The sequence below is a fragment of the Rattus norvegicus genome, chromosome 4 (genome assembly GCF_036323735.1).
Source record: "Rattus norvegicus strain BN/NHsdMcwi chromosome 4, GRCr8, whole genome shotgun sequence".
Lineage (NCBI taxonomy): Eukaryota > Metazoa > Chordata > Mammalia > Rodentia > Muridae > Rattus > Rattus norvegicus.
The window spans coordinates 147,111,765-147,182,459 of NC_086022.1; the positions used below are offsets into that span (position 1 = coordinate 147,111,765).

Below are 70,695 nucleotides of genomic sequence, written 5' to 3' on the forward strand. Positions count from 1 at the left end.
CTTCCTGAAGATATTGATGAGCAACAGGGGATGAACTGTGGGCATTTCTGGGACGCACCAACAAACCTTCCTAATCTTCCTCTGCCCTCTCTGGATGCATTGCTTAAAGAATAAGCATGTGACCCTAATTTGGCCAATCACAGGCCTCCATTGCCCCAACTCAAACTCTGATCCCATCCAGGCTAATCAGGTCCTCCCTTGGGATTGTCCAATTTGGAGCCACAAGAAGCTCAAGGACAGAAACCATCTTCCCTGCCAATGGGCAGGTCTGTTGATGGCAAGAAGGGAGAGTCCTTTGGAAACTGGCAAGGGACGAGAGAGAGAGAGAGAGAGAGAGAGAGAGAGAGAGAGAGAGAGAGAGAGAGAGAGAGAGCATGGAGCAGGAGAAAGCACCTGCCCTGCAGGCATCAGCTGCCTGATCCAGCCTTGAAGATCCTTCCTCTATGAGCTACTCTTGTCTCTCCATGGCCAGGAGAGCCTATAAGGGTGCTTTTCCTCCTTCTCATAAAGCCTGAAACTGTGAGAGCTGTAGGGTGGCCAATCACCAGTGTCCAGAGATATGGCTCTACTCTGCTCTACAAATTGCTCTGAGCATTGTGATGTAAAAGTAACTATGTTACTTTCAGGGGTGGACAGCACCCAACCAGCGTGTAGAACTCCACCATTCTGAAGTAGAACTCTTCTTCGCCTCACTCAGCAGAGTCACCCGCTATGAAACACAAACATAGAGAGAACAGACTTCTCTGTAGCACCTCAGGACATGTGGGAGGTATCTCCCTGCTGCATATGCCATGACTGCTAAGTAGAATCCCAGTTCTCTCTCTCTCTCTCTCTCTCTCTCTCTCTCTCTCTCTCCCTCTCTCTCTCTCTCTCTCTCTCTCTGTGTGTGTGTGTGTGTGTGTGTGTGTGTGTGTGTGTGTGTGTTGGGGGGGGCGGTTGTATATGATGATGTGTACCTTGTGTGAGTAGATACCTGAAGGCCAGAAGTCAAATTCTTTAGAGCAGGGTCTCTTACTGGAACCTGGGGCTTTACCATTTACCCGGGGCTGTCTGGCCAGAAAGCTGCAGGTTCCCACCAGTGTCTGTTTCCTCAATACTAGAATGACAGGCACTCACCACCACGGGTTTTTGGCTCAAACTTGGGTTCTCACTCTGGTGTGGCAAATGCTTTCCCCATTAAGACTTTCTTCAGCTTTGGTAATCCAGAGACACAAGAGGTTCTCTAAGCGCATGCCCACAGACTCAAGTCTTGGGCTCTTTCTGTTCTAGCACTGATGTTCCTGTGTGAGAGGAAAAGGAAACTGACAGGATAACAGGAGATAGAAACCAGGGAGCAGGTGTGTCAACAGCTATTTGCGGGTCTCGGTCGGTTCCTTGGCCCAGATGGAAGCTGTGAACAGTTGACTTTAGCTGGCCCTCAGGGGACCCCAGAGTGTATCTTGGCAAGTGAAGAGTGTCCCAGTAAGTGAAGGGAATCTAGACCCAAGAGCCATTTCTCTCGCAGAGACTGGTGATGGCACTTCAGTCTTCCTGTTGGCCTGAAACATACTCCTTCGGGTTCCTCTTCAGCTAACCCTTCAGTCAGAAGGATAGAAAGGAAAAGGGAGGTAGGGAAAAGGAGGAAAGAATGCTAGAATGCACACTTGGCAGTGGGCTTAAGACAGGAAATAAACAAAAACTCATTCCTGCCTAGACGGAAGCTTAAGCCAATTCATTTCCTTGCAAATTAAACCTTCAGTATCCCAACTACTCAGCTGCTAGCAACACCACGAACTTTTCAAGTTTCATAAGTTGGAGGTACACAGGGTGATCCGAGTACAGTTCTTAGTCTTAAAACTACACTGACTTGAGGGGGAGACAGGAAGAAACACATCCATCAGCAAATAGGAACACATGTCAGAACTCATCTCTATGTAAAGAGCTTAGGCAAACAATTAAAACCTTCAGGCAGTATGCAAACAATAGGAGGAGAAAAGTTCCTCAAGGGGGTAAATGAAATTAATAAAACATCATAGAAAATAAATGTGAGTCATCGCCAGCTACCAAAAAATGTGAGGAAGCGGTACCTGAATGCTATTAAATTAACAAAAAGCTGGCTGCAGAGATGCTGGGAGTACGGGTCTGCACCCCTATGACCAGCACTAGAAAACATTTTGATATGAGTAACACAAAAGGAAAGATTTACCATGATGGATACATCACAAACACAGGTACAAGGATAAACAACATTTGGGGTAGAGCTCTAGGGCAGTGGAGAGTGGTGCTTTCCAACCTTGCTTTCCTTACCAAATATTCTGAGGCTGGGCATCACCCTCCTCTGTGTGTGTGTGTGTGTGTGTGTGTGTGTGTGTGTGTGTGTGTGTGTGTGTCCCTCCCTTCCTCCCTCCTGCCCTCTCTCCTGCCCTACTTCTCTCTCTCCCTCCTTCTCTTTCTTACTACTAATCAACTAGTAAGCCCCCACTGCCCAGCCTTCCACATACAGGTATTCCATTCCCTGGGCTCATCTGTGTGGGACCGTGAACAGCAGCCTGGTTCCTGGTCGAGCTAAGGCTTAGGAGACCCTGAAGGGATGGTAGGAGTTTCACCTGTTCCTGGGTACCAGGCCCCTGTCATTAGCCACAGCCCCCCCCCATAGATTTGTGGCTATCAGTCACATAAGAGCAATGCCCCAAGCCCCTCCACATGTAGAGGACATGACCTGTGGTCACATAGGCTCAAGACAGCTCTCCATTATAATGAGGTACCTAAAGGCTTGGAGGGCTTAGCCAATAAGTTTTCCTTCCCAGACTCTCTTCCCTGCAAAAGGTATTTAATCTCAGGCCCACACTAAGAAACGGGGTGTGGTTTTACACATCCAGTTTCTACCATGACAATAAATGCCTTAAAACTGTGGACTGTCTCTCTTCATCAGGATCCATGGTGGGGAGCCATGGAAAAAGCCTTTGCCTGTAGAGCCTCCATCTAATCTCCCATAGAAGGCCTCTCTGCACTCCCAGCCACAACCGTCACCAACCCAAGCCCAATCAAGCCAAGTGCCATCAAGCCAAGGACTCCCACCATGAGACCAACAGGAGCTCCCCTCACCCCCCTCTCCCCATGCCCTGTGCTCGATCAAGTCCATGGGCCCCCGCTCCATTCTCAGACCTTCTGTGGCATCCAACAGTGCCTGGATGTGCAAGAGCATGAGAACCAGATGGCCCCATCCTTGTCACAGGCCCAGGGACCCCTGAGCCAGCTCCAGCTGTCCCATACTGTGCTTCCCCACCCTAGAGTTGTGTCCTGTGGCTTCCCTAGAGCTCAAAACCCACCCTGGTGACAGTGTGTAGTAAGCACTATCAACTCCTTACATCCTGCTTCCCCAGTGGCCATACCCTGTGGCAGAGCGGACACGGAACCCCATAACCCTACACATCTGGGCTAAAACTGCTGAGAGAAAGTGTAACACATCCAGCAAGAATGATATTTTATGGAGAGTCTTACTATATAGCCCAGGCTGACCTGAAACCTACATTGTAGAACAGACTGGCCTCAAATTCATAGAGATCCACCTGCCTCTACCTCCCAGCTTCTGGGATTGAAGGTGTGTCACACCATCCCCAGCTTAGGAATGAGGAGATTCTAAGGAGTCATGTGTGCCTCTTGTCCATCAGACTACTAAACAATGCATCCCAAGAAACTGATTTTCCCCCAGGAGTCTCCTGCTGGAAGAAGAAAAGGGGAAAATCCTGGTATCAGTCAAAGGGGAACTTGTCACCAGAAGAAGATTTCCCATGGTCCCACACTCTGTCAGACTACCTTGAAGGAGGAGACTGAATACCAGTCAAAGATGGATGTGTGGTGGGCAGCATCACACCTTGACCAGGACTGCTTAGATATGCATATCCCCAGCCTTCTACCTAAATTTGAGGATGCCGAAGATGGACTTGAAGAGATCAGTGACTCTGTTTGTCCCTCTTCTCAGTGTGGCCACACTGAATAAATCTCTTTTTACTGCTTTTTATTCTCAATATGTCTATTTTAATTGCTGTATAGAGAACAGGTACCCGAATCTGGCTTCTTGGGGTACACATGTGACTCCAAGTTCAGTAACAAAGGGGGCATAGGGCATGTTGTGTGTCTTCTCTTAGGAAGACACTGATCCTAGTGGATTGATCTCTTTGAATCTCAGTGACCCCCTCCCCAGTCTCAAGACACTGAGAGAGCTTTAGTATGTGGATCTAAGGAACACAGGCTAGCCCACAGAGCTGGGCCCACCGTGTGAGCACACTACCCACTCATCTGACACTGTGAGATGCTTCAGCAAACCAGCCCCAGTATGGTGAAGTCTCAGGCTGCCATAGACATAGCAAGGATTCCTTTCACCTCATTCACTCTTTAGAAGGCTTTAGAGAGGCCATAGCTCAACAGAAACCCAAACAGAGAAGGACACCTAAGTCCTCACTCTGAAGGCCATCTTCCCAGATGCATCTCCTGGGTCCATCTAAGAAGACTGAGCAATGGCCCCTCATCCCTCTGCCTTAGCATCCACCCTGACATGTTCTCTCTGAAGATCTCAGCCTTCCTTCAAAATGAGTGACAACACATAATACGATTGACAGTTAAATATCCAGTTTGGTCTTCTTTTAAATAAAGGAATGTTTGCATAGCTGTTACAATTTGAATGTGAAATGTCCCTCGTGGGCTCACGTATTGAATTCTTTCTTAGTCTTTAGCTGGGAATACTATTTTAAGAGGATATGGAGACTTTAGGAGTGATTCTAGTTCTTTCATTTGGAGGTTATATTTGGTCTCCAGTCCCTTCTTTCTTCTCTGCTTCCTGTCCACTATGCTGGGAGACAATTTGCTCCTCCACACTCTCCCAGGCATGATGAATTCTGAAACTGTGAACCAAAATAAGCTTTTCTTCCTTTAAGTGGTTTCTCCTCGGTGTCTGACACAGTGACAAAAAGTCTAACAGCCCTTGCTATATGACAAAAGTTGATTTGAGGCTCTGTGCCAAGCTCTTGAGTTAGGGCCTCAAACCTCTGGTCTCAGTGGCTTAGATGTGGCCTCAGCATTTATCAAACAAGCAATGAAATACATGCTTTTGCATTTCATACAGAACCCCAGTTCTAACCTGGGACACAAAACCCCAAGCCTAAAACTATTCCCCAAGGGTTATGATGTAGCTTGTTTCTAAAAGTAACAAATGACTTTGCTCACTTGACCCAAGCCATCTGACCTTTCAATAGAATACAGGGTATGGAACTATCTCAAACAAGACTCTAAATATTCCATGAGCTAGAGGCCTCAGACAGCCAAGAAATTAATTTCTCATAGGCCAAGAAACTTTCCCAATTCTCCAACCCTGTAAAATCTGATAACAAGGAGTCAAAATTTGTCTGCTGTGTGCTTCTGGCTAGCAGCCCTGAGCACAGTCTACTTGAGTCCTCATCTCCCAGTGTCCCATCTCTCTCCCACGCTCCCTGCCAATGCACACACCCTTCCACCTAGACTGGACTCTTGTGACAAGAGTTCTGGCGTTCCAGAGTCTCTGAGCCCAAAGGAGATTTGGACATGGGACAGCTCTACTCTTAGTGATCCAAGTCCCTACTACCAAGATCAACACCAGTTTGCTATCAAGCAACATTAAAATCCCAGGTCTCAAGACTGGCAATACTGCTCCTTGTCCTGACTCTATTGACGGGAGTACAGACTCAGAGCTAAAGACCTTCTATCTAGGGCTACATTCATGGCCACAGTCACTGTGGATCTATTTTTTGAAATAAACACACACACACACACACACACACACACACACACACACACACATAGTGGAGGTGCCTAGTGTGTGGAGCTGGGGCTAGACCAGTCCAGCTGCTGCTGCTGTTCCATATCTCTCTCACTTACCAACGAGAATATTGTTCCCTCTCTATACCTTGTAAGCCCATGAGTTTCATCCGCCAGTTTGAACAGTTAGGCTCTTGAGACTTTGGGTTCTGACAGTGTCTCTCTCAGAGTCCTTCCAGCTTCAGGCCACCTTGAAGATGGCAAAATGTCCCCAACATGAAATGTTCCTCATTTAGGATGTTCCACAGTGTGTCATTGAATGAGTCTCCAGGGCTGTTTCTTCTCTGGGCAGTGGTCCTTGGGCATGGAACCCCTGCTAATGAGCCAAGCTGGGGTGAATTTCTTTATCTTGTCTCACCTTCATGCTATTGACTTCATGACCATATCTTCTTTTGTGGCAGAGGTGATCTTGTACATCCAGAATGTTCAGCGGTAAGACATCTTACACGATCCAGATGCCAAGACCTAGATACAACTAAATGCCCACTAATATTTCTGGGTAAAAGCACAGCTACTCATTAGATGCACGAGATACCTCATGTACTTCACTGCCAGAGGGAACTGGCATGGCCCTGGAGCAGAGCTGCCCAGGAATGAATGACCCAAGCCTCCAAGACTCAGAGGTTGCAGTTTGCCTGCTGTCAATATAGAGCATATAGAGGCGACTCCATGGTCAGGGCCTAAGATATAGAGGGATTCTGAGTTTGAGTTCTGGGGAGATTCTGAGACTACTCCAGAATGTGTTGATTATATGATAGGTATAAAGAAAACTCACATCAGTGAGGAAATGGATGCAGGAAAAGAACATTGCCAACCATGGATAATCCTGTCATTGGTTGCTGATGTCTAGAGTGTGATGCTAATGGAGACCTCAAGGTGGCAGCATTAAACACCACATACTTAGTGGTTACAGACTACTTACATGGGGCAATGTCTCCCCAAGGCAGGCTCCAGGGGCAAGGGTATGCCTCCAGCGTGATATGAGAAAGCCAGCTTCATGGAGTCAATCATCCGTGCCCTTTGGCATGGCAGGGCACAGCAGTATCTGAGACTGTCACTGGGCCTGTTGGGCTCACCATCTATACCTGTGAGTGTCCAGGTCTTGTCTCCTGTGGATATTCTTTACTGGCTTGGTCTCCGAGGTTGGAACTTTGCTTTAAATGTGTTCTTAAAATAAGTGCAAAGCCTAGTGAAGCACAGAGAAAAGCCATTCTGGTTGGTTGAAAGGACAGAGAGGCAAACAAGAAATACAAGAGAAAAGCCAGAGCTCCCAAGCTGCCCCACTCCCTCAGCCCTTATTAAACCTTATTAAACTTACAGATCTCAGAAGTAAGTTTGCAAATGCTAAATCACCTGTTAACCCAATGACCCTTGACCTCACTGACCCTCACTTCCTGATACATAGGATGAGGCAAATTGGGATATAGGTCTCACCTAGCTTTGGGATTAAACAGGGTCCTACCTGTGGTGAACGCACCTTGCTCCTTGCCCAGATTCAGCTACTCTGCTTTGAAATACAGTGCACTCCTCCAGAGGTTGGGCTTAGAAGAGTGTCCATTCACCTTTGTTTCTCAGAAGAGTCATTGCAGCAAAAATACTTTCTGCTGTGTAGTTGGCAAGCGCCTTCCAATTTAATCCACCAAATGATGTTTCTCCAGGTCCACACTGGGCCTTTCAGACTTGTCTTAGAGCCCTTTCCTTCCACTGGAACAAACCTCTCCCCTACCCTATCCCTGGCTGGTGTTCTTCCAAACAAGGTGGTTTGACTGCAGATAAGAACTGCATAGTCTTGAACATGTCTGTCACCGAGACTCCAGCCATTAGCTCATCTTGCCAGAAACCTGAGTCTAGATGAGCCTATTGGGTTTCCTGTTGCTTCCCCCCTTCATCTCTTGTAATATCCAACCTAGTGGGGCCCTGGCTGTTAGAATTACAGGGGACTGACTTCTGCCTTCTTCCTCATTCTCAGTCACTGTGAAGGATCTGGGATGTGAACCAGGCCGATCAGGGCTGTCTTTGTACCTTGCTGGAAGACAGTAGGCTGGGGATGTGTTCTCTTCCCTCTGCAATTGGTAGGCACGTGGTAAGCACCTTCACATCATATAGAGGAATGGAGAGAGTGCCTGTCTGAGATGGAATGTCCTGCTGTCATTCCCTGATCCGGGTGTCCCTAAAGGCTGGTCACCTAGGACTCTTCGGGTCCTTTAGCCACACACCAAGACCTCTACCCCATCAGTTTGTTTCCCCAGCCAGTTCCATTCCTGTCATTTGTAAGTAAAAGACCGCTTCCTGGCCTAGAACTTCCTAAAGTTCACAGCACAGAAGCTTCAATACAGGCAGCTGTGCTAGAAGGCGGAACCTACCCAGAAATGACTGGGCAGTGACACTGCGCTCATGAACAAATCAATGTTATCATCATCAGAATAGGATTTTCTAAAAATTATTATTAACATTACTAAGGACATAGGGTTTAATTATAGTTAAACAAAGTCTAGGTGTAAAGTCATTTTCATGCACATACATAATGTATTTTGAGCATATTCTCCATCTCCTCCTTACTCCTCCCCCTCCCATCAGCCACCTCTGTTCCCTAGCCATCAGTACATATATGCCATCAGTACATATATGCCATCAGTACATATATGCCATCAGTACATATATGCCATCAGTACATATATGCTTTTATAGGTCTATGATGTCTAGGACTCATGAATAAGAGAATAAAACACAATATTTGTTTTCTGAGACTGACTTAATCCATTTACCTCTAGCTGCATCCGTTTTCCCTACAAACAACATAACTTCACTCCTTATCATGGCTGAGAGGAGTCCCACTGTGGTTATAAAGCTCACTTTTGCCATCCTTCCCTCTGTGGGGCACCTGCACTTGTCCTGTAGCTAGTTGGTATGGAGAGTGCTGTGATAAAACAGTGGCATCAAGCAGCTCTGTGAGGCTCCCCTCTGTCTCCTTCGCATACTCCCTTACTCTGTCAATTTCCCTCCATGTCACCGTTCTGCCTGAGGCCCACCCACAACAGAAACAGCCCTGACCTGTAGCTCCAACCCTTGCCAGGGCCCACAGGCATGAGCAAAACCAGTTTAAGTTACCCAGATTGTGTGTTTCTGTCACAGCAACAGAGGGACTGAGACTGAGTCAAACCTCTCACAAGGGAGTCACATGCCCTCCCCTACCCCTTGGGAATGAGAGGAGGAAGATTTGAACTTTCAACCTCCTGAGTTCTAGGACCTAGATCCCTGTCCTGCTAAAGCTCTCAGGCTCCTTGCTGAAGATCATGGCAACATATGACACTATAGCCCTTCATCTTACAGGGATCTGCTTCTACATGGTTTGCATCCACAGACTGATCCGAGCTGAAAGATTCTGCTAACTCAAGAGAGGTGGGAAGAACACCGGGCTTGACTTTAATCTAGCAAGCTCCTCCATAGCCTACCAGAGTGACTGCAGGCAAGTTGTACTGGTTACATTTCTGTGATTGTGATAAAACACTATAACCAGGGCAGCTTACAGAAGGAAGATTTTATTTGGACTTACGGTCCCAGAAGATTAGAGTCTATGATGCTGTCACAAAGCCATAGTAGCAGCAGCAGGAAGCCAAGGTCTTGCATGTGCTGAGTACCATATATGAAGGTGGAAACTCTCAAAATCCACCCCCAGCGGCATGCCTCTGCCAACAAGGCCACATCCCCTAAGCCTCCTCAAACACCACCAACAACTGGGGATCAACTATTCAAATTCCCAAGACTTTAAACTACCATGCAGGTGAATTCTCAGAGCCCTTGCTTGTGGATTTGTGCGATGGGAACATTACTATACACCTACTACATCCCTTTGGCTTTACTGGTTTTGTTAGATACCAGCTCTTCTCCCCACTCTGGCCTCTGTGCTGAACTTCTAGAAATTCACACTGGGGAACTTGGTTCAAAACTATATTAGCATCATCTAACTGGGGGGATACAAGGTTTTGTTGTCTCTGAGGTAAGTTAAGATTTCATGTCAATCACCTGTAGGCCAGCACTGCTGCTGTCCTGCCCGCAAGGCCCTAGTCTCTACTACAGCTTCAGAAGCCTTAAGGTTGAGGCCTTTGAAGCTCAGATATGGCTTCTAGCTGCTAGTTAGCCCAGGCTTAGCACTACCTCCTAAGACCCCCCTCCTGGCATCTGTTTTCATAACTGTTGCCCCAAGTCTCACATGCTCAAGAGGGACTGATTGTCCAGTGTGAAATGCTAGGCCCGTGCTTGTCCCCTCAGGCCCACAATTTCCAATCTCAAAGCTTATGAAAACCCTCCCAGCATCTGTGAAAATCAATAGTCCTAGAATCCAGAGGTAGCATTTCTGGAAATGTGTCCTCAGCTCTGACCAAAAGGCCATCATCAGTTGTGAGCCACTGGTCATCCTGACCCCTTTCAGGACCACCCTAGGGCTATAAGATCAGTGCCATCACTGATAGCCATCCCAGCACCATCCCTCAGCAGCTGTGTGATCTCGCCAAGTTACTGCATTTCTTGAAACCTTGATAGCACCTACCTTGTGAGGCCCAGTAAACATGGACACAAAGTGCCTACTACACTTACCACTCTCTCTGATGTCATTTATTATTATTATTATCATTGCTGCCACCACAACTACCACCATCACCATTATCATCACCATCATCATATCTAGCTGTTTCCATGGGTCAGACATTGTGTACTTTTCGCACAATAAGCCATGAGTTTATTCACTCAACCGCATGAACTAGAAAATGGCTACCCTATGTACAGAAGAGGAGGTTGAGGTGCAGGTGACTTGTCTGAAGGTGACTTGACTACATGTGCAGAAGACCCAGGATGAACGTTAGCTTATACAACACTATTTATACGTTGTCTTTTCAAAACCACAGGTCTCGAGATGTTGTGGGTTTAACCTAAACTTGGTGGCCATCAATGTCCTTTAAGAGCATTCAGAGTCTAGCTGGGAGCAGCTCCTACTTTCGGTTCTTCTCTAACATGTCTCATGATCTGTGCATAGAAATAACCATCTAGCCTCCCCAGAGGAGTGGGCACAAAATCCCTGAGTGCTGAAGCATCATGGGAAATGAGCGTGGAGACGCTATTCTCCCCAACTCAGTAGCTCACATGGGTGCTGTACTATTCACATGATTTCTGTTTTTTTCCCTCAGCCTCACAGAGTTTTCAGGCTGCCTCTGTGCACTGCTAATGTTGCCTGCATGTACTCTCTCCCTGGGTCCCTATAGTGCCCAACTGAGGACCAGGCAGGCCCTGTTCTCCAGGAAGTTCAACTCTAACTGCTCAGAACTTCTCACTGTTTCCCATCAGTCTGTTGCTGTCAGGCATTTCCTTTGGTCTGAAAGGCCAGTACAGATAATTCCTCAGTACACACTGTCAGAAACCTGAAGATCTTGTAGTCTCATTTATTCCCTGGTTAGGCTGGCTTTATGAAGGAAGAGACTGTCATTTCCTGTGCTGTGTTACTTAAACCCACCCACTCGACAGTCTCTGCCCATTCTATTTCCCATCTCACTCAGTGTGCAAAGCCTCCTTCCTTTCATATTAATGTCTCCCTGCCTCAGCTCTTGTATCCATTTTCTTTCTATTGCTGTGATAAACATGATGACCCAAAGCAACTTTGAAATAAGAGTTTATTTGGTTTATATAACCCAACCATGGTCCATTACTGAGGGCATTCAGGGCAGGAACTCTGAAAGGAATGGAAGCAGGAACCATGGAGGAAAGCTGCCCGCTGGCTTGCTTTGACATTAATATTTAGCTACCTGTCTTATACCTTCCAGGTCCCATGTCCACAGTAGGATGAGCCCTCCCATATTAGTCAACAATCAAGAAAATGTCATAACAGACAAGCTTCCAGGACAATCTGATATAGGTGACTATCAAAGACTGGCTTTGATACGAGAAATAAACTGAGGTGGGGCCAAAAGCTGGTAGCACCTAAGAAGTCAGGGCTTCCATTGATCACAGCAGGCAGCCAATGGGGAAGGGGGTGGGGTGGGAAAGGAGTCAGAGCTGGTGGCTCTGACAGTCCAAGCCTAGCACTGCTTACAACTGGCAGGAAATTCTGAACTCTCTTTTACTCTGAGGCAGGAGCTGATTGCTTCTAGCAATCGCTTCCTGCTGATAGCAGCAGGTGATTAGAAAAAGAAACCTAATTACTTGGGACAGTACTCTGTGACCAGTGAGAAATTCTGAATTCTATAAACTCTTCGGCGACCAGTGAGAAAGAAAGAGAAAAAATCACATATACACACATACACACACACATACACACACACACACACACACACACACAGCACAGACACACATGCACACGCACACACACACACAGCACAGAGACACATGCACACGCACACACACACACACAGCACAGACACACATGCACACGCACACACACACACAGCACAGACACACATGCACACGCACACACACACACACAGCACAGACACACATGCACACGCACACACACACACACAGCACAGACACACATGCACACGCACACAATGGATGAAGCAAAGGGGGCTCCAACAATCAAGTTTATCAATTTCATATGTGCATATGCATACATATACATATATCTGCATACATTCATATATACCTACATATATGCATACATATGTACACACACACATATTTGGTGAATGGAGAGAAGCTCCAATGAGCTGACTCCAACAACCCATGAACTTACATATATACATATACACATATATACTTACACATATACACATATATACATATATACACACATACATGCAGTTGGTGGATGGAGCAGAGCCCCAACAACCCACATTTTTATTCTTTTCTCTTTGCCTCCTTATTCTAGGACAAATCTCCCTATGTGAGAAGAAAGACTACCTCATTCAAAAACAAATAAGATGTTACAGAAGAGGGAGTTACAGCAGGATTATTGGTTATAAGTTTAAAACAGACATTTTATCTCTCATTCCATATGCTCATTTTGACTTGAGAGCAATAGTTTTACATGTTCATGATCTTAGATTATCATGGTGTACACCTGGGGCTTTATCCATGGACCTGACCTAGAATGCTTTTCTTTGATCATGAATCTGTCTCAAGCCTATTTCTCCTCTTAGTGCAATTTTCATGCTTTTGACATATGAAGGATTATAAAACTCTGTCATAGCTTTCTTATTCTGCAGGTCATGGAGGAGGGAGCTTAAAATTACTTGAATCAGTTCAGGAGTTCTATAAAATCATTATCAGGAATCATAAAATCATCAATTCATCTAAACAGCATTTTTTTAATGAAAGTACATCTTCATATGATTCTGCAGGAGATCTGCCCAACAGAGTGGTTTAATACTCAGGACACAATAGGCTTTGAGGGTCTCTCCGTGTCATGTCAGATACATGAGAAATACAGCCAAGGCAGGCATGGAAAAACATATCACCAGCAAGAAGCGATTTTTGGGCCAAGTCCCTGGGGCTCATGCCTCTTCAGGGTATACCCATCACAGCCATGCAAAATAGTAGACCACCAGAAAATTCATTTGCTGGCCCAGCCTTTCCTGAATGTCTTCTGCCTGGTGACTCCAGTTTGTGTCAAGCTGACAAAACCTAAGGAGTACAATTCTAAATCTATTTCCCACTGTGGTGGTTTGAATAAGAATGGCCCCCATAGGTACCTTCTTATTCTGAATGTTTGTTCCCTAGCTAGTGGAACTGTTTGGGAAGGATTAGGTGTGGCCTTATTAGAGGAGGTATATCACTGGGGTTGGCCTTTGAGGTTTCGAAAGCCCATCCTCTTGGCTGTGGTGATCATTTGAATAAGAGTGTCTCCCATAGGCTTTTATATTTGAATGTTTTGTTGTTAGGTAGAGGAACTACCTGACAAGGATTAGGAAGTATGGCCTTGTAAGAGGAAATGTGGCACTGGGCTTTTGGGTTTCAAATACTCAAGGCAGACCCGGTGTCTCTCCTTTCCTGCTACCTGTGGATCTGGAATATTGAACTCTCAAGATTCTTCTCCAGAACCATGTCTGCATGCATCCTGCCATGCTTCCTGCCATGATGGCAATGACCTAAACCTCTAAAATGAAAGTGAGCCCCAGTTAAATACTTTTCTATATATAAGAGTTGTCTTGGTCATGGTATCTCTCTAGAGAAATAGGAGACTAACTAAGATAGTGAGAGAGACTGTTCCCTCAAAAGTTTGGTGGAGTATGACTAAGGAAGATATCCAGTGTTACCTCTCCACCCTACACACACACACACACACACACACACACACACACACACACACACACACATCCACACAAACACGAAGATGCAAATCCTAACATGAAGGACTACAAAGAGGGCTCACTGGAGAAAGTCCCTGTTGTACAAACATGAAGACCTGACATCTATAGAACCCATAAAAGCAGGGTGCTGTGGCACATATGCCTGTGAACTAATTGTAGGGGGGAAGGCAGAGACAAGAGGAGCTCGGACATCACTGGCTAGTCATTCCAGCCAAAATGGCAAGTCCCTGCTTCAGTAAGAGACCATATCTCCAAAAAGGTAGAGAATGACAGAGTAAGACACCTGATGCCAACCTCTGGGTTCTGCATGAGCATACATGCACCTGCAAGTGTACATACATACATACACACACACACACGCACACACGCATGTGCACACATACACCAATGCTTGCTCACTAGAACACATAAATATACAACAGCAAAAAAAAAAAAACTATACATGGGCAACAGTTAAGTTTCTCCTTGCAAACTTGTGCCAGCTCTTTAGGTTGAAATGAAATATTATAGTGATATCTCTGTATGTCTGGGAAAATCAAAGAGCTCATGCATCAGAACAAAACAGCGACCCATCACGAGCTACAAAAGCCCCACCATAATAAAATTTGTAATTACCAGGCATTAGCTCCACATTCACAAGATAAACACAATCTGATGAATTGCTCTCCCTCGTGGCCTTTAATGATCCCAGTTGGTATCTTTTTTTTCTGAAGATGATCAAAGTCCCATGTTTTTTGACACATTATTAAACTTCTGACAGTCCTTTTCTACACAGCCTAGCATGCTGGGGGTTTGTTGCTTTTGTTTTTGTTTTGCTTGTTTGTTTGTTTATGTGGGGTTTTTTTGCAGCAAGGCTCAATGTTAACTAGTGTTAATCAAGCTCACCATGGCTGTTGGGACATTTTTATTCCCTTTGGATTCTGAGCAGTAGCTGACCCAGCACATCTAATCTTAATGGTGCTCACTCCCCAGAGTTCTGTCTCTCCTGTTGTGAACTATTAGAGTGGCTTCTCAGGAGAGATACAATCATGTTTCACATGTTATTTCTATCAATCACAGAACAGAAGGATAGTAAGCAGTACATTTCATGGTGTGGGGGTAGATCAGACCTTCAGTGTCAGTTTAAATGCCATCTATGATGCTTGAGCATTTGTAGAATTGTATAATGACATAATACATTTCTCAGGACATATTCCCAATGAGGGTCACTTTGATAATAGACTCAGGTCCTTGTTCCATATCAGTGACAACAGCCAACACTTTGCGAAGGTAACGAGATCTTGAGAGGGCTTGTGTTATGTGGCAGCTAGACTATCTATCACTCCATATGTGGATCTCTACTCCTCCCCACCCACCCAGTTCCCCAGGGAACTTCTGACCTCTATAATACAGGGTTCTAAGGCTGCAATCCTGAAGGTGAAAGGGATTTTGAAAGCAGCTTGAATTCTCACCCAGTCATTCTGTTGTAACTGACAGTGATGGCTTTTCTTGGTTGTCAACTTGACTCCATCTGAAATTAACTAATGCACAAGAAGCTGGATACATCTGTGTGGGATTTTTTTCTAATTAAATCATTTGAAGTAGGAAGGCCTCCTTTTACTGCAGATAGTTTGAGGTGAGAAGATACACTTTTAATCTAGCTCTTTTGGGGAGAGAAGACTCAACTTTAATCTGGACCACACCTTCTGCTGGCTGCCTACATACAGGACAGGAAGAAGGCGGCTCTCTTCGCTTGCTTGTTCTCACTCTTGTTGGCAAGCTCATTCCTTCACTGGAGTTAGAGCCTACTTCCTTGAGATTCTGGCGTATACATAAGACTAGCCAAGACATTCAGCCTCATGGAATGAACAACTACTGAAATCTTTGGCCTTCTGTTTATAGGCAGCCATTGTTGGATGGGCTGGATTAGCCATGATTGGATAGCCTGTAAGCCATTCTGATAAACCCTATTATGTATTTATCTATTTATTTTATTTAGACATATTTATCTAGATAGGTAGATTTAGATATCAATTGATGTTGGATAATAGATAGGTAGATAGATGGATAGATAGATAGATGATAGATAGATAGATAGATAGATAGTAGATAGATAGATAGATAGATAGATAGATAGATGATACATAGATAGATAGATAGATAGATAGATAGATAGATAGATAGATAGATAGATAGATGATACATAGATAGGTAGATAGATGATAGATAGATAGATGATACATAGGTAGGTAGGTAGGTAGAGATAGATAGATAGATAGATAGATAGATAGATAGATAGATAGATAGATAGATAGGCAGATTCATTCTGTAATGCCTCTTCCTCTAGAGAACCCTGACTAATGCCCTGACCTAATGTGTGGCCTGGACTCTGGAGTTCTCCACAACCTACATGGAACCACACAATTTTCCCCCCTCTCAGCCTATATAACCAATGGGACCCATAATCCTCACCATTCCTTGTTGCTTCCCCACTAAGCCTGAGCACCCCAACTCAAAAGACAAAAGAGAGGTTCTTGGCTCCAAGTCTATCCAAAGCAATTGCCATCTAGGCAGGTTTTTCTTCCACCAGGCCTGCTTCCTTCAATGGCCTTCATGGCTGATTGCAAGCTACATTGATCTTACCTCCATTCCTGCCATTGCCCATTCTGTTTCACTGGGGAAAGACTGAAGCTCAAAGTCAAGATTCTCTCAGAAACCCAAGCTCTCAAGGTCTAGATGCCACGGGACATCTCTGGGCGAGCTCTCAGGTACCCACCCTGTTTGACTCACACAGCTCTGGAAATTGGAAAGACTCGCCTTGCAGGGAGCCCCATTGCTCTTCATCCACCCATAAAATCATGTAGGAAGAGAGAAAGCAAGAGTCTATCATCATATATACTTTTAGCTGACCAACAGGCTCTGCTCGGCTGAGGTCAGCAGGGTCAAGACAGTCTTGGAAAGCTGCTCACTGACAATCACAGAAAGCCCTCCAGAAGCCATAGGTGAGGAGATGCTAGATGATTACAAGCCAATAGGCAAAAACCCTGGGGACCCTTATATACCATTAACAGTGGACCTGGGCAAGAAGAGAGAGAACAGAGGGAAGGCAGGCATCAGGTTCACAGACCTTGTTTTAGAGTTCAGTGCACTTTGATGCTATGAAGGGGATGCTATGAAGCAAGGGATGCAGGAGGCTTCCAGAAACTTCAAGAAGTAAGGAAACTGATCCTTCCCTAGATCCCCAAAGCAGTGCCAGCTTACTGACACCTTAAGTTCAGGGCTTTTGAGTCCCAGAACAGGCATTCAGCACCTCATAGTTAACAAGGTATGAAGACAGAGGTGGAGTATTGGCAGGGCCATTATGGTTTTGAAGATGCCAGGGAGGGGACTCCATGGCTTGTGGCAACAAGATTCTAATACTCATATAAAGGTCTCTGTGTGTGCCTGCTCTGTGTCAAAGTCCAATTCCTTCTCAAGTTTAGAGCAGCTGCTAATCCCTGCATAAGAATGGCACAATGTCAAGTCAGTCACCTTTCCAGGATAGAAGGGGCGGGGCTTGTGAACCTTTGGCTCAGGAGCTATTGACAGTTGATGGCTTCTGGGGAAGGAGGAGTCAGTTTTCATTAAGAGTGTGGCCCCTTGTAGGTCAATCACACTCCAGTCCACAAGCATTGGACAGCACAAATTGGTGGAGGAGAAAAAAGAAGAGAAGGAGGTAGTGGAGGAGACACAAAGTTGGGAAGAAGTAAAAGGTCAGGGGAGGGAGATCTGGGAGGAATTACAATAAGAAGCATGGGTATGAATATGATTATACATTGTACACATGCATGACATTCTCAAATAATTAATAAGAGGATTATTATTTTTAAATGTCAGTCATTTTGGAGTAGAATTCACCCTGTTGACTGTTCTAATGTGAAATCCCCTTTTCCAATAAGATCTCCTTCACAGGTCCTGCGGTTTGCAGCTCCAGCCCCTGACATACCACTGCTCCTAGCTATCTTCCTTACAAAGCCCAGGAAATAAAGAAAGACTGGAAAGCACATGACCCTCTCCTTCCCAGCCTGTTCTCCCCCATTCTTTTCCAGGAGCCCATGAAGCTGATGTACAAAGCTGAGGGAAAGTACACCCCCCCCCCCGCCATTGGCTCACTGGGACTTCAGGACTTTCTTCAGAGATCCAGCAATTCCTCCAAGACCCATGTATTCCGTACAGGACTGTTAGGTAGCCAGTTCCAAGGGGGCAGACCTGTGATCCCTCTATTTGAGAGGCTGAAGCACGAGCATCACAAGTTCAAGGTTTGCCTCAACGGCAGAGAGTTTAAAACTAATCTGGACAACTTAGTGAGACCCTGTCATGAAGTAAATGAAAGAGGGCTGAAGATATAGCTCGGTAGTAGAGTGCTTAGGCATGAGGGCCTTGGTTCAATCCTTTCCATCACTAGGAGAGAGAGAGAGAGAGAGAGAGAGAGAGAGAGAGAGAGAGAGAGAGAGAGAACGCGCATGAGGTTCCCCCAGACAGAAGCCATGCCTGCCTGAATCCTGGAATCCTGAGGCACCCTTCAAGGACTACATCTCTCTGTGTATACAGGGTTCCAGATCTCTCTCTCTCTCTCTCTCTCTCTCTCTCTCTCTCTCTCTCTCTCTCTCTCTCTCTCTCTCTCCTGCCTGCCAAATTGGGGTCTACATTTTCAGCATTTTATGCTCAATGCCTGCTCTATACCACATCCAGGAAATTCTTGTTGCTTACTTTTTCTTTTGTTCTTTCTCTTAGAGAAAGAGACAGGATCTCAAAGAGGATGACATTTAACTCCTGATCCTCCTGCCCTCTCCTCCTGGGCGCTGGAATTGCAGTCAAGCACTACTATGCCTGATTTATGTACTACTGGTAATGGAACCAATGGCTTCATACACGGTAGACAAACATTCTACTGAGTTATCTCCTCAGACCGATTATTGGTTGAAATAATGCATTATTCATTTTGGTTCTCACCCACAGAGCTGAGAACAAATACCAGCATGAAGTCAAAGTAAGCTGAAGGAGACAGGCCCTGGGAATGCTTCCTTCCACACAGGAGTTCCTGCCTAGCTCAGATCACGGAATGCTATATGCCACTTCTTGTGGCAGCAGGACCGGTTCTGCACGTACCCTGGTGGTAGCGCTCTCTTGCTAGTTCTGGCTTGGGTGGACCACTGGACTAGCGCTAATTTATCTCAGTGGCCCCACACTGCCCCCATCTACTTTCTGACCCGCTGTCCATGAGCCATTCCAACACTGCACCCTGTCAGGTCGCCCCTTCTCACTCACAGTTCTCTTGGCTGGTTTCCACCACACCAGGCATACACATCCCAATTCCATGGCAGGCCAGTACATCCTGTCACCATACACTCTCTTGAACTCAATTAAATTGCCATATTAAAGATCACACAATATCCTCTGATCCAATTGATAAGATACAATTTGCCCATCTAGACAACACAAAATCTTGTACACACCCATCCCTTGGCTCTGTGAGACTTCCTGCACAGCTCCTGTTCATAAGTCTGGCTGAATGGCATTGATGCAGAGCCTAAGATCCCTTGGGGTTCTGAGTAGACAGAGACAGGAGAAGAGATGGGCAGCTTTTCCCTGCTGTCTTCACCCCACATGACAACAGCATGAGACTTTTGACAGGCCAGAGTAGAGGGACATCAGACTGCATGGTCTTGGGACATTTATGGGTCCCGGGTCAGCCACTACATTCTCCAAGAAATCTATACAGAACCCTTTTTCAGTTTTATCTCTCTGGGCATATGCTGATATGCCGAATGCCTCTGCTCTTCTAACTGCTTAAACATGGAGGCTAGTCTCAGCCTGCTAGAGAACAGTAAGCTTGCCAGCACAGCTCTCCCCTTCCAGCAGTTGACTCCTGCATGGTGCCTTCTGAACAAGGGGTTTCACAATTAGTCCTTGAAGCTGCAAAAAAGGTTCTGGTGGGAGAGTTGATTCTTCCAGAACAAGGTGTCTGCTCATGGGGGTGAACGGAAAAGAAGAAAAAGGTGAAGACATCTCATGGATAGATTCAACTCAGGAAGAGTCTGCTAGTTAACACTGATTGCCAGCCCTACATGAGCTAGAATCAGCTAGAAGATAAATAAAGGTCTGCGTAAGTCTGAGAAGAGTTTCTAGATTGGATTACTTGAGGTGGGAGAACCCATCCTAAATGTTGGTGATTCCATCCCATGAGTGAGGGTCTTGCCTTGGGTAAATTGGAGAAACTGAGCTGAGTGCAGGTATCCATTCCTCTCTGTATCCTGACTGTCAATGTAACCAGTTGCCTCCCACTCCAGCTGCCATGTCTTACCTGCAATGATGGACTGCACTGTCCCACAGAGAGCCAAAATAAGCCCTTTCTTCCTTCAGGTGTTTCTTGGGAGTGTTTTGTCATAGCAACAAGAAAAATGACTAATACAGAGACTGACCCTACCCTGGGTGGGAGGCAGGGAAGCCTGTGAGCATTTCCTGTCCTTAATGATACAAATAACCAGGACAAGTAGAGACTGAACAAGTTAGACTGAAGAGGCTTATTTTAGCACCAACTGCTGTGATACCATGGGCTAGCTGAGTCGCCCTAGACCCAGCTTTCTGCCAGGGCAACTACAGGCCATATGCTTAGAAGATGCCTTGTCAGGGTTGGGATGAAGTGTCCTCTACAGACACTTGTTGGAATGTTTGGTCCTCACTGGTGGCACTGGGAAGGTTATGCAACCTTTGGGACATAAGGTTTTCCTGGCTGATGTAAGCCAGTAGAGGTCAGGCCTTGAGGGCTTTGGTCCATTCCATTTCCCACTTAAGAAGAGAAGAGGTCTGCTTCCCTTCTAAAACCCTGATGCCACCTTCCGTAGGCTGCACAGGCCTCCAGATGAATTTCACTGTCTTTCTGATTCTGATTCTTCTTTCAGAGGGGCTCTTCACATTTAGTATGATATAGACTTGGAAATTTATGTTATCAGTCCTCCTGAAATATTTGCTAACTGGCCCAATAGCTCACTTATCCCTCTTTTCTTCTTACCCTGGGCCATCCCTCAGTTCATTGCCTTCATGAATCTGGACAAGGCAGACTCCCCTTTCCCAAGCAGAACTACATGCCCAGATGTAGCTCTTCTTGGTACCTTGACAGTGGGCCTCCCTTCTGTCACCATCCAGCAACCTGCTGGGAGTCAGGCACTGGACTTAGGAAATTCAGAGTCTACCACTATTCATCTCAGAACCCACCACATCTTCCAGTTATGTCCAAACTTTGGACAATGAGACATGATGTTGACCTCTAGAAAGCTCATATTTAGTTACTGTGCAGTCAAGTTATAAAAGGAAACCCCACAAAACAATCTCGTGATTTTTTAATTAAGTCTAGATTTTGTCCACATTCATGGCTCCCCTGCATCACATATGACCTGTAGGTCATGTTTTGGATGCACTTGAAAAGTTTCAGTAACTTGACAAAAACTCTTTGGTTCCATCCATTTTAGCCATCTCTTTTCCAGCCCCAAACTGTCCTGTTTCTCCCAAGACATGTCTCAAACCCCATTCACTGCACCCACTTACATATGGTGTTGTTACCCAAGACTTCAGTCAGGTGTGGAACCTGAATAAGGCTCCAAGCCTAGTCTGACCTAATCACTTCTCCTTGTTGCTGCGGTAGATTTCTGTTGGTGTCACTAGAGACTTTATTGTCTTATTTGGAAAGTGATTTAAGCCTTTTCAGACTCTCTGGTGGTAGAAAGGGAGGGTATTGGTGTAGTCGTGACACCAGTGAGTTTTGGAACAGTGACATGCTCACAAGGACATGGCAGCCTATCTCCAAATTCCAAGTTCTTCCCTCCACAGCCAAGACTTTAGGGACCTCAGATTCTTTATCTACATGATGGAAAAGCTGGACCTCTTCAGCTCTGTCATACTATGATTTCTCTTTGAAATACAGACTTCAAAGCCAGATAGAGAAGACACCAGAAGCCTTTTGCCCAGTTTTAGAGTCCTAGGAAATACAAAAACCTTTCTTCTCCAAAATAACTCCAGCTTCATAGGCCTTGAAACAGCCAGTTCCTAGTAGGAAGACTACCCATCCCATTGAAAGAAAACAGATACAACCATCCTTGGGATAGGTAATATCCATTCTCTCTGTCATCATCTTGTTATGTCTGTGTCACTCAGACTACTACACTACCACTACTATAGCAAACTACACAAAGTCTTCAACCTGAAAAGAAGCAATGCTTGTTTTGGCTCACAATTTGGAGGTGTCAGTCCACTGCTTAGTAGACCCTGTTGTTTTCACAAGTGATGCAGTGGGCATACCCCAAGCCAGGCTCAGACCAACTCCATAGTCCACCCAAAGCTAAGCCACAGCTTTCCCTCTTTGTCCCAATCCATTCCTAGGACTGGATAACTTAGGAACCCTATGCAGGAGAATGAACAAGACCCCAGTAACTCCTAAGAGACACAGGCAGTTTTTGTACTTGCCTAACATTTGTCTTTAGGGAGGTAACAATGTGGTAAAGCTATAAATATGCAATCCCATCCTGTATGGCCAAGAGAGAACAACAATGACAGACATAAAACATAAATGGAAATTGTTGTGGGGGGAGGGGAGGGTTTCTGATGGGACTAACTCTAATGACAGATACCTTCCCTTGTCCCTCCTCCTTTCCATTTCTTATCTAGACTCAGGTGTGAAGATTGGAGGAATAACATCTACCTATACCTATGAGGTAGCTTTGAGGTGAGCAGAACAGAATATTAGTGATTCAGATGTCTGGCTCACAACGTAGCCAACGCAGTCTTAAACTACTGATTGCAGTAAGCAGGTGTGTGTGTGTGTGTGTGTGTGTGTGTGTGTGTGTGTGTGTGTGTGTGTGTGTGTAGTCCCCATGCTGTTGAAACCACATAATTTCTGCATCTTTATTACGAGCTGTAGACAGAGTCTTGCTGCTTCCAGCTGTACTATTATATCTATACAGAGTCTCAAGCAACTCAGGGCTGGCATCAATTTCCTTTTTTCTGTGTAGCAAAGATGACCTTGAACTCCTGATACTCAAATCTCCACCACCTACTGCTAAGTGCTGGAATTGCAGGCTAAGACACCATGCTTAGATGTATGTAGTGATGGGAACAGAGCCCACGGTTTCTAACAGTTGAGCTACAGTCCCAACCCTTTCAGCTTTCTGACCACCCTTCTTACCTCAAACTTCACCCAGTTCCCATCTACATACATGTGAGCACCAGTGACCTTCCTCACACACAAGCCTGATAACAATCTCAGTAATCAGTTATCACCTCAATGCCATTAGTGGTTTTTCCAATACTTCATGTTAGTCAGTTGTCAATTGCTTCTAGACCTGCATATAAGGAGACAGAACATCCATGTGGAGGAGCAGCACCCCTCACCTCATGGCAGTCAGGAAGCAGAAAGAGTGGAAGGTTAGGTCATGGGATGTGATGTACCCTTCTAAAGCATGTTCCCTGGAGACTACTTCCTCTGACGCTTATGAGTTCTTCAAGGGATGAGTCCATTGACAGAGCTAGAAACCTCACTCTCTAACACCTCTCAACAGAGCCATCATCTGGGGACTAGACCTCTACACACGGGCCTTTGCAGGAGCTGACTCCCATCCAAGCCATAATCCATCTCTAGATAGCAACAAGTGCTTTTCCTGGGATACTTCATCCTGAGGCTACAGCCTACCCTATCTCCTTTCACCTACCCACCCTTTGCCCCACCCACACAGTTATCCAGTCATTCCATGCTTCTCAACACACCAGTTCACACCCCTCTGAAGCCACAGTTAGTCTATTTAAAGGGTTCTCTGGGATTGACTCCTACTTGTCCTCCAACACCTAACTCTACAGCCACCTCCCAGGAAGGCTTCCCTGCGAGCATCAGGGAAACCATCACATCCTATGGGTTTGTCTATAAACCATGTCTTAGGTCACTGGCCACATTGCAGAAGAGTCTATCACTTTCTGATCACTGTCCTAACCCCGGCCCTTGAGGCAGGGACAAAACTTAAATCCTGAGTGAATGTGTAGATTAGTAGATAAGCAAATGTATAGACCTTGGCCTCCAGGACTCAACATTGTCATCCTTCATAAACTGGAGTTTCAAAAGAGAGCTAAATAGTAAGTGGCCTTAAAAAGTGGAGAAGGGGGCACCCCACTGCCCAATGGATTGCCTGTGGACACTCTGAAAGCTGAAACCAGAGCCATGTGAAGGTGGCAACATGGCACTGCCTGACACATTGAGGCTGGAGACATCCCCACCCGCCATGGTTTCCTCTTCCTGTCTCATCCCAAGCCAACCTCACTCTGTAGTTCATTGAGCCTTCACCGCTTGCAAGGGAAACCACAGACCTTCTCCAAGCCACAGGAGAGCAGGGTAAGGTGTAGTCTTTTCTGTGTCACTGTGAACAAAGACAGCTTCTGGTAGGAAAAGTTAACTTCCAAATGCTATAGTCTATTACACCTAAAACAACTGTTATGGTGGAAGAGCCTGCTATAATAACACTGGCAAGATAAAGGAGAGTTTATAACTGGGCCTACAACAACAAAGCCAACCTCAGGCAGGTCCAGCTGGCTTTCAGCTCTGCCCTGAGGAACATGTAAAAGACACTGATGTCCTTTCTCTAGTAAACCTCGCAACACTACAAGACCTTATACCTGTATACAAGGTCCTGATTTCCCTGTAACAGACTGGATTGTGGGTAAGAATGGCTAAGAAAGCCTCTATCTATTCTAGGAAAGGCACTCTGGACCACTCCAGGGGTAAGCAAGATGTAGCAAAAATGGCAGGACAAGACTTACAAATCCAGATACTAGAGGCAGGCCTCCTGCCTTTCTGCAGGATGCACTTAGCCTTTTAGTACTTAGGGTACTAAAAATAAGCTTTCACTATTTGCCCTGGTGTAAATTCTTCTTTCTATGGCATAAAAGAAGCAAGTTTGCTGTGGGTGTTGGGGTTAGAGGAATGAAGGAGAAAGCATCTATGGCAAATCCATCAGGGCAGGGCAACTTACAGCACAGGAGGCAGGAAACAGATGAGAAAAGTAAGGAAACCGGATGAGGTATGCCCTTCAGAGGCAAGCAGCTGGCTCCCAGTGACCCACTTCCTCCAACTACAGCCTGCTCCCACCCCTCTAATGCCTCCAGATCATCCACTTCAGTTCTGAGTCCATTAGCAGACACAGCTGCAGAAACACCCTCACAGGCAGCTCCAGAGGCGTGCTCTTCTAATCACCCAAGGGACTCAGTCCAGTTAACCCGACAGTCCAGATGAACCAGGAGTGGGGAGATGGCTTTCTCTAGAAAGGGCTTGCTGTCCGAGCATGAGGACCTGTTCTCCAGGTGGGTCTGGTGAGATGGCTCAGCAAGTAAAGGTGTCTGCCACCAAGCCCAATCCCCAAGACCCATATGGCAGAAGGAGAGAACAGATTCCTTTGGGATGTCCTCTGATCCTGCATGTATGCTGTGTACTGCTCACTTACACACACACACACACACACACACACACACACACACACACACACACACATAAATAAAATGTAATTTTAAAAATATTAATAATAAAACACACAATGATTAACCACCACAGCCAATCACTAACGTAAAGAGAATCTACCAGACATTTCCAGTTCCAATAGACTCCCCCAGAAGGCCAGTCTCCTATCCTCAGAGTGGGAGGAGTCTTAATGGTAATTTTCTGGTCCTTATATTATCCCCAGTCACAGATAGGGTCATGGTGGCACAGAGAAGGGACATGTGCCAAGGTCACTCAGCAGCTAGCAAGAGGCAGAGCTGGGACTGAGCCCACCTCCCTTCTTGGGCAGCTGCTCCTGGGAGGAGCCTGAGTATTGAGTGGCAAATTCCAGGGACTCCAAGGGGTTTGCTCAGCCCGCCTCCACAGAGTACCGGGAAGGCCAGGCCCTGGAGGCTGGCAGGGAATGCCAGGTCTCCTCTCGCGTGAGGCCAATGGCCTGCACAGCCAGCCCCCTTTAAGGAGCGCTCTGCCATCCAGTCTTAATTTTAGCTTGGAGGCGTGCCACCAACAGCTTTAACTAGAGGCCGGCTGAAGTTATGCAGGACAGCTGTCAGCCGGCATGCTGGGTGGGGCCTATTTAGCCGGCAGGGGCACCAGTCTGGAGACCCTAAGCTTGGTCTTTCTGCCCCAGGACTGTCAACAATACCAGCCACAAGATTCTGATCTCCTCCCGAAGGTGCCCCAGCCTCACAATGATGACCGAAGAGCACACAGATCTGGAGGCACGGATCATCAAGGACATTCACTGCAAGGAGATAGACTTGGTGAACAGAGACCCCAAGAACATCAATGAGGACATTGTGAAGGTAGGCTCGGTGCCCAAGCGGGGCATCATGGTCCTCCAACACTTGAGGTCAGCCTCCTCAGAGTCTCCTGGATGCTGTCTTCTTCAAATCCCAGCAAATAGGCAAAATTATACAGGCCTTAGCAAGGCCTGCACCTGCATCATGGTGCTAAGGGGGAAGATGTCAAAAATGCCTTCTTGCTAGTAGCTCCAAGGGCCTGCCCTTGGCTCCGGCCCCAGGCCCCAGAGGAATCACTGGGAAGATTCAGAACCTGGGCCAAGTCGGTTGCTTTGCTGTGCCAGCAGCACTTAGGTTGTCTCCAAAGTGGGCTTGGGGTTAATCTGAGGCCAGCTTCATCAGTGGCCCCTCCAAAAGACACTGGCCACCCTGCAACAGTGCGTGGTATTTGTCTCTGTGGCACAATGGGCCCTATAGGCCATCCTTCCGGTTCCCTGCCTCTCTAGCTCCCTGCTTCATCTCAGGCCTAGTGACCAGGATCAGGCAAAGGCCTCTCAGCAGGCACCCGGAAAGGAACACTTATGTTGCCTTGTGTCCCCACGACTTGATCTCTGTCTAAATACTAGAATCCCCCTCAGAGCAAAGTCCCAGCCACCTGCCTCAGAGTCCCCAGAGTGGCTGGGCATCCAGGCTAAGAGGACTGGGCTCACAGGCCAAAGCTGTCTATAGAACTACAGATGCAGTGTACCCCTTGTGCCGTCACCCTATGCACAAATTGTGAAACTGTCTACAGTCCCGCAGTCACTCGTTCCGGCTGCTGTGCTCTGTGTAGGATTGTAGGGACTATGTCTCAGCATGACAGCCACCGTGGCTTGGTGTTACCTGTGTAGTTTCATAGGATTTGACTAGAGTCACGCTGGGTTGAAAGAAACACTAGACAGTACAGAGATGACCAAAGTACCCACCTGCTATGAAATTTAAATTTGTCTAGCAGTTACTTTAAAAAAAAGAATCCAATGGCTGAAATTTGAGGCCAATAAGATGGCTCAATGGGAAATGATGCCCACTGCCAAATCTAATGACCTGAGTTCTACCCCAGAACCTATGTGGTAGAAAGAGACAGCAGATTCCCATAAGGTCTCTGGTTTCCACACATGTACCATTGCACATACATGTACACACACACACACACACACACACACACACTAATTTTTTAAAATAACTCAATTATAACTCAATTTTTATGTTTTTACTTAATTATATATCCAGGATTGTAGCATGTCAACACCAAAGCTTAGAACCTTGTACGTCTTATACTGAGGACACACCTCTGTGTGGACTCCAGGTTTTCCTCAGAAATACAGGGTTCCATATTTGGTTCATAAAATTTAACATTGAAAACTGATTCATATGCTCAAATTGTGCTGGCCGTTCTTAAGTTTTCCAGCAGTGGAGCCTCATCTCTCTTTTCACACTGTGATTATTTTGACCCAGAATTTAAGAGATGTGGGGGTCACATGAGCCATAGATTTTAGCAACACAAGAGTCCAAACAAAGGCACAGCCAGAGCTGCCATCCTTCAAGACTGCTCCTTTGTGCCTTCTCAGCCTTCTGTGTGCCTGTCCACACCAACATAAGCTGGTGTCAGCTGTTTGCTCTGCCCGGTGACTCCCAGTGCCAGCCCCGCAGACCATACCACTGTACCTTGAGAAGAAATGGTTGTCTTCTCTCTTACCCAACTCAGACTTCAAGGCTACCATCCAATGTCACCCCCTCCAGAAAGCCTTCCCTGACTCCTCCAGGTAGCCAACTGCTCCACACCTCTGTACCCCTTCACCAGGTCTGACCTAACTCACACCATTGTATGTTGACATAGGTCACTAATGGTGGAGATAGAACTCCATGGGATACAAAGCAAAATTTCCCAATTCAAAGTTCCTAGGGACCTGCAGCAGTCATGGTTTCCATAGAGTCCAGCTGAACTGTCTGGTTTCAACTCCAGACGCCTCCCAAAAACAAAGACACTGGATATATCACCTAAGCTTCTGAACCTTACTTCCTCCTGTGACAATGCATGAGTGTCATTTACCTCCAGCAGGCACATAAGCCCAAGACAACTCTAGGCAGCAGAAATGCCATGTGTGAGCTGAAGGTTTACAACACAGTCTCCATTCCCAGGAAGTATGTGGATGCCTGGGGCTGAGCAGAGCCCTCAAGCAGCCTCAAGTCCAGAAGACAGGAAAACTGAGCCTTCTGGAGTCCTTGGTGGGCAACAGGGCTGGGATAAGAAGCGCAGAACAACACAACTTCTTGGGGATGCTGTGATGGCTACCAAGTGCAGAGGGAATTGATAGGGTTCTACTGAGCTGAGAGAGAGCCAGACCCAAAGAAAGAGGCAGTGACATCAGTATAGGTTCCCAGCTCTCTGTCACTTCTCTGAGACAGAGAAGCGTCCTCTCTGGCAGTCCCGATCCCCATACCAATATCTCCCGAAGACTAACTAAAAGGTGCACAATTAATTTTGCTCAGAGGAAATTAACTGGCATTGTTTGGCCATTTTCTGCCTTTGGAAGTTGTCTGGCATTTTCTTCCCTTCATTTTTAATGAGCCAGAAATGAAACATTTAGAAACACAGAAGAGGGATGATATGGGGAGATAAATGCCACACAGTTTCAGAGAGCTGACTGGCTGGGGGTGGGGCAGGCTGTCAGAACCGGACAGCCTTCTACTGCCTGGGTTTCTGTCATCACCATCACCAGGAAAGAAACAAGACAGAAGGATGGGTGGCAGGTGAGGGACAGAGATAAGATAGAGGTCAAGGAGAAGGCACAGAAGCCACAGCAGCAGTCTGAGTAGCTTTGCCAGGGTGTTCTCACATGTCAGCAGGGTCCTCATGGGATAGGACCAACAGCAAAGACAGAATCCAGGAAGCACCGGCTGAGGTCCCCAGCTAGGACAAAAGCTTGCTGACTGTCTTGAAAAATCCTTTTCCCTCTGTGAGCAGGAGTCTCTGGTATAGAAAGAAGCAGAGTGCGGAAGAAGGATATAGCCTTCACTGTAGTCAGATGCAGATTTCATGCAGTAAGACACAAGAGAGAAGGGAGACAGAGCCACGTGGGGAACACTAGCATAGGAAAGTACTTCCTATTGGTGCTAACCTTGAACCCAGGCTGGAAAGTATGAGTCACAGTGAAAATGAAGCCCATATACCTACCAGACTCGGCTCTGACACTTGGGCCAGGCACCTGGCTGAATGTAAGTCTTGAGAGATGAGCACTGAGGAACTGTGAAGAGGGTACCTCATTTCCTTCCTCACCCAACCCTGCCACCAGTGTGGACCCCGACATGCTACCGAGAACCAGCTGCATACCAGGCACCATGCTGCCTAGAGGATTGTGGGATTGCTGTGTGCACACTGCATACAAGGCTTTGGGACTAAGCTCACTTGTACACAGGCCCCAGGCAAGGGCAACTCCTGATGACTCTGATTGTAGATAGTCTAGCAGCCTCCCCCAGACGTGCCTAGAAACCCCAGCCTACCCCAGTCCCTGGAGTCATTTCTGAGAAGGCTCACAGCTGACTCCAAGTCCCCCCCCCTCACTAGCTCACACGTGGGCACTTGCTCCTGAAGCAACTTTCAGCCTGAACACTTCTCAGTTCATGGATTCTCCACCCCACTTCCAATTCACACCTGCCACAAAACACCCTCCATCTTCTGATGGCACTTTCTGCTTGTCACTAAGGCCAAGAAGCACTGAGAGCAGCCAGCAGTCCACCTACAAAGTCCCGCTTCCAGCTTTGGTGGAGCTGTGACACACTGCTGTACAATAATAAAACTGACCCAATGCTTCTTCCTGGGAAGAATCCAAGCCTTGCAGATGAGACTAGAATAAGGAGCTGGGGACAGGGGAAGGTGCCAAATGCCATAAGCTAGAGGAAGTGTCCTGGAACAGCAGGGGAGGAAAGAGACTTGTGCCTGGAAAAATCAAGAGCCATCTTCCTGGCAAAATGACAACCAAGGCACACGTTTTTAAATGAGAAAAAATTGACCAGGCATTCTAAAAACAGGAAGTGGAATGAGCAGCTATATGGAATATTTTCACAGTTCTAGGAAGAATACTGGATGGAGTTGGTAAATGTGAGTGGCCGGTGCCACTGTCACCCCTTCCTGTGTACACAGCAGGCATTACTAATGGATCACAGTACTCTTCCAGGAAGAGTACTTCCAAGACCCATCAGCTAGTCAGAGTTGGTACCACAAATAAAACCTCTTTGCTACTCTGGGTTCTGGAGAATAATGAACTACCCATTGAGGACAGCACAGAGTACCCAAAAGAAAATGTACGGGTGAGAATGCAGAAAGACCAAGCAGAGAATGAAGAACAGATAGTAGTTCATTCTTATTGGCAGCTCCTTTCTATAAGTGTCTTGCCCTCTGTAAACTTCTTCTCAAAATGGCTACATGGACCCTGGGGCGATAGCTCAGTCAGAAGAGTGTTTGCTGCACAGCATAAGGACCTGAGTTTAGCTCCCCCAGAACTCACATAAAAAACCCAGGCAGGGCTGGTGTGTGCTATAACTTCAATACTGGGACTATGGGAGACAAAATGTCCCTGAGCCTTGCAGGCTGACCAGGCTAGCTGAATAGATGAGTTCTGGGCTTGGTGAGTGACAGTTTTAGAAGTAATTGGGGAGAAGATTCAGTGTTGGCCTCTCGCCTACATGCATACATATGTGCACACATATGCATGTGGGCACATGCATGCATACATATATATGAATACACACAGGGATACATGGAATTTATACAAAGGTGTTCTCATCTGGTGATACTGTTTGTCTACACCTTTTAAAGTGTGCTCTCCTTGGGAAGGGGTAGCTTGCTAAAATGTGGTTCCTTGTGTTCTGTCATCATAAAAAGTCTTTATGCAACCAAGGTAGAGAATGTCTTGTCCTTCAGTTTTGAACATCAGCAAAAAATGTCCTGCAGCCTCTAGGAAATGAACCAGGAATCCAGGGTGCCTTCCCCAGTGACACTTTTATCAGTAATCAGCTGCCATGCAGTCAATCCCCAGAAGTTCTGTGGCTTTGTGGAACTGGCTGGGTGGCTCTACTCTCTCTGGGGACATCCCCTGCAGCTTCAGTCAGATGGTAGCCTAGGGCTGACATCACGTGGGGACTCTTCTGAGCTAGAACATTGAAGGAGGTTCTTTGCTATTCTAGGACACAGGTAGAGACAGAGGACAGGACTTGGTGTGGATGCTGGGAGGGCTAAACTTCCATCTCTAAGTTTCAGGACTGTTTCTAGAAGAGCAGGTTGTAACACACATTTAGTACCACTCTAGAGCAAGGTATAAGAGTACATTTCAAAAACCAGTGACTCTACCAGGAGTCCCCAAAGCAGAAGGTGCCAGGACTTCCTGGTGCTTAGTCTACAGATGTCCCACAGCTTTCTCTGTCACATTCTGGTGGTTAAAATGAGTCACTGGCAACCTCAGACTTGAAATGGGACAAGACAACCCACGGCTGTAGATACAAAGAGGTGTGACTCACTGAAGGTTATTTGGGGAGACTTGCTAGCCAGCAGCCAAAAGCTAGTACACCATCTCAGACTACAGCCAAAGCATTTCCATCTCTCCCCACTAGAGCCGACTTCACCAAAGGCACTAGCTGAGAGGGCAAGAGAGATGCCAGGAAGAAGCCAGCAAGAGGCTAAGTGCCAAACTGCACTGGGAAGACAGTGGGGCTCTGCTAGTAGGTTCCAGTCTCACTTCCTATGGTCGTTGTGACTTCTTCCCTGGTCCTTTACACAAATGCAAGTCCCTTTGTGCTCCAGCAAGGGTTCTCCAGGTAGCCTTATAGGATGCTTTCAGTCCAAACTACGGGTAATACCTGGTTACCTCCCTTGAGATTCAGCTGCTGCCAGCATACCTGACGACAGGGAGTGGATAGAGCCTGGATTGAAGTCCTGAGTGATTGTTGACATAGGCTCAAGCCCATGGGGTAATGGCAAAGTCTTCTCCCCATGGGTTAGGGGTCAGAGGTAAATGGCAAAACCTTCCCTTCTGGTCTGTATGTAGTGGTTGATAAACGTGTGCAGAAAATGTCCACATAGCTTTCTTCCCTGGATGTTTCCAGCCTGAAGACTGCTCACCCACAGAGACTGCTTCTACAAAGATAAGCTAAATCTGCCTCCTTGATCTAACTCTCTACAATAAACCCTGCCTCCTTGTTTAACTGTATGCCACAACCCCACCTCTCTGTTCACTCTGTGTAATAAACATGCTGAGCTTCTGGGGTACTGTGTTTTCTCCCTCAGAGAGCTCAGAGCACCTGATCCCAGCTTTCTATGTCTAGCTCTCTTTGTCTTTTCTCCCTTCCTTTACCACCTCATTCAGGTCCTTCCCTGAAGCAGTGCTGGGCGAGAAAGCATGCAGAGGAGATTGGAGCACAAGTTTTGCTGTCTGCCTGGCTTGAATTTCATTCTGCTTGGCTTCTATATACTTTATGAAATGACTAGTATACAATGCATAGGCAGAGATGAGCTACAGGGCCCAGATGCATTATGTGTGTTACCATGGTCACCCTGATCATCCAGAAATCTGCTACTATCATTTCTAACAAAAGAAACAGATCTCATCCATCTTGTTAAACTGTCTTTGCAGCTATCATCTCATTTTAATTTGCAATTTTATACATCAGTGCTTTTCAGACTATGTGGGCAATGGTCAGTCTGACCGCGATTATCCCAATCTGATGTACAGCAATACTTTTTGTAAGGCATAGTAAAAATTATCAGAGAAATGAAAAGAGAGTGTATAGTATAAATCCCCCTTCATATTATTATTCAGTAGTCAAAAACGACTGCATAGAACGTCTATGACCATTTCTAACACCAGCTCAGCTTCTGTACCGACCTTCCGAGACTGAATGGTCCACCCCTTACATACCAAGACAGCAGGCCAGGAAACCAGGACCCAGCCATGCTAAGCTTCTTGCTCCTGTCTTCACGCTCCAAAATGGAAACTATGCTGAGAACCATGTCTCCATCCTCTCTTTGTTGGGTTCAACACAAAAAATAACTAGAGGAAAAGCATAGCACCTTGAATCACTCAGTAACTCATCATCCAAGTGGATGCTGGAAGCCTAGCACTATTGCCCATGCTCCTAAATACCTTATCTGAGTTATCCCAACCCTGGATGACCAAGGACTGAGTTGTGTGGAATTCTGGGTAGAGCCAGACTTTTGGTGCAAGGGTAGGTGTTATCCTCTTCCCTCATTCTTAGGCCACCCAGTGGTCCTGCATCTTGCCAACCCTCTCAGTGACTGCAGGGACTGTGCAGACCTGTGCCAATTAAACAACTGGCTTTCTTGTTGCTCCAAAAATAACTATGTCAGAGAAGACATGGGCTGAAAGAGTACCATCTTCCCTCCCCACCCTCCAGCTACATAAGTGGTTCTGAGGCTTTCTCAGCACCAACACTCCAAGAAAAATCCTTCTCCCACCCACTGCTGTAAAGGAAATGAATTCACAGTGTGCTTGATGCACTGCATGGCCACCTAGATCTGCTGAGTGACTCTTATGGGCTGGACGGCTTTTATGAATGGCTCTCCAAGCCAGAATTTGTGATCAGGCTGCCTCCTCCTAGCACAGCACAGACCTCCAACAAGCATATTGCTGCTTCAAAGAACAGAAACCAGTTGTCACACATTCAGCTCTCAAAGATGATCCCAGGAAACAGCACAAGTGTGGGTGCTAATAGTTTCTGAGAAGAAATGGTAATTTAAAAAAACAACAGAGAACTCCTCATGGAAGGGACAAGCTTCATAAGCAGAAAAGAAAAGATAGAGTTCAATCCATTATCAGCTGTCAATGAGAGGTCCACACAGTATGATGAGGTCAGCTGGAGAGCTCTTCTATTCATGATCTGCAATGTTATCAGAACTTCCAAGTCATAGCTCATAGGAATTTAAGAGCATTTGAACAAGTACTTGTCATTAGTGAGCACCTAGCATGGGGCAGGTATTGAGTACTGAGCACTGGGTGCTCAGTATTTGTTTGTGGATGAACATATGAATAATGGGTAGAATAGAAGAGGGGAGGATAGAGAAGTGAGTATATAGATAGACAAACAGACAGGAAAATGAATGAATAGATAAGAGGTAGAGGAGTGGGTAGATGGGTTTGTGGGTAGAAGATTGGAGAATGGATGGTAAAATGGGTAGTTAGATAAAAAGATGATGACATGTAGATGGATGATAGATTAGATAGAAAGATAGGTAGGTAGGTAGGTAGGTAGGTAGATAGATAGATAGATAGATAGATAGATAGATAGATAGATAGATAGATGGATGGATAGATGTTAGATGAAAATAGAGTAAGTAATATGTGGCTGGAAATGAATAAATGGATCTATAGATAAATAGGCAGAAGAGGGAATGGATGGGCATGTAAATAAATGGTTAGACAAGTGGATGAGTAATACATTGTTAGAAGAATACATGACTGGATAGATGGGTAAGTAAATGAAAGAAAAAGGAGATGAATAGATGATGTATGGGTAGATAAGTAAGTAGTGAGACATACATGGATCATGAGTAAATAGAAGAAAAATTATCTCTGCTCTTTATACCAATAAAAATATTCTAACTCCTTTTTTTCTAACATTCATTTTCTTTTTTATTTGAAAATAGATTTTTTTCAAACAATATGTTTTAATCACAGTTTTCCCTTTCCCAACTCCTCCCTGATCCTTCCTACTCCCCCACCACCACTATTGGAAAATAAACAAGCACCAAAAACAGTAGAATGGGGCAACACGCACACACACACAACACACACACACACACACACACACACACACACAGCATATATAAAAACAAACATGTGCACTTGTGCACACAAGAATCCCATAAGAACATAAGATAGGAGACCACAATATCTAAGTGTCTTAGTTTTGTTGCTGCAATGAAATACCATGACCAAAAAGCAAGGAAAAGGTTTATTTGGCTTATACTTGCACATCACTGGTCATCATCAAAGGAAGTCAGGACAGGAACTCAAGCAAGGCCAGAATCTGGGGGCAGGAGCTGATGCAGAAGACACTGAGAAGTGCTGCTTACTGGCTTGCTCCTCCTGGTTTCTCAGCCACTTTCTTATAGAACCCAGGACCATGAGCCCAAGAATGGCACCACCTACATTGTGTTGGGCCCTCCCCCATCAATTACTAGTTAAGAAAACACCTTACAGGTATGCCTACAACCCAATCTTATATAGGCATATTCTAAATTGAGGTTCCTTTTCCTCAGATAACTTTAGCTTGTGTCGAAGTAAACACAACAATCCAGCACTATAAGTAATGTAAAAAAAATAATAAACAAAAATCCTTCAGGAGTACTATTGCTGCTCTACTGCTGGGCATGGGACCTGTCCTTACACATGATTTAAATATCTCCTGAAACTGTTTTGGAAACAACTAATTTTTCCTTTGCCAGTGGCTGTCAGTTGGAGATAGCTTCTGGGTTAGCGATGGGGCCTGTGTCTACTTCTCTCTCAGAACTGGGACCCCATCTGGCTTAAACCCTGTAGGCCCTGTGCATGCCGCCAAGCCTCTGTGAGTTCCTATGTGCCTCAGTCCTATTGCATCTAGAAGCCCTTGTTTCCTTGGTGTCTTCCGTCCCCTCTGGCTCTTACAATCTTTCCTTCTCTTCTGCAAAGTCCTCTAAGCCCTGAGAGAAGGGATTTGACAATGAGATTCCATTTAAGACTTAGTGCTCCAACGTCTCTCACTCTAGACATTTTTTGAGTTGTGTGTCTCTGTGTTTCTTCCCATCTGCTGCAGGAAAAAGTTGCTCTGATGATGGCTGAGCAAAAATGCCGGTCAATCAGTATAGCAGAATGTTGTTAGGAGTTAATTCATTACTAAATTAGCAGAACAGTAGTGTTGTTTTCTCCCTGGCCTCAGGTTTTGGCCCCCAGAGCAGTGGGAGAGATGAACTCCACTTCGTGGAGTGAGCCTTCAATCCAATCAGATAGTAGTTGGTTGCACCCACAGCTTCTATGCCACTATCGCATCAGCATACTGTGCAGGCAGGTCACCACGGTAGATCAAAGAGTCTGTCGTTGGACTGGTGTTTACCTTTCTCCTCTGGTAGCATGCACAGTGCCTTCCAGTGTCGTGAACCACTCAGTAGTGGTGAGGGCTCTAGGTAGGCAGCAGCTGGACTTCCTCATGCTCAATGAGTTGTACAGTTGTTGTCTTCAGCAACAGGGCTTTACCATCAGTTTGTGTAGCACGACCAATAGTCTTGGCAATGGACTAAGTTGTTTTGGCATTTCCCCCCTTTGACCAATTGGATGTAACCCATTCTTGGCATTGGATGTTTCATTTGGTGACAAGAGATGTCTAGTTTAGGATTTGTCTCCCCCATTATTTGATAACTCCATTTAGATTTCTTTCATATATGTACATATTTTAATACACTTCTGTTGTAGTAGGTTTCCATATGACCCTTCAAATGGCTCTTTAGTTTTAGCTAATCCTCCCCATATTTCCTCCCTTAACCCTTTTCCCTCCTTATCTCTAATAAGATTAATGATTCCCTCATTAGTCTTCCCATTCCAGTCCCCTCCCATCACCAGTCCATTACTATATTCGATTTTCTCTTCCTTGGAAACTCCTTCCTTTCCCCCTCCCCTAGTCCCTTACACTATACCTAACCTCTGTGGCTGATAAATTCCAGTTTAAAAGGGAACAATGTTAAAGGGTCACTGAGGTTAAAAGACATGCCAAACCCACCCATCTGGTCAACAGCTGCAGTGACATTTAAGCTCACCTTTGGACTCTAGGTTTTTGTTCTTGGTTGGTGGTTTGCTTGTTTGTTCATTTGTATATTTGCATATTTGAGACAGGATCTCATACTATAGACAGACTGACCTGGCTTCCATCAAACTTAGAGCAATTTTCCTGTCTCAGCCTCCTTGGATTACAGACATGGCTAGCTCTCTATTGAGGAACACACTCTACTAAAGCCTCCCCCTCCAGCAACAGCTCTTCAGTCAGTTTCTGTGTATCAAGTACCCAAGACATCCAACTTATGAATAGTGCAGGTTGGTTTGGGCTCACAGTTTTGGAAGTCTCAGTCCATGAGAGAGGGCCCTGCTGCTTTGATCTATGATGAGACAGTTCATTGTGGCTGAAAACACATGTTGAAGCAAGCTGTTCGCCTCACAACAGGGAAGTTCTCTTGAAGGACACCTATGGTCTAACAATTTTCCACTAGATGCCAACAAAAAAGGTTCTTTGGTCTCCCAGGTGTGCCTCCCTAGAGACCAAGGCTTTAACACTTGTTCCTTTAGATGACATTTCAGATTCAAACTCTAGCAGCAGCTAGTCATTCCTAACCCTGCCATTAAGGGTCCTGAGTATTTGCATGTCTCAATTCATTTAATCCTCTGACAACTCCTACAAAACAGGACAAGAAAAATGCAACCCAGAAAAACATAGTAACTTGCTGGGGTTATACAGCCTTGGCAGCTACTCCGGATCCAAAGCACAGCAGTGACTTTAGAACCAGACACAAACAGGGAAATTACGTAGAATAAAGGAAGTTGCTGGAATAAAGGGGCAATCTGGGCTACAGTGATTAATGACCCTAAGATCTGGGTGAGTGTAAGGAAAAAGAACTATGACTCTTTCTTGGAATAGGTTGTTCTGCCTGCCAAGGGCTAGATCTCACTGTGAGTCCTCGCCCTCCCTAAGGGATGCAGCATAGCCAGCATATACCTTGGGATCTGACCCCAGTTAGGATAGCAAGAAGCCAGTGGAGTTGTCAGGATGCCTAGATTGAGCCTGGTCCTGGACCAGGCTAGAGCTCCTTCCTCTGAGCCCTCATGTTCCCCAGTATTGTGAGGAGGAATGGGAAGCCTGTCATCAGGAAACTCTTGATTACTCAGGACTGTTGCATGAAGAGGAGGCAGGATCAGGACATGTTGGGCAGGGAAGGCAGTGGAAAGGGGCAAGATGGGACAAAGATAGAGAAGCAAGACTCTTTCCAAAAGACTCTCTTTGCTGGCAGAGTTTCTGAGACCACCACGAGGGTCTCCCTACAAGCTACCCCAGGAAACATTCTAAGGAAGGGTCTTGACTACCATGGAGGTTGGGAAGGCCTCTAAGGCCAGAACCTTTCGGTTCTTTTTTTTTTTTTTTTTCGGAGCTGGGGACCGAACCCAGGGCCTTGCGCTTCCTAGGTAAGCGCTCTACCACTGAGCTAAATCCCCAGCCCCTAGAACCTTTCAATAGACAGGGTTCCTCCCAGCTTAGGTTGAAAGGGCCCTCCAGCCTAAAACCTAGGATTCTAAGCTTTGGGAGATCCCTGAAGACATAGAAACTCTCTATTTTTGCTCCAATAAACTAGAGGCAAAGATACCAGTTCTGGGTTGGGGTATAGGTAGCAACAGGCCCGTGCATCTTTCCAACTCACAGTTACTACCCCAAAGTAGGTGTCACCAAGTTCTCAGTAGCCCCTGCATCCATTCTCACCCCCAAGAGCTCCCACTTCCCAGCTGCAATGACTAAACAAGCTACTCAAAACCCGGATGCAGCTGAGCACCCCCACCACTTTAGAGAGGCCCACAGTATCGAAGTCTCCTGCATCCCCTGTCCAGTGTCACACCATCCTTGCTTACATCTGCCCTTGGGAAAGCACCTGCATCTCCTGCAGGTCACAATGTACATAGCCCACTGCCTTCCGGCAGTTTCTGTTTCTTCAGCCCAGGGCCTCTTTCCCAACCTGCAAGTCCTCCACCCGCCTGGTAGCCTTCAGACACCAGCTTCCCCCAGGAATTTCCTAGCCCCGAAGTCAGAGTTAAATCCCCCATCCCCAACATTACAGCAGCACTTGTTGCTGTAATGAAGTTGTCTACATATACATAAGCTTCATGAGGACCAAAGGTCATGACGTAAGTGACCCATAAATCTCTGCAGGATAAATATAACCATCCAACTTCTTTTTGGTTTCCTGTTTTGTTTTGCTTTTGGTTTTATTTAGTGACAGGGGCTTGTATAACCCAATGTTCTTTAACACTCTATATACTTGAGGGCAACCTTGAACTCCTGGTCCTCTTGCCTCCACCTCTCAAGTTCTGGAATTACAGGCGTATGCCACCATTCCTACTTTGTATGCCACTAAAGATTGAAGCTAGGGCTTTGTGTATGCTAGACCAATGCTCTACCAACCAACCAATCCTCACCCTAGCACCTGGCTGTCCAACTTCATTAGGATCAAAAGATTAATAGAATGTGTATGTCTTAGTTGGGGTTTTTATTGTAATAAAACACCATGGACAAAGCAACTTGTGGGGGAAAGGGTTTATTTCAGCTTACAAGGATCAAGTATATTTCACCACCAATGGAAGTCAGGACAGGAACTCAAGCAAGACAGGAACCTAGAGGCAGGAACTGAAGCAGAGACCATGAGGAACACTACTTACTGGCTTGCTTGGTCTGCTTTCATGTACACCCCTACACCACCTGCCCAGGGATAGCACCACGTCAAGGGGCTGGGACCTCTCTTCCCTCTTCCCAAATGACTCAAGCTTGTGTCAAGTTAACAATTAGCCAGGACACTAGCAGTGTCATCTCTCCACCTCTACAACAAACACCTGAAATAAGCAATGTATAAAGAAAAAAACATTTCTTGTACCTCACAGGTGTGGAGGTGTATGGTTGCTCTCAGTCCTTTGGTAAGACAAGAACAGTGTAATAGGACCACATGGTAGAGCCAAACTGTTCCTGATGGCCAGGGAGCACAAAGGATGGGGGAGACCAGGCTTCTCAGCATCCCCCTCCAGAGCACATTTCAAATGCCCTAGCTTCTTCCCTCTAAATCCCACCCCTCAAAGATCTCACCATCTCCCAGTAGTACTGGTTTGGGAACCAAGCCTTTAACATGTGGGCCTTTGAGGAACATTACAGATCCAAATTATAGCAGGCACTGTGACTCTAGCACTGCAGTATTGAACAAGCTATTCAACTTCTGGGAGTCCTCTTAACACATGCATAGAATGAAGAAGCTGAACAGGCTTCAGAGTACCTTGTAGCTACAGTGCATGGCAAGTCAGCAGGGCTGGCAGAAAATATTATTGTCCATATTGGACACTCATTAGGGATACAGTCCTAGACCCTGTCAAGACACCATCAAGAAGCTCAACAGACACTACCAGAGTTTCTTCCCTTTTCCTGTTTTTGTGTTTGCTTATTTGTTTGTTTGTTTATTATCAGTGTAACAGAGCCCTGGCTGTCCTGGAACTTACATTGTAGACCAGGCTGTCCTGGAACTTACATTGTAGACCAGGCTGTCCTGGAACTCACAGAGATCCACCACCTCTGCCTTCCAAGTGCTGTTTCCCAAAAATATATATTCATTCTGTGAATGCCTGGTAACCCTGGAATTCAAAGGAGGATGTTAGATTCCTTGGAACTGGAATTATGGGTGGCTGTAGCCATTCTGTATATGCTAAGAAGCAAACTCAGGTCTTCTGCAAGAGCGACAAGTGCTCTTAGCTGCTAAACCATGTCCCTGGACTCACCCCCAGGATTTCCGATGCAGGTAGGCAAGCAAGCAAACACTAGAAAAGCCCACGCATGCTGTGAGTTAATCTTTCCCTTCTGGCTCCTGCAGGTGGATTTTGAAGATGTGATTGCGGAGCCCGAGGGCACTTACAGCTTCGATGGCGTGTGGAGGGTGAGCTACACCACTTTCACCGTCTCCAAGTACTGGTGCTACCGCCTGCTGTCTACACTGCTGGGTGTTCCACTGGCCCTGCTCTGGGGATTCCTGTTTGCCTGTATCTCCTTCTGCCACATCTGGGCCGTGGTGCCCTGCATTAAGAGCTACCTGATTGAGATCCAGTGCATCAGCCACATCTACTCACTGTGTATCCGCACCTTCTGCAACCCGCTCTTTGCCGCACTGGGCCAGGTCTGCAGCAACATTAAGGTGGTGCTGCGAAGGGAAGGCTAAAGCCGGGCTGGGCTGTGGGGAAGGCTGGGCAGGGGGAATAGGGCCAGGTGTACACCCATGGCTCTGCTCCACATGGGCTGCTGGCGAGCTCATGCTTTTAAGATTCTCCTCAGTTCCACCTCAAAATGGGAGTACATGGTGCAGGGGAGCCAAAAGGAAAAGACAGCCCAGTGTGGAAACTGCTCAGCCTACCATGATCCCCAGCGACCCTGCCTGAGCAGAGGGTTCCTTAAGAGGCAGCTATCACAAGGCTTTGCGATCACATGTACTGTAAGAGCACAAACCAACACCAGTCTTCTAGAGGGGTAGCCCGTCTCCTCATGCTAGGGAGAGCAAGCGGTGACTGCCAGCATGAGGAAGGTGCTGCAATAAAGGGTTTCGGCTGCACCAGGGAACACTATGCTCTGTGTCTGTAAGGTGGTTGTGTGTCCTTTTCTAGTTCTGAAACCCAGAAACTTCAGTTGGTCCTCTGCAAATTGAAAACCAGAACTAAGTTTTGTTTCCTTCAGGATTCTACTTGTTTGCTGGGCATAAATAGGGTTTCCCATATGAGGAAATTGTTTCCAAATGACTTCTGCTGTCTCTGAGGCAGCTGAGGTGGACTGAGGGCAGGTGAGCATCCCCGGGCACTGCTGAAAATGGGCCCCAACTTCAGACCCCAGAGGAATCCCCGCTCTGGCTCAGACACGGAGCGGGAAACACACTGGGCCTTTCCATGCAGCTTGTGCGCACCACCAGCCGTAATAAACACCATGAATGCAGAGGCCCAGGGTGTGTGTATCTGAGTTAGCTGTAAAAGGAGAAGTAACAGTGTGAACTTGCCACACCATCCCACCCCAGAGCGGAAACACACCACACCTCAGCAACCCAGTGCTCGGACTGCTTTCCCCACATTCCCGCTTGGGAACCTGGTCCCTTCAAGGTTACACTGAACGATTCCACATTTCCATCTAGACCACAGCACACTTTGGCTCAAGATCCTTGCATTTTTCCACAAACCAATGAGCACACCTAGGACTCCAGAGAATAATACCAGGTCCCCTCTGGCCCCTGCCAAGCCCATGCAGCTGTCATCAGCAGAAGATGAGCCCAGAGCCTGCCAGGAAGCTAATATAAGATGCCATTCTTCTTGGGTGTCGGGGTTGCGGGGAGGAAAAAGGCAATGAAATATACAGAAAAGAACGTTTATTAAGTGCACCATTTATCAAGCAGCTGGTAAAGCAGGAGGCTGTGTCACTCACCAGATGCAGGGGACACTGGGCATCACACAAATGTCCATGAAATCACAATATCAAGGAATTCACACTGTGTGATGAGGGGCATCTCATTGCAAGTGAATACAAAAGTTACAGACTGGAAGCCAGGACCATCATCCGGCAGCCTACACCCACACCCCATTGTGCTCCCTGAAATGATGGCTCAGATTTGTCCCAAAAAAGGGGCTACAGATTTCTAAATGTAGGACTCTTTTCTTGCAGGGCCTAAATAACTCTCACAGTTTGCACACTGACTCCTTGTGGTCAGAACGACAAAACATTCCAGAACATTCAGCATGCTCCAATTTAATACAACCTCCAACCCTACACACAGATTTTAAACAGGTTGGAAAGTAGGAAGAGACATTGGAGATGTCTAGTATGGGGTCCGAGGAAGGAGAATGCAGGCCGCAAGATTGGGAGGGAGTGTGTTTGGAAGCCCTAGAGATCCTTGGCTTTCATTGGGTAAACAAAAATTGGAGAAATGTTAAAAATATTCACGCGTGAGATCGGGACAGTACGGTGTCAATCCAATGTTGCTGGTGAAGTCAATTGTCACTTATGTAACAGATACGGTGTCAGTACAAAACCCAAGGAACCAGCTAGAGCTTTCACATAGACTGGCAGCAGCACCCTAGTAGGTTTCTATGCCCTCTGGGGCTCTCGGGAACACTGCCCGTGGTCAGAATATCTGAGTCATTGCTTCCCTTGACTCCTAGTGACTCCTCTTGACTCTAAGGTTAGCAACTTCTCTATGAACTCCAGGGACTCGGAACATCTGCAAGGCACTGATGCTAACAGGCTCCCACCCTACTGTCATGTCTGCACCCAAGCGAGCAGGATGGTCTAGAACACAGGCACAGACACCCCAAAGCAGAATCTTGTTAGCTTCTCAAAGAGCAGGGACTAGCAGGTGGGACACTGCATGCATGAGGGTCAGTGTCCCTGGGTCCAAAAACGGCATTGCCTCCTGTCTTCAGCTTGCCCTAAATTGTGAGTGTTGAACATGGACAGTGTGGCACACGCTTCCCTCCTCCCTGAACATTGGACGGTACTGGTTCATATTCTTGTGTGCATGTGTGCATACAGGTATGTGTATGGGCTGGGCAAATATTGCAGTGTAGCAGAAGAAAATGTGCTCAGAAGTGGGGGAGGGGCAGTAGGGTGGTTGACAAAGTGGATCTACAGATTCTAGGTATTTTGGAAGCGCCCTTGATACATTTCAGTAAGTCCAGAATTACGTCTGGGTATTTCAAAGGGACTCCAGAATGCACAGTAACCAGCCACAGACAGAGAGCCAATATTCAATCGTGTCCTATATTTAATAGCCAATGGTATTTCTGAGACAGAGTCATATCCTGCCCTCAAGGCTGAGAGGACACTTGAGGGCATGTGTATCCGATAAACAAAGCCTTTAAGCCTCCTGGGGAAATGCTGCTCTAAAGAAGACAGGGCATGGAGCCTCGGAACATCCCTCTCTGGCCTTCGTTAATGCCAGACGGGGATGAGCACTGCATTCACAGGCCAGCATAGGACCCGCCTCTCCTGCAGACACTTGGTGGGTCACAGGGGAAACTGCACTAGAGGAAAATAGGCCAAGAAAGTCATCCATCATTTGGGTTTTCCCAGAACTCAGCTCTTAAATTTTTTTCTCATTTTTAAGTGTATATAGTTTAGTGTTTTAGTGTGTGTGTGTGTGTGTGTGTGTGTGTGTGTGTGTGTATACGTGCATTCGTGTATGTTGTCTATCCACAGATACATGTAGAGACCAAAGGTTTTCCTCCATCACTCTCCACCTTATTTTTATTTACTTAGTTAATCTTGAGATAGAGTCTTTTGCTGAACTCAAAGTTGATCAGTCTGCTAGGCTGGCTGCCCTGTAAGTGTCTGGGATCCACCTGTAAGCCCCCACCCCAGGGCTGAGGTTAAGATGCACTGAGCCTGGCTTCTACATGGACGCTGAGGTGCTCAAGTTGGGTTCTCACACTTGCTCAGCACACGCTTCTCTGAGTGAGGCAGCTCCTCAGCCTCCGGGGGGTTGTTTATTAACTTTTAATACGTTCTCAGAACCGTGCGCCCATCACAAATTCCAAGGCATCCTAACCACCCCAATTCCCATCTCCTTGGGAATTTTAGGACCACTTTATCAATTTCTTCAGAAGCCAGCTAGGATCTTGGTGAGGATTACATCAAATCTGTTCAACAATATTATGTCTCTGACCCATAAGCGCAAGGTGGCCCCATTTATCTATTCTCCTTTATTTCCCTCCAGTTCTTGTTTGCAGCTTTGAGGGCGCAGGGTTACATTTCCCTTGTTATCCCTAACCCTCCTTTCCTCATTCTGGGACTTTTATGGATGGACGCCCCTTCACTTTCCCATTGGTCACCAGCAGTATAAGGAAATATGAACAAACTTTGTAACATTGATCTGACACTAACCTTGCTACTTCTCTGTCAGCTCTGGGGAGAGACGGGGTAAGGGGAAAGGAGAGAGGGAGAGGAGGGGGGAGAGAAGGGCTACTTGCATGTGTGTGCACGTACGCATATGTATGTGAGTGCTCCTAGATCACATATGCACGGGTCAGTGTCATGTACAAACAGCTCCCCTCCCTCACCTGTCCTGGATGACTCTCCTTTTCCTTCCTAAATGTTTGCCAAGCAGCAGCATCTTCAACATTTTGGCCTCGTTCTCATCACCTTTCAGAGCCAGGCAGCCTCCCAGCTCAGTTTCCGGTTCCCAGTGCTTTCCAGGATGCCCTAAGGATGCTAAGATCTGTCCACACGACTCAGGTCAGGGGGAAATTAGCACCACTCTGCGTCCGCAGCCTCATTTCCCACTCCTTGTCAGCCCACTGGGCTTCAAGTCACCTATCCTAGGCGTGCTGTCTTTCACAAGATACCAGGATAAACAAGAGGGAAAGGGACAAAAGCCAGGTGTCCAAGAGTCCACCCACCACCCAGGAGCACTTGAGTCAGGGTAGTAGAAACACAGGTGGGAGTTCAGGTGACCCTCTGATGGCTGAGTGACCCGATCATCCCCCATAGAGACATTTCCCCACCCCACGTCAGAATATGACACACGCTCTAGCCAACTCAAGGAGAGAAGGGATGCAAACCAATAGACACCTAATGCAGCTTCATGCACAGCCACCACGGGGGAAGACTGGAGTCCACACCACCAACCCTGCGGCTGGCCCGGTGGGCCAGGCCTATGGCTCATGCTGAAGATGGCTGAGAGCAGCTCCTCTGGCTTGAGCTGCGACGGCTCAGGACAAAGGTGGATGAGTTGCTCTTCTTGCTGACACTCGTCTCGCCGGGCCGGCTGCCCTTCAGGTAACGAGCAGAGCAGCAGAAGAAGCGCTGCACGAGTTCGTGGAAGAGGTGACCTGTGAAGAGCATGTAGATCCACGGGTTGCAGCAGCTGTTGAGGCTGGCCAAGAGCATGGCAATGATGAAGGCAGAAGCTGTGGGGTGGGGCGGGAGGAAAAGAGAACAGGGGGTCACTCTGGAGCCATCCCAGACCTTCCTGACTCAGCCATGGCTGCCGCAGCAACAACCATGCCAGGTACCACTGACTGGATCCCAAGACAAGGTGCCCACCACACATGTTATATCTTTGACCCACATCCTTGTTCAGGGTTCACTCCCTGATCTTACCAGGGCACAGCTCGGCCCTGAGAGCTACCTCACCCTTGTTCTTTACTCCAGCTTCCCAGGCACTGAAGGCCTCTGTCCTTCACAGGTACTGTATGCATCCCAGCCACCTTCATCCTTCATCCGTTACCCAGCAAACTTGGACAACAATAACAGCGGGGGTGGCGGGAGCAGTGGGGAGGAAGGAGATGTCAGCCTTCGTTTGCACAGCCCAGCCAGTACCAATCACTACATCTAATGGCCAAACCTCCCTCGGATGCTTCGGTCACTTCATCTTTACACAAAACAATGAGAATTTCCACCCTGCCTGAAAGTCAGCAAGAATCAAAGAGCACCAGGAACACGGGAGTTCTCAGGAAGAGGTAATGGCTGTCAACACATGCCAGGCACATGCCAGGCACATGTCAGACACATGCCAGGCACATGCCAGGCACATATCAGGCACATGCCAGGCACGTGTCAGACACATGCCAGGCACATGCCAGGCACATATCAGGCACATGCCAGGCTCTGTGGGTACCGGAATGAAAAGACAAACTTGCTCCTAGGTACTTTTAAGCAGGAGGAATAAAAACAAAACCTATGCTTCTTTCACTGGCCTTAAGTCTGAAGACCGAGACTGCTTCTGACAAGAGGTGATTCCTGGCAGCTTCTCTAGAAACGCAGGAGGGAAATGACAGTGAGAGTGAGAATCTCCATGTGGCCATCACTTATGAAGAAAGCTTCCCCTCAGAGCCGGGCAAACCCACCAGTTTTCTGTCAGGTTAAAAAAAAAAAAAAAAAAAAAAAAAAACTTTCAAGACTCACTCCGGAAGTCAAATCTCAACCCAGGTACAGATCTTCCCTGGGAGGCTGGGGTAGCAGAGTCTGGGTACAGAGAGGGTCTGGCTTGCTGGTGAAGTCCCCAGCAGCCACGGACAAGTAGCAGCTGGGAGGCCTGGGTGGCTCTCAGAGTGGCAACCCCAGGCAGGCAGCTCCTGAGAACACGGATGCAATGCAAGCTGTAAGACCCCGGGGAGGGGGCTCAGCAGTGGTAGAACGGGCCCCAGGGTTCTGAAGAGCAGGCAAGTTTAAGAGCTATTGATACAGTTCATTGCATTGGTGTGCCGGCTGGCACAGAAGCGAGCTATGATGGACAAAGAGTAAATAAATGAACCTCGCCAAACGAGTTTTCAGACATCCAAATAGGGACATCTAATCCCCAAAATGAACACAGTAACAACTAAAGAACAACAAAGGAAGAAAGGCCAATGTGGTCAGATCCCTTATTTTTATTGAGGAGATTTTTCTGTCTATTTTTTTTTTTTGGGCTGGGTAAAGAGAAAACAAGGACCACTGATGGGATGGATGCCTTAAGGTTAAAGTCGCCCACAAGACTAAAAATAGAATATGTTCAAAGTCATAAAAGAGGCAAAAAAAATCAATAAAGGCCAAGCACAGTGAAACAAACTGTCAGCCCCTGAGAAGATGGAGATGAAATAAGAGGGAATCTCAGATCCAGACCCAAAGGCACCAGACTAACCCAGGCTGCCCCACTGGGAACGATGACAAAGTACAGGCTGGGCGCACCTGATGAGAAAACTCGGCATCCCGAGTGCTCCCGAGTTAGAAAGGTTCTGTATGCTGACACGATTACCCAGCTAGAAAGAGTCACACCAGACCTCATGTGACACATCAGTCACACCCCAACCGCACCAAAACCCCAAGTAAAATTCCCTCTGGGCTGCATGGACGTGCAAAGTGTGCATGAAGCATGTGTGAACTTCAGGGTTAGACTCAGGTCCGCCCCCAAGGTAGATGATTGCATTCGTGCAAACCAGACACAGCTCTGGTTCTGGGTATTTGGAGGATGGATCCTCTCCCTGCATAACCTTAGTGGGTCACCCTAAGGGACTGACAGCAGGGGTTTGCATTTAGAGTGAGTGAAGCATGGGGACACTGTCAGTCCATGCTACGGTGCTGTTTCCAGAGGGGCATGGGACCATGCAGGCAGGGTGACGTCAGCACCCCTGTGTAAGGCTTCCCAAATGATGCAGTTCCCAGAGTGGTCTGCACCCCAGTTTATACAGAAGGAAGGCACACACTGCACCTTCCCATCCAAAAGTAACAAAGCTGGTTCCTTTTGAAAATAGGTTCTCATTCTCATGGTCTAAGGAGCTTCCCGTCAGCAAATCTCAGCCCCAAAGCCAAGGCACAGGCTGGCTGAGCAGGTGCAGTGTGGGCCACAGAGAGAATAACCCTGTTCCTAGGACAAATACAGAGTCCCTAGAGGTGAGTGCTTGGGCAAGGACTTCAGGATGTCCAGTGGATCATTATCTTTCTCAAGGACAGACCCAGAGTCAGCAAACTGCAGCTCATGGGCTAAAAATCTGCCTGCCCTGTTTTTATCAATAAAGTTTTATTAGACTGTATCCATGACCGCCCATTCACAGGCTGTCGATGGCTGCTTCTGCACTTCAGGGGCAGAGTCGAACAGCTGTGAACAAGACCTTGAACCCCACAGGCCTAAGTATTTGTCATCCTTATGGAAAGTCAGGCAATCTTTGATGAAATGTCTGTAGGAGGGGCAAGTGTTAAAGGGTAGATGCTGAGGGCACGGGAGGAGGGAGCAAGTGCACTTAGAGCAGCCTAGGTCACAGGAAGAAGCCACTCCCACATCACAGTCAGCAGGAAGAAGCTACCCCCACGCCCCAGTCAGCAGAATCCAATTGTGCCTTCGCTTCTAAGACACACAGATCTAGGCGAGGATCTGGCTGTACATTGTGGAGCTGTGTGTTCTCAGGGAAGTCACTCAACGTCACTGTACCCATGATTCCTCATCTGTGAGATGGGAAGCGAAAGCGCTTCTTACAGGAATGTCATGAGACTGACAGGCAAGGGTGGTTCAGAACTCAAATTCCTTGTCAGCGAGCAGGGCCTCATCGTCGCCACCAATTCTGCTGCAACGACAGGGATGCACTTGAGACACCACATTGCTTTTGTAATCCTCAGTGGTGTTGTCTCCTACATGGAAAACGGGCCTGCTTGCGTTCCCTGGGCTGGGGTATGTCTGGGAATATAGAACACTCTGGGTAAAGAAAAGATCCAAGACCCTGTGGCTGAGCTTCTGGAAGCTTCACGACCGTATCGCTACGTCTGTCACTGACTGCTTCCAGAGTAGAGCATTCTGACCAAGAAGGCCAGCAGACATGTAGACACTTGTGCTGGCCTAAAAAGTCCACAGCCTGAGGCCTGCACAGTGGAACTGCCACCGCCACCAGCCTGTCAGCTCCTGGTAGGTTTAAGCACTTTGTGATGAGGGCTTAACTCCACCACAGAACAAATAACTCAAAATGGATACAGAGACCCTTGGCTTGCATAGTCTTTCTCGGTGTCCTGGCAATGTCTAACCTTGTACTGCAGATGTGGGGGACCTACATTACTGGGAAGGGCTAAGACTTGCTTCAGCTAGGGCACAAGCCAGGACTCACCAGCTCAAAGCACATGCAGTCGCCCCCTCTGCCTTCTGCTTACCAGCTCTGCAGCCTATAGGTCCAGGGCTACATCGGCCCTTGGTGTTCTCCCACATTGAGATTCTACCTGTTTTTATCTCCTTTCCCAACTTGCAGCCTGGTTGGCTAATGCTTGGCAACTATCCCGCCTACAGCCCACAGGTTATATACAGCCCAGGAAAGCTGTAAATGCAAACCAATATAAAGTTGTAAATTTACTTAAAACATCACACTATTTTTTAAAGCTTGACTGCAGTTCTCAAGTAAGAACTCTGTCAGGGACAACAACGTGTCTCAATGTCACACAAAATAAACATATGCATGTTCTCAAAATCTGCAGCTTGTAGATTAGACATCCTTGAAATCTAAACATGTAGCCCAAGACAATCTGTTATCTTTGTCCTGTGTTGCCAAGAGAAGCTAAAATGTTGGCCATATCTGCTTTCTAAGGGTATTAACTGACCTAGTCTATGCCTTTAGGTAAGCACAACAGGGTAATCCCACCCCTTCAGGAAGAGGATGCCGCAGTCCCAGCCATTCCAGAAGAGGATGATGTCGTCCCATCTCTTCAAGTAGGGGAGACTGCAGTCTCACCTTCAGGACTCAGAGCTCACTCTTCAACTGCTAGCACAGGCTACTCAGTGCTCCCAGTGGAGCCTCATGTTACCTCCCTGGCCAGAAGAGTAGCCATCTCTTAGGAATGCTCAGTGAAGAAGATCAAAGAGGCCAGGAACCCAGCCTTCATCTGTCTTCCTTGCAGAGACATCCCAAATTGCAAGATCCTGTAAGCCTAGCCTGTGTCACATCTCCCAGAAGACAAAGCCATCATGGCATCAGGATAGAGATAGAGAGATACAGAAGCCAGAGTGGATGTGTGCACAGAAGTTGCCAGGGGAGGGAGCCAAGACACAGAAGGAGACCTGAGCCCAAGAGAAACTCCTCTGAGGAGGGATGCCTGGAATACAAGATTCCTCCCAAACCAAACCTCCCAGGTCTGAATACCCCACTCCATCCCTCTCCAAAACACATCTACCCTCTGAGTGTGGCTTTCCTCATCTGGACATTGAAGGCCACACAGGAAAGTGGGAAGAAGGAAAGGGTCTTAATGCCAGAAAGGACTTCCTATTGCTGAGGATAAAAGATGGGATCAACTGTGGTCATTCATTGAAGTCCAAGGACGGGGTCCCGATTAGAGGCTAAAGGAACTACCCTTAATTGCTTTTCCTTAGAGAGGGGGGAGAGGGGGAGAGGGAGAAGGAGAGAAAGAAGGGAAGGGAAGGGAAGAGAGAGAAGAGAAGAGAAGAGAAGAGAAGAGAAGAGAAGAGAAGAGAAGAGAAGAGAAGAGAAGAGAAGAGAAGAGAAGCAGAGCCCTATCCATTTGGGGAAACTTTCACTGCCAGCACTGCCATTAGCCCAGCATGGTAGGTTTCTGCAGCAGAGTGAGACCTTCACCCTTCAGGAGAATCACCAGAAGAGTCAGCTGTAAAATCTTGTCTCCCACTATCCTAAAATGAAAATCACACCCTCCCATGAGCAGAGGTCTTGGGACGGTGCCCAGGCTGTCCACCTGGTAAGGCTGTTCCCTGCCAGAAAGGGACAATGAGTGGGCAAAGCTGAGCCATCCACTTGCCCAGAAGCTGCCTTGGGGTGGGGGAGTTCAAACATCTAGCCACCCTCTGAATCCAATGAGTTTATCCTTGGCAGGTCTAAGCTGGCACTGGGGACCCGTGTAGACTCATCGAGTTCCTGGTCACAGGGATTCATGCATTGGGTCAGCTCTGAATGAACTGTGAGCGGTAGCATCTGGGGGAGAGGCCGAAGAGGCTGGGATGTGGGGGCACCTGAAAATGGGAGCCCCCACTACCAGGCAGGAGCACAGGCAAGAGCAACAACACAATGCTAGCCATAGGTGCTGGGGTGCCACACGCCTGAAAGAGTGCCTCCTGTGCATTTGCCTCCTAGTTGTGAGTCCTGGGGGGAAAGAAGCAGAAGGCTGTGGGGGAACAGCACCAAGCATTCCATCCCCACCAGACCAGCCTTACTCAAGTCCCTAGAAGTTCCTCTTTTGTACTTCCGGGCACTCACTGTACCCTGCATCAAGGACCCAAATTATCCCAGAACAGCTGGTAGGCAGCTGGCCACAGCCCTGCAGGCTGTGTTGTTCCTGAGGCAACCCAGGCATTCACACACAGTGCAAACAAAGGCTTATGGTCTCTCTCCTCTGACTCACATCCACTAGCTACTTCTGAAAATTTTAAGTCAAGAAGCCAGCCTCCTGGGCAGGGCCTTCCCCAAATATGTAAAACTGGGGGTTGGGGGAGCTCCTGTTTCTCCAAGGACTTGTGCTGGGGTCGCAGAAGGGCTCTGGCATGCCTTTCAAAATATTCCTTTGGAATGTATGTATACATAAAGATGGGGTTCCAGGATATGCCACAGGGATGCATCTTTGCAAAGACTGAACTTTTACAACTGCGATTGTTCTAGAACTCTCTGTGGTGTGCTAGCTCCATGCGTTTTGGGGCTGGGATGAAGAGCATCTGGGTTACTGAGGTTAAAACAGCCTTTGTTTAGGCTCTGGTCATAGCTGGCTAACCTGTGAGGCCCTTGGGTTGGGCTGCAGGAGAAAAACCAGATCTTCCTCCATACTCTATGACACCCCGTTCTCCAAGAACAGTTCACACGGAAGCATGTGGGAGGCAAGGGGCAGGCTCAGGTCACAGTCTACATCGAGAAGCTCTGCTACACGAAGTGTTGTTGAGGGCCGGCTTCATGGGTACCACTTAGCATCACCCCAATGTGCCCAGTCAGATCAGCCTTTTAACCAGGACCTCAGTGATTGCTGTGCAACTAAAATTCTTTCCAACTATCCCAGCTCATATGAGTAGAGAATGGAGAAAAATAATAAAGTAGCTGTCTAATGCTTTCAACTATTGATGTATGCCTGCTTCTTTGTACAGAAAGCTCCTACTCGGCCATCAGAACGCTTTTCAAACATTGATTCCTCTCTGAAACCCTCCTGATACCCCTCTCCCCCCGAGGGATACAGAATCAGCCACTGTCTGCCTCCAACGAACATTCACATTACATGGTAAATGAATACTTCTAGTGTGGAGACATCCCATCATGTTCTCATTATTTTTTTATACTCCCAGGCTGGGGACTATGTCCCATTTGATGTTGTGTCCCCGGCTGCAAGCAGAGACTGGAAAATAAGAAGAGGTCGATAAGGGAATGACCTGAATTGAAGCATGAAATTAGCAGACAGGAAGTCCTGATAAGTCGCCCACCTCCTCCAGCACATCGGAAAGGCAAAAAGACGATCTCCCTGTTAGATGACAGAGCATCGCCTGCTAACTGGGTGACTGGACTCAAACGCAACGCCCGCTGGGAAAACTAGGTTCACACTCAGAGAGCGAAGTGAGTAGGAGAAAACAAACCAGAGTGATTGTTCAGGCGTGAGGTGTGGCCAGGGGGAGAGGCCTGGCACAGAAGCGCCATCTCCTGGCCAAGAGCGGTTTGAGAGGATGAGCAGAAGCTGCTCCCAGTGACTAGGAGCAAGCAGCCCAGGAAAGGACACTGTGGACACCTGGTCTCTTCCTCTCTCCCTCTCCAACGGGAGGGACACTTCCAAATCCAGAGCTAGGCACTGCTCCGCCCTTCACCCTGCTTCTTAGCACCCCAGTCCAGCTAGCTGCTACCACTGCCCCAGCCCACCACACTACTGCTCTCAAAACCACTCCCTGCTCCCCGCAACTCCCCTACTCCCTAAAGCCTTGGCATTTGTTAAATTTGCTTCTTACTTTTCAAAAGCAGACCCGGTGTCAGGCTCAAGAAACCACTCAGTTGGGAAAGTGCTTGCCTTGCAAGCATGAGGACCCAGTTATATCGACAGCACCCACGTTGGAAAGCCAGCACAGTGGCACAGGCTCGCCCTCCCATTGTTGAAGAAATAGAGATGGAAACTGAGGCCAAGTGGCCTAACCAAGTCAGTGGGTTCCAGGCCAGTGGGAGACAATATTTGAATAGCAAAGTGGCCCCTGAGCCACTGATAAGGTTGACCTTGGATTTCCACATGCACATGTACACAAGTGCATGAGAACCTAAACACACATGCATAACCATTCATACACATGCGTCCACTCTCACGTGAACATAGCACACACACACATACAATGCACGTAGTCACACTAATGCTCCCTCACCCCACGTACACCAACATACACAGGAACACACCTGATAAACAACATGACACACACATGCATGCCCACATGCAAATGAACCAACACCGACACAAGTAAATATACAGTACATACACATAAGCATGAACATGCACATATACACACATGTATATGCCCAAATTCATATGAACCAACACCTACACAAGGAAACACACAATGCATACACTCATGTACCCAGCCAACGTGAAAGCAAATGCATGCACAAAGGCAAACACAGTTATGCAAACCCATATGAACACACATAAACATACAAAGCATACACACAAACACACAAACACACACCAACATGAATACACATATACAGAGATTCACCCACAAGCCTACACCCAGATAAATACACACACACCTTGAGTCATGCACCCTACCCACATGAACACATGTGTATACACAGAGATATGTACCAACACACACGCACACATACATGCCGACACTCACCTGTATAAAATGGACACACAGTCACATACACACCAGGTGATCTGTCCCAAACCACCAAGAGTGGTGAGACGGAAAGCCATGCTTTTAGCCAAGGCAGCAATGGGAAGAAAAAGGAGAGGGCAGATGATGGGGGCCGTGGCTAAGGCAGCAGAGACTCTGTATGGCTTTAGGGGTCCCAGCAATGGGGGGTTTGGAACCTGGAGTGCCGAGAGCACCATGTTGTTGGTTGGGGCATGATGGGATGGGGCACACACAAGTAGGTTGAGAAAAACCCAGAATGCCAGGATCGGGCTAGGGAGGAAGTGTCTCCTCTGTTCCTGCAGGTCTTCAATGGGGAACACAAACCAGCATTTTGACAAGAGCCCAGGAAATCCTGGTGCTGCGGTTTCCCTCAGCGGGTTGCAGTGAGAGACGATTCAACCTGTCTATCTCCTGTGGGAGCTTACATGGGTCTAAGGACTAAGGTAAGAAGTATGGATCCTGTCTCCTGGCTTCGGTCTCCTCCCGTTCAGACGGAGCTTATCTACTTGCTAAGTTTGATGCGAATTGTAGAGAATCCAGGCACACGCAGATGACACACGGATGAGCATTTGTCTGCCTTCTCAAACTGATACCCAGAAAGGGAGTCTCCCTCTGTCACTGCTCTTTCCCCTTTCTCAGATGGGAATAGCCCTGATGCTATTGAAAGGCCCCAATCCTACAGGGGGAAGCCAGTTTCTCATGCACACTTGCTCCTTCCTGCGCATGAGGACCTCTGTCAGCAGAGCCTCATGAAGTCTGAGAGCCTCACAGCCCAGCCAGTAGGGGGTGCCTTTGGTGGACACTTCTAACTTGCTAGGACAAGGTGATGGGGTGAAAGCAAGCAGGCTCCAGCCCTAGTCCCAACCCAGGCTCAGGGAAGAGTATGCTGTGGTCCAGGCTTAGCTTCCCAAATCTAAGGCCTCCCCAGCTGCAGGCTAAGCTCCCAGAACCAAGGCCTCCTGCTACGTTTATCACCTCCAGCACACTGGTACACCTATCAGATGGGGAAAACTGTGCAGCAAGCTTCGCTCACTAGTCCCCAACATTAATCAAACCTTTGAGAGTTGGAGAGCTAAAGTCACTTGCAGCAGAACCCAGGAAAACAAGGGAAACAGCTCTACATAAGTGTTCACATCCTCCTCCCGGAGCCAAAGCAACTGGAAACTGCCCATCTGATTGCAATGTTTAGCCTGCAGGATCAAGCTGGAAGGTGTTCCGGGGCTAAGAAGGAAAAACCTGCCCAGTATCCCTGTGCCCACCCTCTCCATGGCTTTCCACTGTGCTAGGTGACTAAAGAGCAAGGTCCCCCAAGGCATCCCTACTACAGGCACTGCAAGGAACATTCCTTATCCTAAGAGCTACACACAGAGGGTCAGGGAGGGACAAAGAGGCCCTGAGCCAGCATCTCAGAGCCGGTTAGAACAGGAGACACCTGAAGGTCAGATCTAATGATTGACAGGACTTAGAGTCTTTTAGGAGATGCATCCTGGACCTGTCTGTGAGGGTGAAATTTCCAGAGAGGTTTACACAGGGGGGAAAGACCCACCCTGAATGTGGGTGCCACCATCTGTAGGCTGGGCCTAGACAAGGAACATCTCAGCTAGATAACAGCACTCTGTCTACTTCCTGCCCGTGGCCTCGATGTGACCATAAAGGTAAATAGCCTCACACCTGCTATTTACCCCTTGCCACCATGACGGACTGCACCCTCAAACTCTGAGCCAAAAGAAACCCTTCTTCCTTGAGTTACTTTTGTCACAGAGACAAGAGAAGTTACTAATACAGCAGGTATCCCCCAGACTTGCCCCAAGAGGTGCCCATCTTGGATCTGCCACCACAGGTATTAGAGTGCCTCTGTACCACAAGGGCTAGGATCCTTAAGTCCTGCTGAGGAAGCAGCTAGGCCTGGAGCCTTCTTTTAAAACTCCCATTTCAGCCTTACACCTCACTCGGTTCTCCAGCCGTGGCTCTTCATTTCCTGGCTCGGGAAGCCCCAGGTTGAGCTCTTGTTCTGGCCAAACTTGCTGTGTGACCCAGTAGAAATGAGTTTTTTTAAGTCTTTGTAATGTGTGACCAGAGACCACACAATGGACAGAGTCCTCACAGCAATCTTTGCTCTGCATACCACAGGCTATCAGTAACTACTGACTGACAGGAGTCCTGGCCACTGTGGAGCAAGATGGCTCAATGAATCCAGGGGTCTGTGGTTTCCAGACAGGAGCACAGAAGAACAATGACCCTCTGGTCCCCTGCTCTGAGAACCTAGCTTCCCAAGAGGAGGGATTTGGTGCTGGGAGTGACAGTGATTCTATCCATAATAAGATTTTGCACCACCTAGAGTTAGAACTTTCTGACTGGTCGGTGAAAGGAGACCAGGTCCTCCTACATGTTTCCCCAGCTGTCTGGTTCCCCAGCCCCTTCTTCCTTCTTCAACCCCCACCTGGCTTCTAATGTATGCAGGCCACCACCCTACCCTATAACTTCACTGGTCCTCCTGAGGGAATGGCTCTTTCCTCCAGAGTCACAATCACACAGCCTCCTGGTCAAAGCCAACCACTGTCCTTTTGGCTCCCTTCCTCGGCACCCCAGCCAGGTCCCTGTCCTCTAACCTACTCACCTCTCTTCATTACCTCTGCCCCATGAGACACTCTGGAATTGTCTTGACCACCCCAGAGGTCCCTTGGAAGACCTATTCAGCCTCCATTCACCCAGTCAGCTTTCACCGGACCAACTGTCCCTTCTGGAGGTTGACCCTATCCACCCTCGACTTTGTGTATTCTGACCGACTTAAAATATACAGTGATCTCAAAGCGGTGGGAGCCTGAGCCTGTGCTCAGGTTGAAAACCCACTTCCGTTCTCTCTCTGTAAAAGGACAGTCGCCTGCCTCAGCTTCCCACTCCACTATAAGAATTTTCACACTGAAAGTTGCCTAAGGCCTCTGCAGGATATCTGGCCTGCCTTACTGGCAAGAGTTTGTACTTCGTGGGTATTTCCATGCTGTAGTCCTGGAGACGCAGAGAAGTGACTGTCCCAAAGTCTATGAACCAGAGAATGATGATGCTGTGAGACCAGCTCATGCCCCAAGAAGATCCCAGAACCTTGGGAGTACAGAGATAGGGGAACTAAGACCTGACCCTGCCACCCTCTTCCTCTCCGCCCACACTACCTTCCTTGGGCGCATTGACGTCCCAAACGCTCCACATCTGCACGAAGAAGAAAGGTGTCCAGCACACGATGAAGGCCAGTACGATGATGAAGGTCATCTTCACCGTGCGGATTTTGGCCTTGGAGATAAGCTTGACACTACTGACCCGTGCCAACGCCGCACGCCCAGCTCCACCCGCCGCGTCATTCCCCTCGGCAGCCGCCGCCGCCGCTGCCGTCTTGAGTCTCAGATTCTGCCAGATCTTGAAGCTGATGAGGCCGTAGCAGGCGGCCAGCACGATGACCGGTACAATGTAGACGGCGAGCGTGATCCATGTGACGTAGGCCTTGGGTCCCCAGGGTTGGATGAAGACCGCCCAGCAATCGAAGACTCCGTCCGCCACTTCGCGCAGCGAGAAAATGTGCACCTGCGGAGCACTGGCCACCAGGCAGCCAAGCCACGTCCCCAGCACCGCCAGGCGGTCGGTTCGGCGGCGCAGGGAGCGCAGCGGCTGGCAGATGGCCAGACAGCGGTCGAGCGACATCAGCAGCAGCAGGTAGGTGGAGGCGAACATGCCCACCACCTGCAAGTATTTGACCAGACGACACAGCAGGTCGGGCCCATAGAAGCGGAAGGTGATGTCCCACAGCAGCTGCGGAAGCACCTGAAACACAGCCACCACCAGGTCAGCGATGCTCAGGTGCTTCATGAAAAAGAAGAGGCGCGAGTGCTTGTGGCGCGTGGTGCGCAGCGCCAGCAGCACACACGCGTTGCCACTCAGAGCCAGGAACAGAATGAGGCACAGGACCGCCACCTCCACGCGCGCCAGGGCCTCGTTGCGTTGTGGTGGCCCGGCCGTGCGGTTGCCCTCCTCCCCTGGTGGCACTCCACTCCCGAGGTCCAACTCGACACTCCAGTTGGCTGCTGGCGTGCCCTCCATGTCCGCGACCGCGACCGCGACCTCCAGGGAGCACTAAGTCTTACGATTCTTTAAAGCGTGGCACGTGGGGCGGGGCCTGGTGCTCGGTCCAGGTGTCTACCTGCCTGTCCTCTCCCTGAAACAAACCAGAAGGGCTGTGACCAGACCGTTGTGCTTCACTTGGGACGCAAGTGTGGGGCGTGCAAGTCCCCTTCCTGGGAATCTGAAGTTACCTGAGTCTCACTCAGGGCACGAGCCCAGTCATGGGACTGCTCAGTGGCAGTGATTTCTCGGTGGTGACGGTAAAAATCCCGGTTTGAGGTACCTTCTTTGAGCCTTTGGAGGTGCCCTTGCACTTGGGTCCCAGGACAGGGTCAGCCGCTCTGCCTACCGAGAGAGGAGGCTTGCGATGAACCACTTTCCCCAAGAACAAGAACGAACACACACACACACACACACACACACACACACACACACACACACACACACACACACACACACACCAGCGGCCTCTCCTGCAGAGAACCCCCAAACCTATACCTATACCTATCCCATCCGGACACAGAACAACCACCTCCTAGGGGATCGAAGCCAGCCCCCATCTTAATAGCCTTTACTCCAAGTACATCTTCCTGGGGTCCCCCCAAAAGCTCCAGCTCAAGCCCATCCTTCTTCACCTCCTGCTTCCAAGACTCAACCCCGGCTTCCAGAACTTCCCGACGCCGCTTGCTTCCGGAGGGACTCCTGCCTACAAGCGTAGTGCCCCCACCTTACCTCCTACCCCAGCGCAACGCAAGGCTGCTGTGCCAGAGACCCCAGGGGACGCCTTTCACAGGAATCCCCCCAGCCCAGGAGCCCGGACAGTCAGAGACTTTGCATCTTCGTCCAAGCTTTTCAGGCTCTCAGAACATCCTGAGCACCTCCTCCGGGAACCAGAGGTGCGAGACGCGCCAGATCCTTCCCTCCGAACCTGATGGTCCTACAGGTAGGTCCTAGCCATCCTGTCCCCACGGTCCAAAGGTCCCAGCCACCTAAAGCGAGACTGCAGGTTAGCCCAAAGTTGCCTTGCCAACGGGGAAGTTGCACTGCAGTGGATGGCCTCAGAGATGCGTGGACTCTCCGCCCAGGATGGGAGAGCTGCTGGCGCCACCCTCCGTGCTACCACGGGGTAGATCTCGGCGTCTTTGAAATCCCCTAGCTTGCGGCTTTGCTGGTGGCTGGATGCCGTAGGAAGACAAGAGAGAGCCAGCGAGGCTGTGAGCCGCCGGCGTCAGCACGCGGTGCTGTCTGAAGGTGCGGGTCCACAGCTGGAGCCGGAGGCTGCAGCACCACGTATGTCCGCTAGAGGGCAGAGCAAGTCGCCCGCGGCGATCCCAGAGAGCCTGGTCAGCTAACCCTTAGGTCAGATTTATTTCATTAGTGGCTTGAAACTCGCAAACAACCCACCTAACTTCTTCCTTTCTTGGTTTAGCTCTTTACGTTCTCAGAGATACTGGAACCTTGGAAAGTGACGTTTGTTTTTCCCTGAGTACATTTTTAATAAAGTTGCATTTCTTTGCCTTTTTGGTTTTTTTTTTTCTTTACATCTTTTTTTTTTTTCAGAGAGCTCAGGTAAGTTCATTCTTTGGAATGGCTTTGCTCACATTCCTATTAAGGATGAATTGGAGATACCTGTTCCTCCTATCAGCCTTGAGAGAAATCTTTATTTTAGGTAGTTTGATCACACACACACACACACACACACACACACACACACACACACACACACCCTGTATTCCCACACACACAGCCCGGAGTCCATCTATGTTTAAGGTTAGTCTACTCCTCAGTGAGTCAAAGGCCACCTCTGCCTTCTTACACGATTCAAAATTAAAACCCTAACTGGCGCCAGAGCCAGATTAAATGTGAAGGGCTGTCCCTCCACTTCCTGGTCCTTTTCTATTTTGAAATCACTTTTTGAAATGATTTACAGTGACCAAGGACCAAAGCAGAAACAGAAAGGGCAAAGACTGAGAAATGAACTGGGCTCTTTAACACAAATTAAATGCATATTTCCTTCTGACATTTTACTTCTCCCTCCTTCAATAATGTGGAGATACTTAAGTGAGCCAAGAGCAGTGTTTCCTCAGTCCCCGATTATAGTGCTGTGCCAGCGACCCCGCTCCCAGGTTCTACATGAGCATGCCAAGGTGGTTCCCTGAGCATCAGTTAATGGCATGAGGTAAAAGCTCTATCTTCTTCTTGCTTTGGGATTGTATCACAATATTACCAGAGGTATCTGTCACACAAATGACAGCCTACGGTTATAGAACACTCAGGTCAGGTCCGAAGAGACCTAACATGAGCCCCAGTCTTCCCATATGTAAAATGAGGGGCTGGTCCCATCATTCTTGTTTTCTTTCTATGTGTCTGTGGGGGAGGTCACCCCACACCCTCAAGGGTTAGTCTCAATTTTCCACCTTGTTTGAGATGGACTGTCCTTTGCTGCTGCACATGCCGGACTAGCTGGCCTGGAAGCTTCCGGACAGTCTCCTGTCTCTGCCTCCCATCTTGACCCAGGAGCTTGGCTTTTCCATAATTTCTGGGGATTTGAACTTGGGTCCTCGCTTTACCCGCTTGCTTTACCCATGAAGGCATCTCCTCAGCCCTCCTTTCTTTCTAAAGTTCAACTACGGTAGTGTTAGTCCAACAGGTCTAATATTCCTGTTCCACCCATGCCTGAATGAGGAAGGATCTGCCCGGTGAGCACCTGAGTAGGACATCTGGGAAGGAAAGTGCTGGGCTTGTAGAAGACAAGCCATTTTCCTCTGGGGGAGAGTGGCTTTCAGGGGCGTTAGTCAGCCACTTCACCAACACTGGCTCCCCTTCCCTACAGGCCCTGACTTGTGTGGTCTTGTGCAACAAATGATTCTATCTTCTTATGGATTTCCTAAGGTCATTCAGCCCAGGCAAAACCTAAGTTCTCTAAGTTGGCCTGCATCTGAACAAAAGTGACTGTGAGCTATCCACAGCCTACTTGTTTAATTTCTCAGTCTGTGTGGAAACCAGGCAAAGAAGAGAGGGTCTGCTTGCCTAGTGACCCCCCTCTAAGGTCCTTGGTGAAGGAGAAGGCACACACTGACATCCTTGAGCCCTGACCAGGGATAAAGGCGCTTGTCTATTTTCAGTGTAGTGAGGATGAATTCTAACAGACAGTGGACAGGGCACTTGGTCCAAAAGAGCTCTCAGCAGGCAGTTTCACCAAGGAAGCCTGGTATCAAGGAAGACAGGCACCCTTCCCTGAAATGCCAGTGGAGTGCGGTGGGTATTAGTGATTCCATGGGGATGGGGCGAAGCGTGGTCTACTTCCAGCACTAAGTACACATGATGCTGAAGGATCAATGGTGTGTTCCCCAAGCTTGGAGGAAATGCTTTCCATGATGGTACTCAATGTGTAAAGTTAGCCTGAGCAACACTAAAAATGGCTGAAAGTATAGGTCTTCCTTTTTTCTGCCTCCTGCTTTTTGGCTCATCGAGAACAAAGTCTGATAGAAACCAAGCCAGGAGCTCTAGGAGCAAGGCCGTTTGTTGTGCAGCAATCTCATGATAAAAGCCCAAATCCGATGGTGCAAGAGGAGCTGAGGCTGGGCAACAGGTGGGCGCTTGGCAGGAGGACAGCCACAAGGAGACGAACAGAGAGACTGGCATCAAAACTCTGGTAGTCCCAGACAGACACTACACCCATGTTTGTGGGGTAAGGGAAGACCAGAAAGTTTATCAACCATAGTCTGCTTAAAAAACGGAAGTAGGGCTGGAGAGGCCTCAGCGTTTGAGAGCTCTTGCTCCTCCTACAGGTCCAGCTCCCTGCAGCCACAATGGAGTGCTTACAACCTTCTATAACTCAGTTCCAGGAAATCTAACACCCTACAAGGATACACACACACACACACACACACACACACACACACACCAACTGGGCTTGTTGGTACATATTCTTTAATCCTAGTACTTGAGAGGCATAAGCAGGTAGATCTCTGGGAGTTCAAGGTCAGCCTAGTCAACCAGAGCAACATGGTAAAAACCTGTTTTAGAAAAGAAAGTTAAAACCCATATGTGCAAAGAAACTTATTTAGTTAGGAGTTGGCCAGCGAGCCCCTAAAATGCAGGGTTGGCTGGGTCATCTGGACCCAAGGGGAGCAATGCTACTGCCATCAAGGCCAAAGCCATCTACTGCGCAATTCCTTCATGATCGGGGGAGGACACTCTTGGGTTGGCATAAGACCTCCAAGCAGTGGAGCAATCCATTCCACTCAGAAATCTTCAATTCAAATATTAATTGTAAGCAAAAACAAAACAAAACAAAAAACCCATACACTCTCATTCCCACAAAGACATCCAGAATAATATCTGCCCTCCAACTGTGGTTCACTTAGCCGAGACCCAAAATGAAATGTCACATAAGAATGTTACACCATGGCTCTTGTGCACACCTCCCCCCTGCCTCAGTGGCTGGGCAAAGTGGGTATTGCATACACTGGTGCTTCTAAGGGCCTGGGACACAGCGGGATGGGACCTCTCTGGGCACTTATTAAATACGGAGTGGTGGATGAGGAAATAAAAGGGAAACAAACATTTCCCATGGTTGTTTCACTCTTCTGAGAGCAGGATCACCACCTGGGGCAGACAATCTGTCTGAAGAACGACCCCTGTGGCATCCCTCTGGGAAAGGATCCTAAGGGTTAGTAACTTGGTAGTTTTCCAATTCTGGAACATTTCATCTCTCTGCAGTCAGTGAGGAAATGAGTGGTCACTGCCTCTGGTCCCTTCTCCCCCTGAAATCATTTCTGCTCGGGCTCCCTCCTCCAAGATGGGTCAGTAATTCACTCAGGCCTGAGGGTGGTGAACACTTTGCCACAATCTTCCTGTTGCTGGCAGCCTTGCCCTTGGCCTTCTTCATTTGCTACTGCCAGCAGGAGGCCAGGGACAGCGGGGCATGTGGACTGGCCTGGCCTGGGATGTTCAGGGGGTGGGTGTGTTCCAGTGCCAGCCTGCAGCTCTAACTTGAATTACTCTCCCAGCTGGCATCATTTTGGACTCCTCACCCTGTATTTTCGTTCCCGTGTTCCTTGGAGGGTGAAAAAAAAAAAAGAAAAATGTGCTTTTGTATTAGAGAGAACCCTGAACTCACAGTGATAAGAATTACTGTGTGGGTTTAACCATCTTCTGCTTGAATGACCAGCTTAATGAACTGCTCTAAGACTCGGTTTCCCCAAATGTTGACCTCCTGAGGCTGTGCAAGCAAACAAGATCTGGTGTCTATGAGGAGCGTCTTACAAGGAGGCCTCCTTCAGTGCTGTTCCTGGAATCAGGTTTCCAGGAAGCAAGGACCTGACCCCTGTGTTTGATTTGTTGAAGGATGTTCTAAGGGAACCATTCATTTTCTGGCCACATTTCTGGGTGACTTGAATCTTTTTTCCCATGTTGACGATCCCAACTCCAGGAGCGCCCTGAAGAAATATTCATGAATTTAGCCACCATCTTTATCAACAATGGAGCTCAGGTGTCTTTTAGTTCAATGAGACAAAGGATATAGGCCGGAGGTATGCCGTGCCAGTAGCTCCTTCCAACCTAATTGCCCTGCTGGGTACACCAAGCCCTCACTTCAGGGGGGGCCCTTCCTTACCGCCCTCAGAGAAGATGCCAGTTTCTGAGGCTCAGCGGGCGGCCACAGATTCTCCTTATGACAAGACTGCTCCATTCTCCTGATGAGTGCTTCCATTTGGTCCCAGCTCCCTGTCCTTTGTAGCACCCATTACTTTTCCCATCATCTGCACCTATCCATAAAAATGTGGCCAGAAAATGACCGATGGCTTCCCGAGAACATCCTTCAATAAATCAACCACCGGGGCCAGGTCCTTGCTTCCTGGAAACTTGATTCCATGAACAGAGCTGAAGGAGGCCTTCTTGTAAGAGAGTATGCCATTCGTATGTGTGCCATTCTTCCCATGGGGAACCGATGGCTGAGATAAGACAGGAGGCTTCACATTGGATATAAGAACACAAATCCCCCTGCTAATGAGTGGCTTCAGAAGTGCAACCTCTCTCCATGGATGATGGCAGCTTAGTCTAAGACTGCAGAAAAGAAGCAGAGAAGAAAGTCTTCCTTAGGGGAATGGGAGAGCTTAGAGTAAAATCAGGCTGTTCTTTCACAGAAGAAAAGGTTTATTGTGAATCAAGATCGTTGGAATCTGTTCATCTTTGGAGGAGGAGAGGCTGAGGGAGGTGAGAGCAGCGTAGACCTGGCTGAGGGCCTCATTAGCTGCAGGATGCTTGGGGTTACAATGCCTGCTCTCCAGAAGAGAAAACTGGGGTTCGAGGATGGGAAGACACTTTCCCAGGGGCACACATCTGGCTCAGGAAGGCAAACCTGGCTGGTGTAGAGAATAGAAAAGCAGGTACCAAGCCGTGAGACCTGGCCAATGGGGCAAGGGACTTTGAGCTCTGAGGGTCCTGGGAGGCTTTGTGCGGTGGGGATGAAGAGAAGAAATGATGGGGTTTGTGCTGATCTATTCCATCAGAGTGGGGCGCAGATTGGGAGGGGACAAATGACACAGAAGAATCAAAAGCTGCCACAGGGCTGAGGGCACGGTTCTGTGGCCAAAGTGCTTTCTCCACGGAGCTGAGGGCCTGAATCTGGCCCCTGGAACCCACGTGATGGCACTGAAGGCGTCACAGCAGTGCCTGAGAGGCTCCCTAGAAGCCACCAGAGACCCAGCCAGGCTTGATTCGTCCAGGAATGCAAAAGAAACAAAGCCTCCCTCCTCATCAGCCAGTTTATCTGCTCATCTCTGGGTGAAGGCAGACGCTCGCTCATGGGAAATTCCTGCAGACTGACAGCTCCAAACATGCCTGTCCCTAGTCATGGACAACCTTAGCTCCCCTCTTCCATTGGCTCCAGCAACCCATTAATTTTCGTATTTTAATTTAAAAAATTTTTTAAAAAAATTAGAAAGCTATTTCTCCTCAAATAGACACACCTGACAGAAGTCTGCCTTCCTGGGATCCAGAGCACGATTTTACAGAATGTTTTGTTTTGTTTTCCTGATCTGTCATGCATAACCATTTGTTCCACAAATATGTTCAAAACACTTATTCTGAATTCAATAGAATTACCCATGAATTATAGCACAGAGGCCACATACTCATTGGTGCTGAACTTGGCCACCCAGTGCTCTGAAGCTAGGGAAGAAACATGGCAATGTAGCTTGGTGGTATATGCTTACCTACCCCTGGGCCCTGGATTCAGTGCACAGTACCTTGGAAATCAAAACAATCAGAAAGCCCAGAATCCCTGCTGTGGTTTTGCATTCCACCCCACTCTGGGGTGTGAGAACGGCACAGTCCTTTGGGCAGGTAGAACACAGAGACATTAGACTGCATTTACCTTCATCTACCACTGTCCAGTGCTGAGCATACACCATGCAGCGGGTGGGAAAGCACAGCATAGGATGTGGGAGGCCAAAGCTGGGGTTCCCAAGCTCCGGGGAATCTAGTCACTGCGGAAAATGACATGCAGTCGTGAATGAATGGTTAGGGGTCCATGGGCCTGAGATGAGGAGCCCGGGGATGGGGGTTCTCAGACTCTGGGACATCCAGACACCGCTGGAAGTTGTGGAAGAGCTAAGAACTCCTTAGTTTAGTGGCATTTGGGAACACAAAGGACCCTTCTGTGGAGGCTTGGGCAATGTAGCTCTGTAGGCCAAAGCCTTCTCCATGTTCCTCATAGAGGTTCTTGTTGAAAGAGACAGTCCTTAGGTTCCAAACTGTTAATTGAATGTTCATCATGGAAAATGGGTGCATACTACCTCCTCAGAGTGGACCAGAGATTAAATACCTTTTGTGGGCAGGGATGTCCTGAAAAGCTCATTGGCTAAACCCTCTGGGCCTCTAGATACCTCATTAGCATGGAGAAGTCTGTTTGGGCTACTGTGACCACAGGTCACATATCCTATGTTCAAGGCCAGGAGTAATTCCACCCTGAATGTGTTTTTCCTGTATGACCTTGGGAAAGTGTCCTCATATCTCCCTGTGCCTCAGTTTCCCCTCTTTTAAATGATAATATAGAATACATGATATATATTGGAAGTCCTTAAGAGTTAATGTTCTCTACTTTTATTAAATCAGGCAACATACACACACACACACACACACACACACACACACACACACACACGTGCATGCACACTATGGAAGCAGTGAACACAAAATAAAACATCTCCAGTGCCAAGCACAGCCCACGTCACATGGTAACGAGTGAGTCTGGCGGGACAGTGGGCAAAGGTGAAAGCCCCCTGCTGAGAGGGAATTTCAGACAACCGAGATAGCATTTTCACCTACCAGCCGGTGAGAATGAAGGAGGAAGAGGACTAGGGAATGTGGTACTCACAGACAGGAGCACAGCCCAGGACCGCCAGTGCTCTGGGCCATATGGCTGCATCCCCCGGGATACTTACCTTTTAATGATGGAATAGACAATAATCAGACAGAAATGGAAATCAGGCAAAACTGTCAGTCATCGTGGGAAAAAATAAAAAATGAGTGTCCTCTATGTAGACCATGTAGAAAGAAAATCCATGTACGCTGACATGGATTGAACTTTTATGCATACACATGTATGTGTGCATATATGTGCATGCATGCACATGCTTATCTGCCTATCTGTCTATATGCTGGGCAAGGAAGATGGCAGCTATAGAATGGGACATATAAATACAAGCAGTTTTATGTCTACTCATAGAGAATGATCTAAAAAGGATTTTACGAACAAATTAATCCAATTATTTCTAGATTGGATATTTGTATTATCTGTATTTCTTTATTGTTTCATGGGAATCTAGATTACTTTTATAATGGGAAAGAATCATTTTGCTTACAGTATTCTTTTGGTTAACATACCCTAAAATGAATTTTATTGTGATGTTTTTATACATGTATACATGTGTGTATATGTTACTTTTCTCATTGTTGTAACTTGACAAAATGTTAAGGAAAGGCAGGTTCATTATGGTTCCTACTCTAAGGAGGCATATGGGTCAGCCTGGTGGGAAACCAGGCAGCAAGAGCACAAGATGGCCGGCCATGTTCTCCACAGTCAGGAAGCAGAGGTGAACTTTGGACCTTGTGTCATTATCCCCTCTTTTCCTTCTTATTCAGCTCAGAACCCTGACCCACCTTCAGGGTGCCCCTTCCCATGCTTTTGCTTTTCTTTCATTCCTTCTCCTCCACTTCTTGCTGACCCCACCAGAAACTTCCCCCTTCTGTTTTCCTGACATAAATATTCCATTATTCACTTGTGGTTCCCCCCTCCCTTCCATTAAAGCTCTACTTCCTCTCTCATAGTCCCTTTCTACACATGTGCATATGCACACACACACACACACACACACACACACACACACATCTAGACTCTACATATTCCAGCATTTATGTAATGTTATTTTAATGGTGGTCATTACATTAAATGAAATGTTCCAGTAATGATCAGGATCTCCAGGTACTAATCCTTGCTCTTCCCTAGTTGTGGGAAGTGCTGTGCCCTCAGAATGGTAGAGAAACTGGGTTCTCAGCCTGCCTGGACTTGGGTATTTACAAATAGCAACTCCATTCACAGGGACTAGACAGGCAGCCAATCAGCCATCAGGTGGCTTACAGGCAAGGAATGACACAGCTCTGAGAGCAAGGGAATGTTGTTACCCACCCACCCATGCCCCCTCCAACACATCAGTTACAGTTACTTAAATATGCCCAGCTCTAGGGACATGTCCTTGTGAGAAAGCTGCATCAAATTAGGGCAGAATACCCCTCTCTGACCAAGTGTCTAGATCACCAAGAGTTCAGAAATTCTCCCCTGACAAATAACCAGGAAGAACTAGCCTAAGACACCAGAGCACCAGGCACATACACCATGTCAAGTGACCTGAAGACAGGGACACCAGGAGGCCAGAATATCAGGACCTCCAAGAACACCGGATGCATTGTTGTGGTTGCCCTGGAGTTATCTGTATTTTGATGCTAATTCCACTGCCCCAAGGACAGCTGCTTAGTCACAAGCTCAGGACTCAGGTGACTTCATCAGAACCTTCTCTCCATTTAAATTGTAAAATACAGGTGAGGGCTGGAACCGGATAGAAGGAGGCCTGTCATTGGAGAGGAAGGAAGGATGGGCAGGAGAGAACTTTGAAGGAAAAGGAGGAGACTGGAACGGAGGATGAGGAAGAGACAGGAGGGACTGGGAAAGGATCCAAGGGACAACAATGGAGGCCGACGTTAAGATTCCGCTCTGTGTATTTACAGGTTGTTATTAATGTTCTTAAGGGATGGATGGTACTGGGCTTTGTATGTTAAGGTGGGCAATTATATCTTATCAATTGGACCAAAGGTTATTGTGTTGTGTGTTCTTTTATGTGACGGTTTGAGTGTAGGAAAGTGTATAGCAGCAGAAGACACTGGGCCGCCGTGGAGTTGGGATGTGTTTCCACCAAGATATCTAGCGAGGTAAAAGACAACCATACTTTTTGTATTTTTTATATTTTTACAACAACATGCCGTTGCATGTTTCTTAAAGCCTCTGACACCAGTTCAGTCTTGGCCATGCTGATTAAGCCCCCATGAGCAAGCTGTATCCAGCGTAGCACACATCCAAATCCCTATTAGTAAACTCTGAAATCTACTGTGTAATCTTCCAAAATGCTAGTCCACTACCATCATTTCCCTCCTCATCCTGTGCAGAGTTTGGCTTCACTGACAGGCATCTCCAAGTCTACTACTGTTCTCCACTCATGAATTCTGTCTCTGCTAGGGTCAACCCACTCTCCCAATCGGATAACGCTCCTGTTAGTTCCCATAATTACCACCCACCTTAACTCTCACCCACTTTACAGGAGGAGAATTCATAACTTGCCTAAGACTGCCAGGCTAATTGGTATCAGACCAAATCTCTGAGTCTTCCAAGTGTTGAGGCCCTTTTCTGAGAAGCAGGATTTCTGGAAGTGGAGTGAGGGCTGGACTTTCCTAGAATCTCAGTCTTATGGAAGGTTCATGCAGGCCTGGATCTAAATCCCAATGCTGCCACATACTAATGGATTGCCTTGAGTGACACATCAGCATCATTGTGCCTCAGCTCACTAATGAATGAGAGGAGAATAATGCTAGCTATCTGTTTCAGTCACTGAAGCTGTGTAACAAGTCACCCCAAGATGCAGTGCTTATGAAGTGTAGATGGCTCAGTTGAGACAAAGCATCAGCACCTCAGGGTAGGTGAAATGGCGTCTGTGACCGCAAAGCTGAAAGACAGTCATAGGAAGTTCTTGAAGCTCATTGGCCACCAGCCTAGTCTAAACAATGAGCTTCAGGTCAGCAAGAAACCTTGTCTCAAAAAGCCAAAGGTAGAAAGAGATCAAAGAAAGATACCTGATTTTACCCCATACATACTGTTCCCACAGGTGCATGTGCACACATTTACATACACAAACCCAACAAGTTTTTAAACATGGGGTTTGCACACAATTGCACACAATTTTGTTCCTGAAACTGTCCCTCGAGGCAGACTCTGGAAAGGAAGGATCAGATAGCTTCTAGGATGGCCAGGTTAATCCCTGGTACTATGATGCCTCTAATCAGAGGTCTGGGTTGCCAAGCTTTGGATAGACTGTGGTTGGGGTGTGTGTTCACTTCATGAACTTCGTAATAGAGAAGATAAGCAAAAACCTTGTCTAAGCTGCTCCAATTTAGCATCGCCACCACCCAGCTGTCCTCAGTGTCCAGCCCAACCCATCTGGCCCAGACCAGCACTATAGGAGCCAAGGGAACTGGAATAAAGACAGCAAGAGAATCATAAAGATGTAAAATGCTAGGGTCAGAGAGGACTACAGAAATCATATATTATAATCCCTCTGTTTCTCAGGTAATAAAAGTGGGATCCTGAAGGTGAATGAAATTGGCCCTGATTTCTTTTGGTTGCCAGGGCTGTTTCTATGGCTGAATTCCTTCCAAAACTGTGCTCATCTGTAAGCCCTGGGTAGTGAGTCCTCCTGGTTCTGGGCCTTGGGCCACTTGTTC

General features: G+C 47.6%; 2 protein-coding genes across 5 annotated transcripts; one reads left to right on the forward strand and one right to left on the reverse strand.

The window, feature by feature from the left end:
• The first annotated feature begins 26,228 nt into the window (after window positions 1–26,228).
• Cav3 (caveolin 3) lies at window positions 26,229–42,203 on the forward strand. Its single transcript, NM_019155.2, has 2 exons — window positions 26,229–26,477; window positions 41,098–42,203. Exons 1-2 carry the CDS (start codon window positions 26,364–26,366, stop codon window positions 41,437–41,439), a joined length of 456 nt encoding a protein of 151 aa, NP_062028.1. The 5' UTR covers window positions 26,229–26,363; the 3' UTR covers window positions 41,440–42,203.
• A 406-nt stretch (window positions 42,204–42,609) lies between these two features.
• Window positions 42,610–59,959, reverse strand: Oxtr (oxytocin receptor). Of its 4 annotated transcripts, none has more exons than XM_063285603.1 (4): window positions 59,374–59,959; window positions 58,833–58,986; window positions 57,702–58,735; window positions 42,610–46,159 (listed from the first exon to the last, which is right to left on the reverse strand). In XM_063285603.1, exons 3-4 carry the CDS (start codon window positions 58,618–58,620, stop codon window positions 45,912–45,914), a joined length of 1,167 nt encoding a protein of 388 aa, XP_063141673.1. In that variant the 5' UTR covers window positions 58,621–58,735; window positions 58,833–58,986; window positions 59,374–59,959; the 3' UTR covers window positions 42,610–45,911. The 4 variants fall into 4 exon arrangements, with proteins under 4 accessions (XP_063141673.1, XP_063141672.1, XP_063141671.1 ...); XM_063285602.1 differs by having other exon boundaries at window positions 57,702–58,754; window positions 59,374–59,927; XM_063285601.1 differs by having other exon boundaries at window positions 57,702–58,986; window positions 59,374–59,927.
• Window positions 59,960–70,695: the final 10,736 nt, after the last annotated feature.

Bases quoted from the DNA above. Each gene is read 5' to 3' on its own strand.
- Oxtr (XM_063285603.1), bottom strand. From the start codon at position 58,620: ATGGAGGGCACGCCAGCAGCCAACTGGAGTGTCGAGTTGGACCTCGGG. The intron at 46,160-57,701 runs GTAGTGTGGGCG...CCCACCCCACAG, and splicing joins CGTCAATGCGCCCAAGGAAG to CTTCTGCCTTCATCATTGCC.
- Cav3 (NM_019155.2), top strand. From the start codon at position 26,364: ATGATGACCGAAGAGCACACAGATCTGGAGGCACGGATCATCAAGGAC. The intron at 26,478-41,097 runs GTAGGCTCGGTG...TGGCTCCTGCAG, and splicing joins TCAATGAGGACATTGTGAAG to GTGGATTTTGAAGATGTGAT.